Here is a 72,089-nt window from a genome sequence, read left to right as displayed (position 1 = left end):
GTACCACGGAAGTCAATCCCTGATGTCTTAACAGATGTCCTATCATCCGGTCCCTTCTTCTTATCAGTGTTTTCTATAATTTGCGTTCTTCGACGATTTCTTCTTTTATCAGTCCACCTAATTTTCAACATTCTTCTGTAAAATCACATCTCAAATGCTTCGATTCTCTTCTGTTCCGGTTTTTCCACACTTCATGTTTCACTACCACACAATGCTGTACTTCAAACGTACATTCTCAGAAATTTCTTCCGCGAATTAAGGCCTATGTTCGATACTAGCAACTTCTCTTGTCCAGGAATGCCTTTTTTGCCAGTGCTACTCTGCTTCTTATCTCCTCCACGTTTCGCCCATCATGGTTTATTTTGGTGCCTTCTTTCTCTTTTGGGTCATCAGTCTTCTGACTGGTTTGATGCAGTTCGCCATGAATTGGCGCCTAGGAAGTAGAATTTGTTAACTTCGTCTAAATCATATTCCCCAATTCTGATGTTAAGTTTACCGCAGTTTCCATTTCTGCTACTTCACATTACTTTCGTCTGCTTTCGATTTAATCTCAGTCCATACCCTGTACTCATTACACCGTTTATTCGACCCAGTAAGTCCTGTAATTCTTCGTCACTTTCACTAAGGACTGTAGTGTCATCAGCAAATCTTATCTACATCTACATCATTACTCTGCAATTCACATTTAAGTGCTTGGCAGAGGGTTCATCGAACCACAATCATACTATCTCTCTACCATTCCACTCCCGAACAGCGCGCGGGAAAAACGAACACCTAAACCTTTCTGTTCGAGCTCTGATTTCTCTTATTTTATTTTGATGATCATTCCTACCTATGTAGGTTGGACTCAACAAAATATTTTCGCATTCGGAAGAGAAAATTGGTGACTGAAATTTCGTAAATAGATCTCGCCGCAACGAAAAAGTCTTTGCTTTAATGACTTCCATCTTAACTCGCGTATCATATCTGCCACACTCTCTCCCCTATTGCGTGATAATACAAAATGAGCTGCCCTTTTTTGCACCCTTTCGATGTCCTCCGTCAATTCCACCTGGTAAGGATCCCACACCGCGCAGCAATATTCTAACAGAGAACGAACGAGTGTAGTGTAAGCTGTCTCTTTAGTGGACTTGTTACATCTTCTAAGTTTCCTGCCAATGAAACGCAAACTTTGCCTCGCCTTCCCACAATATTATCTATGTGGTCTTTCCAACTGAAGTTGTTCGTAATTTTAACACCCAGGTACTTAGTTGAGTTGACAACCTTGAGAATTGTACTATTTATCGAGTAATCGAATTCCATTCATATCTTAATCCCACTCCTGAACCTTTCTTTTGTTTCCGCGATTGCTTCTCCGATGTGTTTGCTCAAACAGTGGGGGTGCAAGACTACATCCCTGCCTTACATCTTTTCTTTCTTTTTCTTTTTTTTTAAAAAAACCCTAGCAGTTTATTCTTAGTCTTCCAGTCTTCCCGTTCCCTCTTGGAATTTGTTCATATTATACATTGGGCGTCATTCCCTATAGCTTATCTCTGTTTTTCCTTAAATTTCGAACATCTTGCATCATTTAATGTCACTGAACGCTTTCTCTGAATTGAAAAATCCAATACTTGTACTATTGTACTACGTTTTATTTACGTTGATACATGTTTATTTAACTATGCGAGTGGGATAAGGACGGTGTGGGAGTTATTGATCTAGATTATGAGCTAGAGTTAAGGACAAATACAAGTCAGTAAACAGTGAATACAAGGAAGATAAATGAGGAGTAGGGGCTGATGAGAACAGAGACGAAATGGAGAGAAATAGTAGAGAAAGAGAGAGAGTAGATGTTTGTTGTAAGCTAGGCCTATGTAGTTTGTCTCAAATTTGTATCCATGAAAGCGAAGGTATTTTCAACCTTTTTTCATACATTGTATGTCTTCAGTGGTGTTTCAAATGTTTATTTAGTCACTAACTATCTGTTGAATATGTGTTAGTGCTTCAAATTCGTGGTAGTTATTTTTAAATGCGTGGAGGTGTTTTTTGTTATCGTTTTTTACTATGCTGACATAGTTTCGTATTGTGGTCTGCTTGAGGTATTCCTTTTTAAAGCGGCCTAGAAACGTTAAGTTGCTTGTACTGTATTTCCATTCTCTGATGCGTCGCTTGTATCCCTTGTCAAAGATCTTGCGAATCGTTCCGATGTTGATTTTGTCACAGTCCCTACAACTGAGATTGTTATTGGGTTTGATTCCACACCGCTTTCGATGTCTTTAATCAATATAACGAAATACTTATGGCAAAATACATTAGTGTTGTAGTAGTTGCACAGACTGAATAGTTGCGTAGTTGACCTACAATACCTTAACTATCTGTACTGCAACTGCAGATTCCATAGCCTGAGAAACGAATAATCTATTTCCAGAGATTTATGCTGTGATAGCAATTCTGCTATTACGGAAGCCGTGTACTGTTAAAGATCTGCATAAACACGTGCCTAAAGGTTTTTTCATACTCTCGCTTTGTCTCCGTTAAATGCGTAAATAATTTTCCGTAACATTTCTATTACAAGATAATGGGGTACACAGTTTAGCGAGGTCAGAATTCAGAGCACAACGAAAACGCATTAATCAAATGGTGTCGAAACAAAGGATAGCAATTTGCCGACTACCGCTTAAAGCATATTGAATATTCGATGCTAACACGGTAATTGCACACAGGCTTTGTCGATAAAATCGCTTATTTCCTTGTCGCCTAGCAATATCCTTCTCTTTACGCGTCGCTGCTGTTACTGTGGAAGTAACAAAAGACAACAAATACAGTGGGACAGGCTGGCCGTGTTACCTCAGCAGTAATAATATCTCACGCTCGATAAAATTCGTCGCAAAAGAATAACTCAGAGGCGAGCGGAAATGGAAACAATGAACGCATGAATTGGTAAAATCAGCTGCAAAAACGTAAAGAACACCTGCATGTTTATCAGATTCATAGCAAGCAGATGATAAAATACTACCATGAAAATACCAACAAAAATGTAAGTTAATGTTTGTTTGAGGCTGCACTCTGCGGTTATGTGTAGCATAAATTTCATCTCTATCTATTTAAAAAAAGTTTTTTTAGGAGTTGTTTTACTAAGAGCACTGACTAGGACCACCTCTATGCGATGCAGTTAGCCTTCACTTACGGCACATGATACACAACCGTTACCATACGTCGATATTTTATGTTCTGACAGCAACCGTACTCGCAGTACAAATAACAGGAATTGACAGCGACAGTTATTTTTATTAGCTAGATGTATTCCGGTCGATCTATACAATTATCTGTGTATTGTTACTTCAGAGTATGACGTCCCATGGCCCGGATTACGCAAACTATGAATTATGAAATATTTTTCCACGATATTAAGCAATTATATCTATCGTATGCAAGAGAAGCTCTACTGAAAGTCAAGAAATAATACAATTATAAAAAATTATTGTCTGTAACATTAGTGTTATTACTATCTTTGTTCTTTTTGGTATCGGCGTGAAACAAAAAGCGCCAGACTCTCTTTCGCTTGGTCTTGTTGCACAATCTACATAATAAGGTATGTACATGTATTATTATTTGAGCAGTGAGCTCCAATATATGTGTAAAATATTGCTGGTGTCAATTTTAACTGTAACCTGCACCACATATCCCGTTTGCTTGACCCATCATTTTTAAAAGAATTTCAGACGCCGCGCCGGCAGCAAGCTGAACATCGCAGTACGGCGACATTTGGCCGCCACTAAGGGGCAATTTCAAATTATGGTAATTATTGTCCCGTTCTTTCCACAGGCGACACTGGAGATCGGCGATATTATTTCTGTCATTCATGATCTGTAGGAAACTGACGTTTTCAAGGAACTGAACGATATATTCAGACGATTTATGTTACGTGCAATAGGACACAGGCTTGTCCTGCACTAAGACGTAATTAAATCACACTTCGGTCGTTAATTATTGAAAATGGTGAAATACTTTTTTGTATGTGTATGTAGCTTATAACGATTAACTGTTTTTGAGCACAGATTCGTTTAAGTAATTTCAATAAGTATACAGGATCCCACGCTACATTTCTGCGCAGTAAAATTCTAAGAACGATACGTGCCTTCGCATATCTTTGCAGTGAAACCAAAATCAAATTAAAAATAAAATATAAATTAAATTAAATAAAATAATAAAACCCCACATTCACATTCCATCCAACAACACACACATGAATAGGTTATACGAGGTGCGGCTAGAAAAAAACCGGACTGATGCTGGAAAAAACATTTATTTACAATTATTTACAATTTCATGTTATCTCCTTCAATGTACTCTCCTCCTCGGTCTCTACACCGCTCCATACGAATTTTCCACTGTTCATAGCAATGCTGCAGATCATTTTCGGTAAGTCCATACATTACTTCCGTCGCTTTTTCTTTTACTGCTTCAACAGTCTCAAATCTAGTTCCTTTCAAAGCTGACTTGACCTTAGGGAAAAGAAAAAAGTCACAGGGGGACAAATCAGGTGAGTAGGGTGGATGATCTAAGATGGGAATGTTGTGTTTTGCCAAAAACGTCTTCACTGACAACGCACTGTGAGCTGGGGCATTGTCTTGGTGAAGGATCCATGACTTTTTTCTCCACAAATCGTTCCGTTTTCTCCGTACTCGCTCACGTAGGGTAGCCAGGACGCTAATGTAGTAATGCTGATTCACTGTTTGTCCCTCTGGTACCCAATCAATGTGCACAATCCCTTTGATGTCAAAAAAAACAATCATCATTACCTTGAATTTCGATTTTGACATTCGTGCTTTTTTTTTGTCGTGGAGAAGCAGGAGTTTTCCAATGCATCGATTGGCGTTTAGTTTCGGGATCGTAAGTAAAAAACCACGATTCATCGCAAGTAATAACATTTTGTAAGAAGGTGGGATCACTTTCAATGTTTTCCAGGATGTCAGAACAAATCATTCTTCGGCGTTCCTTCTGTTCAATTGTGAGACACTTTGGAACCATTTTTGAACACACTTTGTTCATGTTGAAACTTTCATGAAGAATCTGCCTAACACTTTCCTTGTCAACTCCTGTTAACTCAGACACTGCTCTGATTGTTAAACGGCGATCTTGTCGAACAAGTTTACCGATTTTTTCAATGTTTGCATCAGTTTTTGCTGACAATGCTCTGCCAGTGCGAGTGTCATCACTGGTGTCTTCGCGGCCATCTTTAAATCGTTTAAACCACTCAAACACTTGTGTTCGCGATAAACAATCATCGCCGTACAATTGTTGTAACATTACAAACGTTTCACTTGCAGATTTTCCTAGTTTGAAACAAAATTTGATGTTAACACGCTGTTCTTTCTGTACACTCAACATTTTCCGACGCACAGACAAAACGTCAACTACTTAAAACAGACGCCACGGGCAGACTGAGTGCAGGAGGCAGATGAAACTCGAGCAGTAGGCGGAGCGAGAGTCACGTGACAGGCCACGCGACTTTCAGCCTTATTGCATTCGTTTTATTGTTTCACCAGTACTAGTCCGGTTTTTTTCTAGCCACACCTCGTATATACGTACTACAATGTCTGAAAATACCAGATGGTAAGAAAGCCTGTAACCATATTGCAGCGTACGTGTGCTGAGAAATAATTAATAAGAAGACATCGAAACGTTCTGCCGTTTCCACTTTCATTAGCCGAACACGGCGTTGGACGCGCAAATCCAAGCTGCCCGCCCTAGACAGTGTGACCAAACGTGTATTTCATTTGATTTCCTAAAACCTAAAAAGAGAGAAGTACAAAAATTGGACATGTGACAGTAATAGCTATTGAACCCGAGCCAAAGGCTGAGCAGTGTCGTGCGCTCTCATATACAGTTATTTGTCAGGACAACCTACCTTGCAACATGCATGCCTGACAGTTTCTGACTACCCTGTAAAATGTGTGAAATATTCTCCGTTTTCTCGCGGCGTCAAATAGTGATGAAATCTCTAGTTTTCGACCAAATCCCCAATCGCTTTTCCAGAAACAACTGACTGTTGTGGCTGCTGTTGTTATTACAGTACCATAGACGAACGGCGATTCGTCGTCGTACGTCACCATTACGCCTGCCCACTTCAGTGCTTCGACTGGTCTAGTTTTCTGAGAAATATGATGCTCCTGCATCGCTCAGTAGCGCACACGCACCAAGTTCTCCACGCACAGCTTAACAACGCAATGTAAATTACCAGTGCTTCACTAATATCAACACCTGACGAATGGCTGCCCATACGACGAAATGCAGCTCTTCTCATACAAGGCAACCCACGGCTCCCTATATATCAACACGCGGTTATCCTAGAAAGAAACCATTTCCGATCAAGAAAATCATCCATTAAAGCGGCCGTAGAACTGCACACCGTTTGAGTTCACCCTAAACGACTCATGGGAACGAGAGCGGACAGATTCTCGCCCTCCACATTGCCAGACTTCGTCTGCATAAGAAAGAAACCCCCTGCTTTCTACCATTGCGCAGGAGATGGGATACGATTAACAGAACACGCGCCATTCGTGGCAGGAACATGGATTTCCTCGTAGATGGTGTAGACAGTCTGGATGGGGTAAGTCTTCATCGTCAAAATGCGATTGTGGAGCACTCAGGCAAGTAGTTCGCCACATTGTTGCAAACGTCAGTATAGGCCGTATTGTGGATTTTCTCACGATTTCCTGATTGCAACGAACGACAGAATTGATTATACTAAAAGCTAGAAGCTAGCGGTAAAAAAGAAACAAAGGAGAATGAATAGGAATTGGGAATACATCCTAATTTCCTTCTCTCCACCCCCCCCCCCCCCCCCCCCGTCTGGTCTCTGCCCATTTGCTCCTCCCTGTCTCTTTGTGCATATCCTATCCTCCTCCTTCTCCTGCTCCTTTCTCCTCCTCTTCCTCATCTGTCCATCATCTCCTCGCTCCCCTCTATCTTCTCCTCCACCTCTCTACCCCTCCTCCTGCCCCTCTCTTCCTCTCCTCTACTGCCTCCTTCCTCTTTCTATGTCCTTCTCCCCCCCCCCTCTACACCTATCTTCTTCACTGCCTTCCTGCTGCGCCTCTGTCCCCCCTTTCTCTAGTGCCTCCTCGACCTTTGTATGTCTGTCTTCTCCTCCCTACCTCTTCTGTCTCCTCCTGCTCCCTCTCTCTGTTCATCTCCTTCTCCCTGCTTCCTATGTCCACTGTATCCCACTACCTAGCCTCTCTCTGATCTTGGGCTTTGTTTGTTGTTATCACAAATTTAGATTACATTCTATCACAAACTGATAAGCCATTGATACAATTTTCCTGGTTCCTAACAACGTTTCACTATTATATGATATCCATATTTATACATTATACACATTGACAAATATATATCTTACATGTGTCCATACAATTATTACAGTATACTCTGACCTCCGTCCGAACTGGTCTCGGAAGACGCTGACGCTACTGAACGACCACCGTGTCATCCTTATTCTACAGGCGTCACTGGATGTAGATATGGAGGGGTATGTGTCAGCGCACCGCTCTCCCAGATGTTGTCAGTGTCCATGACCGGAACGGCTATTTGTCAGTGAAGTAGCTCATTAATATGCGTCACGAGGACTGACTACACCCCGCTTGCCAACAGCTCTCGGCAGACCTGGACAGTCGGCCATGTAGGTGCTAGCCTAGCTTGGCCGTGATCGAATGGGAACCGATTTTAACCACTGTGGCAGGGCCGTTGCCTACAATTATTACAGTAACGTGTAAAAATTAGAAATAAACCGGTCAGGCACATTTAGAGATTTTTGATAATAATGTTTCGACTTTAAATTTTACGTATCCATTTGTATACTATATATCTTAAAAATTATTAGCCTATGCCTGTTAGAGAATTGAGCAAAAATATGAAGTAAATCGGTCACGAGCTTTTCGAGATTTTTGCTAGTAACGTTTCTCTTCTATATATTGCATATTTATTTATATATTAGATGATGATAATGATGGTGTCCCATACTCTAAGGAGCGCAGGAGGACGATGGGGGAGACCTGCACTGCAGACTAAACAAGGTCCTAGCGGGGGTTGTTTGCCATTGCCTTCCTCCGACCGTGATGGGCATGAATGATGGTGATGAAGACGACACAACAACACCCAGTCATATATTAGAAAAATAGGCATGAAAAATGCACACACATTCGGAAGCAACGTTGTGTAAAAATTTCGAAATTTTCTGTGAAGAAATTTCAGAAATTAAATTTTTAACAAAAGATCATTTAGATATTTGTATAGATTTCCCCTATAATAACCGCATATATATTTATAAATTATATGTGACGCTCCAGTAGGTGTATAAAAACATACGCATATTCTAATGCGACGGATATTGTGCTTAAGAAAGCCACACGATAAATAAATAAATTTAATCATGTGGTCAGAAATTTTCTCCATCTCTGCTATAGCGGTCCCCTTGGTCTCGTAGCAACATAGCCAATTCTGTGCATTTCGGTGCTTCTTCTCAACTTCGAGAACTTGCTTCCACGAACAACTAAGATCATCCGCTAACTCAGATGAAGATGTCCATACACATCACAATTTCTAACAAAACATTTTAGTTTCCGCTGTCGGTGGAAATACCTCTGTAGCTTCATATAATTTGTAAGTTTTGTGGTGGGACGTATTGTTGATGGTGGTGGCTACAGGTGAAGTAATAGTTGTTTCCTCAAATAACACAGTGTCTGTGAAAGAAATACTTCTAGTAACGCAAGTTTTTTTCATGTCATTCTCGTGCTCTGATCTGTAAGTTCATGGATCGACTGACAGTTGCTTCTCCACTGACAAGGAACCTTGTTAACCCTAGAAGCTCTGCAACTGTGACTCTTCTTAAGTGGGTGTGGCATTCCCCTTAGCTTCCTAGGATTCTCGTCTGTTGCAACACAGAAAGGAAGAAACACAGTAGGTAGACCTTCACATGATTATTAAACTTTTTCGCCTTTCCATGTCTTGGAGGGCACTAATCATGTCTCGAATCCCATAACCATTCTTTCAGAATTCATACCTCAGAACATTCATCTCAGAATACCTGAAGATAAATATTCCACAAAAAAATCAGACTGTAAAATTAGCCCATAAAAGGAAGTATGTGCCCGAGCAACATGAATGCATTTTTATTTTTTTATAAATAAATTTTCCCATCAGACATAAGAGTCTCAACTTGATCTACAACAATAACAGAAGCTGAAGAGCACTAAAAAAAGCACTCCGTCTTCAGGCCACAAGTGGCCCATCGGACCCATCCGACCGCCGTGTCGACCTCAGCTGATGATGCAGATAGGAGGGGCGTGGGGTCAGCACACCGCCCTCCCGGTCGTTATGATGGTTTTCTTTTCATTGCAGCCGCTACTATTCGGTCGAGTAGCTCCTCAATTGGCGTCACGAGGCTGAGTGCACCCCGAAAACTGGCAACAGCGCATGGTGGCTCGGATGGTTACCCATCCAAGTGCCGGTCACGCCCGACAGCGCTTAGCTTCGGTAATCTGACGGTAACCGGTGTATCCACCGCAGCAAGGTCATTGCCCAGAAGCTGTAGAAATGAATTAAAATTTGTAGCACTGCCAGTACTTGAGCACAGGTCTCCTGCTTACAAGGCAGATGTGTTTGTTGTCACACCATCGCTGTTAATGGATACGTCTCTGTAGCTACATATAGTTTCTTTGTCAGTATTGTGGTATAAATCATTGTCGATGGCGATGGTTACAGTGAAGTAATAGTTGTTTTCTCAAATAACACAGTGTCTGTGAAACAAATATCTCCAGTAACACAATTTTTGTTGCATGTCTATTAGACAAGTATTTCCAAAAGCTTTATTTCTGGTGAACAGAACTACATGCAGCTGCCTTTTTAAGACATTCTTTTAGTTATGAGGTGTACTATTTTATTCTCTATGAACTGTGTATCGTTGAAAAGAACTCTGTTAACAGCTGTTAACATTGTCTTTTAATAGAATACAGCCGGTTTCGTGGTCTAAAGCTGCATCATCAGAAACAACATCGTTAAAAAGTCGTAGACATGCTCATCGCATTCCCCTCTCCCCCTTGCCTCGCACACTCCTAAGGAGGGTAGTCATGAAATTATAATTATCAACTAATCAATCAACCTCGAAGAACACAAGACAGCCAATATTGAAATCGAGCGAATCAAAAACAGTATTACAACAGAGAATCACAGAACTCATGGGGAAAAGAATTAACATGATCTTTGGACATATTTTTAGGATGGAGCAAGGCAGGTTAACACGTCAGATTATACAGTTTCTTTTGAACAAGAGAAAACGGTAGGCTAGATCCAAAACGTACAAAGGTAACTGGCAGAAGTGGCAGTACAGGAAACGGAGATAAACAACAGGGTGAGTTTCAATTACAACAATTCAGTCTGTCACAGCTTTCGGGGACAGTATTAAACCCACTGCAAAATAATCATGAACAGACGAGTGTAGAAAGTTGCAAAGCACGAGAAAAAAGAGTATTAAGCACATCCTCAGTCCCATAAGACAGCTTTCCTTCATTCAGCTATTCGTCGTGCTATAGTCACTCTTTAATCATCAGCTGAGCTACAGAAAGAAATTGATTTAATTTAAACAATGGCCTTCAATGACGGTTATGAACCCTCGTTAGCGGAAAAAGTTTTCTAAGCTAAAACCAATGAAAGGTACTGTCCGAAAGGGGAAAAGGATAAAGGAAAAATGCATTTCAGTACCTGACTTATGTAATGTATCGTATAGGATTCAGCGACGGTTAGTTAATAAATATGGGTGCAAAGTTTTTTTGTCTACAATAACAGTTTACAGAAAGATTTAATCTACAGTTTAAAAATTTCAAAATTACAGTATTACTTGCGGTATGTACCCTGTGTTTTATACCGGACAAATCGGCAGGGCTTCTAACATAAGATATTAATATGCTAGCGGAGCATGGTAGCGATGTTCGTAATTCTACTTTCGCCGAGCATTTGTTAATATCGAGATACAGTCCCAAAATAGCACACGAAATGACGATACTATAAGGAGAGAAGAATGGATAGAAACTTAATGTCTTGGAAAAACTTGAGATCCTTAGCCAGATGGCCAGCAACGATGGACTCATCTTAAACGAACAACTATAGTTAAGAAACGAAAGATTCTTTAATGACTTTAACCCACTGTTCGCAACTTGATCGGGCATTGGATTATGTTTCCGTTGGCTTCCATTTAAGAAGCACTGTTTCACCCTGTACTTAACGGATTCTGTACTTCCTTACTGATAGCACCCCAGGTGGCACTGTATATCACGTATTGTTTCGCAGATTTTTGTCTAAAGTATATCCCCCCGCTTTTTCTTGTATGTTATATTAGCCTGATAAAACCAACTGTGACATAATCGCATATACAAACAGTGCTCCAATACTGTGAAATGCTTTATTTATTTCAGTCTCTGATCACAATATGAATTCTTTAGACGATGACCGGTTTCAGGCTATAAAGACCATCCCCAGATCTTTTTTACACCATTTCCTAAAGTGATACGGCCATAATGGCATGCTGATTGTATTTATATGTTTTGACGATTCCATTATGGCCGTATCACTTTAGGACATGGTGTAAAAAAGATCTGAGGATGGTCATTACAGACTGAAACCGGTCATCGTCTAAGGAATTCATATTGTGATCAAAGACTGAAATAAAAAAGCACCTTGATAAAATCCTCGTCACGTATTTGCATTTAAACATTTTATTAATTTTATGACACATATTATTGTTACTTTATAAAAAACTATTTTATTCCTTTTATGTCTTTTATAAGTTCTGTCTTTTATAATACATGCAATTTACTTTAATTAAAACGTCTAATATGTATCATACTGATGTATTACTGTAACAGTTCCGTACTTCATGCGGCTGGGCGTTTATCACGCTACAAGCGCTCGGTAAGTGGCGCCCTCTACACCACGTTTACCTGACATTGCAACTTGCTGTCACGCATTCGGTCCAGCGTCTGCTCTTCTAAGAAGTTATAACTGTTGTAGCAGATTTCACTGCTTCCATGGAGGACTTTATTCCAAATTTTCTGCTATTTGACTTGAGCTTCTTAGCTCATATGTATGTTTATAATTTTGATTTCATATGATTTATGTCCCGCCCCATGAACCATAGACCTTGCCGTTGGTGGGGAGGCTTGCGTGCCTCAACGATACAGATAGCCGTACCGTAGGTGCAACCACAATGGAGGGCTATCTGTTGAGAGGCCAGACAAACGTGTGGTTCCTGAAGAGGGGCAGCAGCCCTTTCAGTAGTTGCAGGGGCAACAGTCTGGATGATTGACTGATCTGGCCTTGTAACACTAACCAAAACGGCCTTGCTGTTGTGGTACTGCGAACGGCTGAGAGCCGTAATTTTTCCCGAGGGCATGCAGCTTTACTGTATGGTTAAATGGTGATGGCGTCTTCTTGGGTAAAATAGTCCGGAGGTAAAATAGCCCCCCATTAGGATCTCCGGGCGGGGACTACTGAGGAGGACGTCGTTATCAGGAGAAAGAAAACTGGCGTTCTACGGAACGGAGCGTGGAATGTTACATCCCTTAATCAGACAGGTAGATTAGAAAATTTAAAAAGGGAAATGGATAGGTTAAAGTTAGATATAGTGGGAATTAGTGAAGTTCGGTGGTAGGAGGAACAAGACTGTTGGTCAGGTGAATACAGGGTTATAAATACAAAATCAAATAGGGGTAATGCAGGAGTAGGTTTAATAATGAATAAAAAAATAGGAGTGCGGGTTAGCTACTACAAACAGCATAGAGAACGCATTATTGTGGCCAAGATAGACACGAAGCCCACGCCTACTATACTAGTACAAGTTTATATGCCAACCACCTCTGCAGATGACGAAGAAATTGAAGAAATGTATGATGAGATAAAAGAAATTATTCAGATAGTGAAGGGAGACGAAAATTTAATAGTCATGGGTGACTGGAATTCGACAGTAGGAAAAGGGGGAGAAGGAAACATAGTAGGAGAATGTGGATTGGGGCTAAGAAATGAAAGAGGAAGCCTTCTGGTAGAATTTTGCACAGAGTATAACTTAATCATAGCTAACACTTGGTTCAAGAATCATAAAAGAAGGTTGTAAAAATGGAAGAATCCTGGAGATACTAAAAGGTATCAGATAGATTATATAATGGTAAGACAGAGATTTAGGAACCAGATTTTAAATTGTAGGACATTTCCAGGGGCAGATGTGGACTCTGACCACATTCTATTGGTTATGAACTGTAGATTAAAACTGAAGAAACTGCAAAAAGGTGGCAATTTAAGGAGATGGGACCTGGATAAACTGACTAAACCAGAGGTTGTACAGAGTTTCAGGGAGAGCATAAGGGAACAATTGACAGGAATGGGGGAAAGAAATACAGTAGAAGACGAATGGGTAGCTCTGAGGGATGAAGTAGTGAACGCAGCAGAGGATCAAGTAGGTAAAAACACGAGGAATAGTAGAAATCCTTGGGTAACAGAAGAAATATTGAATTTAATTGATGAAAGGAGAAAATATAAAAATGCAGTAAATGAAGCAGGAAAAAAGGAATACAAACGTCTCAAAAATGAGATCGACAGGAAGTGCAAAATGGCTAAGCAGGCAAGGCTAGAGGACAAATGTAAGGATGTAGAGACTTATCTCACTAGGGGTAAGATAGATACAGCCTACAGGAAAATTAAAGAGACCTACAGAAAAGAGAACCACTTGCATGAATATCAAGAGCTCAGATGCAAACCCAGTTCTAAGCAAAGAAGGGAAAGGAGAAAGGTGGAAGGAGTATACAGAGGGTCTATACAAGGGCGATGTACTTGAGAACAATATTATGGAAATGGTAGAGGATGTAGATGAAGATGAAATGGGAGATACGATACTGGGTGAAGAGTTTGACAGAGCACTGAAAGACCTGAGTCGAACCAAGGCCCCAGGAGTAGACAACATTCCATTAGAACTACTAACGGCCTTAGGAGAGCCAGTCCTGACAAAACTCTACCATCTGGTGAGCAAGATGTACGAGACAGGCGAAATACCCTCAGACTTCAAGAAGAATATAATAATTCCAATCCCAAAGAAGGCAGGTGTTGACAGATGTGAAAATTACCGAACTATCAGTTTAATAAGTCACAGCTGCAAAATACTAACGCGAATTATTTACAGACGAATGGAAAAACTGGTAGAAGCCTACCTCGGGGGAAGATCAGTTTGGATTCCGTAGAAATGTTGGAACACGTGAGGCAATACTGACCTTACGACTTATCTTAGAAGGAAGATTAAAGAAAGGCAAACCTACGTTTCTAGCATTTGTAGACTTAGAGAAAGCTTTTGATAATGTTGATTGGGATACTCTCTTTCAAATTCCGAAGGTGGCAGGGGTAAAATACAGGGAGCGAAAGGCTATTTACAATTTATACAGAAACCAGATGGCAGTTATAAGAGTTGAGGGGCATGAAAGGGAAGTAGTGGTTGGGAAGGGAGTGAGACAGGGTTGTAGCCTCTCCCTGATGTTATTCAATCTGTATATTGAGCATGCAGTAAAGGAACAAAAGAAAAATTCGGAGTAGGTATTAAATTCCATGGAGAAGAAATAAAAACTTTGAGGTTCTCCGATGACATTGTAATTCTGTCAGAGACAGCAAAGGACTTGGAAGAGCAGTTGAACTGAATGGACAGTGTCTTGAGAGGAGGATATAAGATGAACATCAACAAAAGCAAAACGAGGATAATGGAATGTAGTCGAATTAAGTCGGGTGATGCTGAGGGAATTAGACTGGGAAATGAGACACTTAAAGTAGTAAAGGAGTTTTGGTGTTTGGGGACCAAAATAACTGATGATGGTCGAAGTAGAGAGGATATAAAATGTAGACTGGCAATGGCAAGGAAAACGTTTCTGAAGAAGAGAAATTTGCTAACATCGAGTATAGACTTAAGGGTCAGGAAGTCGTTTCTGAAAGTATTTGTATGGAGTGTAGCCATGTATGGAAGTGAAACATGGACAATAAATAGTTTGGACAAGAAGAGAATAGAAGCTTTTGAAATGTGGTGCTACAGAAGAATGTTGAAGATTAGGTGGGCAGATCACGTAACTAATGAGAAGGTATTGAATAGGATTGGGGAGAAGAGACGTTTGTGGCACAGCTTGACTAGAAGAATGGATCGGTTGGTAGGACATGTCCTGAGGCATCAAGGGATCACAAATTTAGCATTGGAGGGCAGTGTGGAGGGTAAAAATCGTAGAGGGAGACCAAGAGATGAATACACTAAGGAGATTCAGAAGGATGTAGGTTGTAGTAGGTACTGGGAGATGAAGGAGCTTGCACAGGATAGAGTAGCATGGAGAGCTGCATCAAACCAGTCTCAGGACTGAAGATCACAACTACAACAACAACAACAACATGATTTATGTAAGAACCAGTTTTATTCCATGTTCTCCATTTCAGTGTTGTAAAGCAGTAAATATTTCAACCATGTTCTTTTTTTTTTTTTTTTTTTAAGGCATCTAGAGGGTTGGATCCCCTCCTTCGAAAGTGTCAGATTGCAAAGCCTGGGCTACTCTCAGGGTGGAATCTCCGTCTTCGAAGATTGTGTGTGTCTGTCTGTCGGTCTGTCTGTCTGCCCGCCCGCCCACCACTCGCTGCTGTAGCTGTTCGTCCGTCCGCCTGCCTGCTCACTGTCCATCGCCGTTGCCGCCGCCGCCTGCTGCCTGTCCGTCTGTCCGTCGCCGTTCGTCTGCTATGAGTACTCCCACCTCCACTGTCGTCTACACCTCCCCCTCCCCCTCACCCACAGTCACTTCCTGGAGTGCCGCCCCTGGCCTCCCTCCTTACGCTTCCCCTCCCCTTCCCCCACTTACCCATCCCCCTATCTCCTCCCCTGCTGTATACCCTCACCTCTACACCCTTCCTCCAGCCTCCACACCCTCAACAGCTCCCACTACTACCCCCGCCCCCACATACGCCTCTGTTGCCGCCTCTGCTGCCGCCCCTCAGGTGGTCGCCTTCCCCTCTCTCACTCACCCCATCGCTTTGTCATCTGCATCTCCCACACGCATCGCGTCGCGCCGAGCCATCGTCGTCACCACCGAACTGGCTGCTTCTCCCGGCGCCTCCACTATGCCACAGGGATCTGCCACCCGCCGCCTCCCTCCCCATCCCTCTCCCCTCCTCCCAGCCTCCAGTCTCCAAAAAACCCCAAAAGCGCATCATTACCGACTCTGGTCCCGCCACTTCCCACAAAAAGTCAACACCACCTCCCCTTCCTCCTGTCGTCTCCAGGGACACTACCCCTCCTCCTGCCACCCATACCCTGGCCCCCACCCTCCACACCTTTGTCCTGTCAACTCCTGAACCTAAGTTCCTCGACGCTTGTACCCTCACTGTACCTGGTGCTCCCATCTCCCAACTCATTCCCCACATGGACACAATCCTTATCGAGTCCCTGTCCCCACCCTTTCACACAGACCTCCTGTGAAAACTCCCACGAGTTATGTTTGGACCCCCCACGCCTCTTGACACCCTTCCTTTCCGCTTCCACTCCTCATCAGCCCCAGCCTCCCCGTCGCCCCCCGACCTACACCACTGTGATCACCGAGCTCAGCCCGGTGATCACAGAGGATGAAGTGTTGGCAGAACTCCCACCCGGAAATCCGCTCTGCCCGACATATCCACAATGCCGTCGCCACCCTGTTGAATCCTCCAAATCCCCTCCCCAATCCTACCGTTGCCAGCAGTGCCTGATGTACAATGACCACCTGACTCCCAACTGCAAAAACCCCCCCACCTGGCCCGATTGCAAGGCCTCCCACTTTCTTAAGAACTGCCCCAACCTCGCTGCTCCTCCTTCCTGCAATATCTGCAATGGCCCCCATCCCACCCACTCCCACAAGTGTAAAGCTAAACCCCCTCCAGCCACCCCTGGGCTTACAGTCCCAGTTCATTCTGTCAATCCCCCAGTCCAGCCCAACAATTCCCTCTGTTCACCCCCCACGGTCGAGGACATCATACGGTTCCTTACTGTTGTACTCCAAAACATTCACCCTTTTCAGCGCCCCCACACCTTCCAACAAATCGCCGCTCGCTCCGTTTTCCATGTGAACACCTTCGCCACTTACTACCACAACCGAGCCCACTTCACCTTTACCCGCCTCGACACCCTAGTTTCTCTTCCCTTCCCTCTTCCCCCCCCCCCCCCTCCTTCTCGCCATGGCGCGGCACGAGTATCGCATCCTCTTCCAGAACATTCGCTCCTTCTGCTCCAACAGATACCCTCTCCCACCACCAGGTCGACACCTTCCTCTTCAACGAAACCTTTCTCCATCCCCACCATTCTATCCGCACCTCTCCCCATATCCTCCACCACACTGACGCCCCTGGTCCTCGAGCGCAGGGTGGAGTCGCGATTGGCCACCTTAAGCATATCCCCATTCGGCCACAACCTCTCCTCAATGACCCCACTGAACACCTTAGCATCTTTTTCCCCTCCCTCACCTGTGCCGCCATCTATGTCGCTCCACTGCTCCTCTTCCTTATGTCTTCATCTCACACATTGACCGCACCTTCTCCACCTATGTGATTGCCGCCGAACTCAACATCCATAGTCGCACTCCTGCTGCCCTTCAGCGGTGGCATCAGTTCCTCTCCACGATCCAAGGTGACCTTGTTCCCCTTCCCCAGCACACCCGACCCAGAAGTGACACCACCCCAAATGTTGTCATTGCCTCTGCCAACCTCCTTGGGCGTATCACTGTCGCCATCCTTGACCCCACAGGTAGCGATCACCTCCCTGTCCTTCTCACCATAACGTCTGCTCGCCGCCCCGCTCTGGCTCCGCACCCTGCACCCCTTCCCAAGGTCATCCATGACTATCACCGTGTCAACTGAGATTCCTACCGGGACTCCATCTCCACCCAGGTCAAAAGCCACCCTCTTACCTATCGCCATCCTGAGGACATCATCCACGTCTCGTCCTTCCTTCAGAAGGTAATTACTGACACCATGGAGGCCCATGTTCCTACTAAAACCATCTACCCACACCATCCCACTCGCTGCGGGATGTCCTCCTCCGTGAATCCCGCCGCCTCTATCGCTCCGTCCTGCGCACTCGTGACAGGGATACACTCCAACGCCACCGGCAAATACAGCGACACGTACAGAACCTTATTACAGCAACGAAACGCCGAGACTGGCGCCAGACCTGCACACGACTCAACGCCACCCTCCCTATCAACTCCTCCAAGTACTGGTCCTCCTTCCATCGCCTTACTGGTACCCTTTCCGCTCCCCACTACCCCCTTCTCCGTAACGATCGCCCCCTTCCTGACAACGTCAGTAAGGCCAACGACTTCTCTTCCCACCTTTCTGAGGTCGTCTTCATCCCCGATGATCCCCACTTTGATTATTCTCTTTTCCCCACTGTCATGGAACGTGCCGATACCTCAGTCGCTCCACTTGCTACTAGTCTCCAGTACTTGGGGCAGTTGCCCCCTCTGACATAAACACTCGTATCACAGCACAAGACATCAAACTTATCCTCCGGTCCAAACGCAACACGGCCCCTGGTCACGACTGTGTCACCTACTGTCACCTTCGAGGAAGCCCCTATTCCTTCCTGACTGTCCTCGCCCATCTCTATAATGTCGTCCTCTCTACTGGCTTCTACCCTGACCTGTGGAAGACCTGTGGAAGACCTCCCGCGTCCTCTTATTCCTCAAACCCAACAAACCTCCTTCTGCCGCCTCTTCCTAACGTCCCATCTGCCTCACCTCCGTTTTCAGTAAGGTCTTTGAATACATCCCACCGTATACATCAGCACCTTTCTCAACACCACCCCCTTACCCAGTGTGGCTTCCGACCCTCCTTCTCTGCTCAAGACCAACTCCTCAACCTCATTCACCTTCTGTCCCTCCAGCTCAATTCCTGTCGCTCTGCCATTTTTGTTTCCCTTGACCTTCAAAATGCCTATGACCATGTATGGCATCCCGGTCTCCTCTTTAAACTCCAAACCTACGCCCTGCCTATCAATTTTGTCCATCTGGTCGCTTTCTTCCTCTCGCACCGTCCTTCCTATGTCACCCTCCACAACACCAACTCCCGTATCTTTTATCCCATGGCTGGCGTCCCCCAGGGTTCTGTCCTCTCCCCTCTCTTTATCTCTTGTATACAGCTGATATGCCCAAGCCACCCCCACCAGTCCACCTTCTCCAGTATGCTGATGACACCGCCTTCCTGGCTCTCTATCCTACCCTTTAACGGTCCCAATATACCCTCTAAACCCACCTTAACCAGTTCACCACTTGGTGTAACCAGTGGTTCCTCCGTCTCAACCCCTCCAAAACCCAGGCAATCATCATAGGCCACACCACTCGCTCCTTTCGCCTCCATGATTTCTAACTCACCCTTTATGGTCGTCCCATCCAGCTCACCCCCACCCTGAAATACCTTGGCCTCACCCTCGATCGACACCTCACCTGGACCCCTCATCTCCAGACTGTCCAGCAGAAAGCCCATTCTCGCCTCCGCCTTCTGAGACTCCTGTCTGGCCGAACATGGGGGTTGCATCCTTCTACCATCCTCCACACCTACAAATCCCTCATCCGTCCTATCCTCTGTTATACCAGCATTGCCTGGATCTCTGCCCCCACCCACTTTCACAAGGCCCTCCAAATCCTTGAACCCCATGCACTCTGCCTAGCCTTCTGTATCCGCCTTCCTTCCCCCACATGGCTCCTGTATGAACTGATCCCCTTCCCCCACCTCCTCCTGTTCCTCCAACATCTCCACATCCTTTACATTGTCTGCAGGCTTGATCCTCCCCACCCTCTGGTTTCCTCCTTCCTCTCCACCCCCCTCCCGTTTCCGCGCCTCTATCACTGTATCCCTCCCTCTCTCTACCTCCACACCCTCCATCTCCTTCATCAGGGCAATTTCCAACGCCTCCCCCTCCCGGATGACGAACTTCGCTGTGACATCTACCCTTCCTTCCAACTATAACCTGGCCTTGTCCCCTCCCCTCCCCAGGGCCCCCATTTTCCTCTCACCTCCTTCTCCCAGAGCGGATTTTCCTCCTTCCTCCCCCCTGAGACCCTGCACCCCATACTTGCCTCTTTCCTTCGCACATCCCTCTCTACCTGGCCCTCTCCAGCGCCCTTCCCGCCCATCTCCCCCCTCTCTTCCCCTCCCTCCCTTCTTCTGGTCTCCCTCATCTTCTAGCGCCTGGCAGATCCTCCGTTTTGATCATCGTCAGTGTGCCACGTCAGTGTTGTGTTTAGTGCTGTTTCACCTGTGCATCAAGAAGTGTGATTTTAATTGTGTACTGCCTTGAGGTTCGCCGTCAGTGTTTGTTATGTGCTATGCCATCTGTCGATACCTTTTATGCTCCAGTCATACTGTGCCTTGTGTTCTTTTAATTGTCGCAGTGTGTGGCTTTTTGTGTGTGCTACTTTTAATCAGTTTTTATCTCCATTTTACAGTCACCCCGTTTTTTGTCTATTGCCTTCCATGATGTTCCCCCTTTTTTATATCTATGTTCACCATATTCTCTCCTTTGTTATTTTTAAATGTCTTCTATTGTTTGTTCTATGTCTTTCGGCTGAAGAGCAGCGCCTATGCTGCTGCCAGCCCGCCCCGATGGGGAATTGAAATACAATAAAGAAAAAAATTTTTTTTTAGTATTTTTATGTTTTTATATGCAACTTCCCTTCTGCAGAATATTCAGTTAGGAGTATTGAAGTCTGGTCAAGGTTTTTTCAGTGTGCTTATGCAGATGTATACTTTAGCATTGAAAATTTATTTACGATTGCTACTGTCAACCATGTTTAAAGTTTGTAATGTTGACTACGGATGGAGACCAGAAAAACGGATCTGACGCGAATTAACGTGGTCCTCAGACAGCCAAAACGAAGAGAAAGATAGGTTATAAATTTTTTTGTTTATTTGCATGAGCACGCCTCTATTCCTGATATACACTCAAATCCGTTCGCCACAGTATCGTGGCACGCCGCAAGCACAGGTGAAACAAAGTGCGGCAGCCCATTGATAAAGTGTGATATCGTATATATAAATTCGTGTTCAGTATTTCAAGGGAACAGTGCTGCGACAGTTCATACTGAGTTTTGATTGGATCATCTCGCAACACACTGGCTATATCATGTTGTAAGGAGCCAGGCTGGTACGATTCCGGCACTAAACAGTTAACCCGTTTTCTTAGCATTGAGTCGCAGTTTCAGGGTGTCTATCTAACGGCTTCCAGGGCCAACAAAGATTATATTTCCAGTATTTCATACAATTACTGCTGTTGATACACTCATTAAGAGATATGACCTTATGTCAGAGGCTTAACATAATAAGACAATCATTCCAGTTAGAATCAATGACAGGCTGCGGCAGAGATGCGATACACTGCGAGAGGTTGTAGAGGGTGTCTCGAGGGGCAAATCGATGGTAGGAATCTGTGTCCATAAACGTCATCCAACGATGTTACAGAGCATCGAAGCACCTGCCCTGCGCAGCAAACGTGACTTTGTACACTGATGGACCGTAGGTGCAATGTCTTGCAGTGTTATTTGTTATTCATTGACCGTGACTGATTGCCGCGATCATTAGTGGAGATGGATCATAGACAGGATGTGTCTCCTGTGAATGCGATATAACGGTTTTGAACACCGATTTTATCTGGAGTTTATTTTTCTCTTGTATACCGAAAAACATTGAATATTTTAGACTATTCCAGAAAAGTAAACTGTGGATGGAAACCTGTGTCCGAAACTGTCATTCACCATGGTAAAAGAGCATCACATTCATAAGAGACAAGGCATTTCTGCAAGGTAGCTAGTTCCATTCTCTCCACTGACTATCGTGGCAGTCATTCGTGATCACTGAATAACAAACAACATTGCGAGACCTTCCGCCTACGGTCCGTCAGGGTATACGGTCATATTTGCTGCTGCAGGGGTTGCCTAATGGCTGGCGTCGGCGTCTGTAACTTCGATGCTCTGTAGCCTCATTGGACAGCGTTGCTGCACCTGGGTTGCAGTACTCGATTTGGTCCTTAAGACACCCTCTTTAATCTCTCGTAGTTTGTCACATAGAGGCAGCAAATAGCCAGACTGTATTCATTCAGTATATTAGAATGGGAGCACTTAGTGACTTTCAACGGACTTTACACTTAATTTCGAACATTACAAAACTTTTTCCCCGCTGACACCCCTTACAAAATAATGAAAGGGTAACAGTTTATTGCTTACTACATTTTCACTGTTCTTGCAGTACAACTGCCAGCAAAACTGAATTTGAATTAAAGATTGAAGACTATCCTCAGTATATTCATACGGTATTAGGGAGTGAAAGCACTTAACAGATTCTATCAAACTTTAAACATTATTTTAAAACTTATCTAAACATTTCCTTACTTAAATCAACTCATTTGTGAAGTAATGAGAAGTCTAAAGCAGTTTCATGTACTAGAGTTCGATTCTTTAGAGAATAATAACAGTAATTATATATTTACAGTGCTCTTTCGTAGGTAGTACGAAACTTCAATATAAGACTGTGGCCTATAATAGCAACCTGAAGATTCAGCACCGACTACTTCTTCCTCTGTGGTACTCTCGTATGTACCAATGCTGAAATGTTTCCATGCAGTGTCAAATTTAGACATAAATGAAATGTGTGCTTTTATATAACATAAGGCAGAAACGTTCTGATAATGTCAATGGAATATTTAGACTACTGTCTACAAGTGAAACACTCCTTTTAGAATAACGGAATATTTCATAAGGGGAAGTCGTGGACATATAGTGGTATAATTACAAAATAATTAATAGAGAAAAGATGTTAATGTAATCTAGAAAAAAAATACTTCATAGATTGCATAAAAGTCTTGTATTATATAAAGAGATATATACTATGGAGCACACTACAGAAACGAGATTTCTTAAATACATCATTAAGGTTTTAAAACGTATGTGCACACACACAAAATTATAAAAACAGGTCCAAGTGTTTCAGATAGGACACCTGTGTCAGCCAAGGATGCACTTACTCACCAACTTTATTTAATAAATACATTGCTGACATCTTAAGAAGAACAATAGAAGTACATCCTCGGTTACAGATACGACACTATGCAACGATAAACACCTACCATTTGTTGTATTACATAATGCACCTCTTGGACGTTGAATACAATATGTAAACCTCTACTGATAAAACCAAGTTAGTGGCATTTTAAGCGATTCTAGCCAATCAGATGAGAAATTCTCGTCTAATTTGCGGTAGTGCAATATTGCATAACAGGCAGATAAGTAAATAGTTTTGATGTAGCACTACCACTAATCTTTCCCATTCATGGGTTTAATACAAAGCTTATATGTCATTGTGATATATGCTGTCATATCATTTATAGAAGTATTCTCCAAATTGTAAGAAAAAAAATCCTAGGAATATAGCGTTCTTCACAGATATCGCATGCTTTAAGGCAGAATATTGTGACGTGGTAGTCAGGGGAAGGCACGATTCGGTTACGATTGTGGACGGAGCCATAGTCAGTTACTATTGGTTGTCTTTCACAGTTATACACATTTATTTTAAACCAGAAAGTCCAGACTCAACAATAAATAAAAAACCACACGTTATTAATAAAGGAATGAACAATTGTGTTTTCAGTGTTTTCAGTGCGTTACAATTTAGGAAATCACCATAAAATATAGATGTAACAGATAATGTTTTAAAAACAAGCCACTGTTATCACGGATAAGAGACGCCAAGAATGGCAATAAATTAATAATATTTAAGAACACGCTGCAATCTACAACTTACAAATATTAAAATACTACAGGTAAGTAGCCACAAACACAGCAGAAGGCATCAGACGCCAGACATGGCAATAAATAAGGTTGTAAGGCTTACTGCTAAAACTGCCAATACATAATTAGAATTTTAAGGCAAATAATTGCGGATGAAGGCCTTACACGCCAGGAACGGCAATTATAGGACTTGCATTCACTTCACAAGATGGTAATTCAGACTAGAAGCAGTCCAACGAATGACTAATGGTAACTTGCTGACGCTACCTGAGGTCCCACAAACCAAATGCAACGATGGAACAATACGCCAAAGCTGGAACCGGCGGTCTGCACTACGTCCCCAGAATACTGTGTTTAAAGCATCCGGAACGAGAAAGGAATCCCTAACACCAGAGTAGAAAAATCACCAACCGGCCTAAAATCAAGAAAGCTGCCAAAACTACACGCCATACCGGACAGCAACAGCAAGGCGAGGAAACGTACTCTGCCGTAGTAATAAAAAGTCGAGGTAAGCTAATACTATCCGCCTTCCCCTAGCACTCCACTCTCTGCTCTTCGCCTTGGCAACACTACGAGCAGCAACACGAACCCAGGTCACTGGAGAATCGCGAGATCTCACAATGGTAGAGGTTTCTCTACTGGGATTGATGTGAACTCATCTTAAAGCTTACTGGATCCGTTGACATAAAAGTTTTCTGGATATGGTAACGCGTCATAATGCGTAAAACTACTGCTGCTGGAGAAAAGCCAACGTTTCGGCCACGGGTGCAGCGGCCTTCTTCTAGGTCTAATAGTGCGTTCTAGCTATGCAGTGTCCTTTATATTTTGTTGAACTGTTCATTGCGCATGCCATTACGTCTTGAACTACTAGCAAAACATAGAAAAACGTAAAGTGAGTGGGATACTGAAGTGCTAAGGAATGATTAGACGCTTTTCAAGTTCGCTAAGGATGTGAATAGTGCGGTAATACACCCCGGAGTAGACATCTCAGCTGAGGAGGGGTCGACACATCTAAAAGTAAAAATTCCGTGCTTGTTGTTCTATTTAAGAGGTTTAATCTCGCGTTTTGTAAGTGTAAATTGCAAATTAAGACAGGCTGTAGCGCGGCTGAAATATCTTCTCAACGGCCAGCTACACAACTCAATAAGGCGTCAGTCTCCATTGATGACAGGTCAGGAGGACAGTATTTGTATGTTTAGATATCCATATGTTCTCTTATAATCTTCCACTTTAGTCTTGCTGAGACGGGTACGATGTGTGCTTGCTGTGTGCGGACTAAGGAGGAGCTGGCTGTGGTCCGCGAACAACCGAGCGTGCTTTTGGCTACGGTCAGTTGTCTTCAGGCTGCCGCCTCGAGGTGCGGCGGTGGCGCAGAATCTGGCGGCCACGGGCTGCGCTGCCGAGGGGCCGTCCTGTGGAACCGACGAGGGCGATCCGTCCTCAACGCATGGTGAGTGCCTGATGAAAGTACCCCATCCTTCGGAACCAGTCGATTGTACACTGAAGAGCCGAAGAACATGGTACACTTGCCCACAATCGTGCGGGCGGAAGTGCAGCGACACTACGTGGTATCGACTCCATTAATGTCTAAAGTAGTGCTGGGGTGAATAGACACCGTGAATCATGCAGGGCTGTCCATAAATCCGTAAGAGTACGAGAGGGTGGAAATCTCTTCTGAACAGCATGCTCCAACGCGTCCCAGACATCCTCAGTAATGTTCGTGTCTGGGGAATTTGGTGGCCAGCGAATTTTTTAAACTCAGAAGAGTGTTCCTGGGGCCATTTTGTAGCAATTCTGGACGTGTGTGGTGTCTGCTGGAACTGTCCAAGTCCGTCGGAATGCACAACGGACATGAATGGATGCAGGTCATCAGACAGGATGCTTACGTGTCACCTCTCAGGGTCCTATCTAGACGTATAACAGATCTGATATCTCTCGAACTGCACACTCCGCACACCATTACAGAGCCTTCACCAGCTTCAACAGTCCACTGCTGACATGCAGGGTCAATGGATTCATGAGGTTGTCTCCATAGCTGTACACGTCCTTCCACTCGATACAATTTGAAACGAGACGCGTCCGACCAGGCAACATGTTTTCACAATTTTGGTAAACATTTTTGGAATACAGTGATCAATAGATTATTATATTTTGACTAAATTGCAGTCTTGATCACACCATGTATGTTTCAATGATATAGATAACCGGTTTCGGTTACATAACCATCATCAGACCCATGGTTCCTTTAGGATGGTAGGCGGAGCTCTCCTCAGCTGCTACGAAGTTAACTGATCCAACTTAACTGATCATTGAAACGTAAATGGTGTGATCAAGACCGAACTTTAGTCAAAATATAACACGTTTTCAGTCATCAACAGTCCAGTGTCAGAGTTGACGGGCCCAGGCGAGGCGTAAAGCTTTTTGTCATGCAGTCATCAAGGATACACGAATGGGTCTTCGGCTCTGGAAGCCGAAATCGATATGTTTCGTTGAATTGTTACCACGCTGATAGTTGTTGATGGCCCAGCAGTGAAATCTGCAGCAATTTGCGAAAGGGTTGCACTTCTGTCATGTTAAATGATTCTTTTCAGTCGTCATTGACCCCGTTCTTGCACGATATCTTTTCGGCCGCAGATGTCGCAGTTTTGACGTTTTACCGGATTCCTGATACTCAAGGTATACTCGTGAAATAGTCGTATGGAAAAATCCCCCCTTCATCGTTACCTCGGAGATGCTGTATCCCATATTCGTGCGCCGACTGTAAAACCACGTTCAAATTCACTTACAGCTTCATAACCCGTCATTTGTAGCAGCAGAGCCGATCTTACAACTGCGCTAGACACTTCATGTCTTACACAGCCCTTGCCGACCGCAGCGCTATATTCTGCCTGTTTACATATCTCTGTAATAGAATGCTCAATGCCTATATTAGTTTCTCTGGCGCTTCAGTGTATAGAGCTGGAACTCGAATTTCCTCTAACAAACTAGCTCACAGTTCAAGAAAAGTACGCATCACACTTGAATGGAATTGTAATGTAGCTAAAACAGAGCTGCCAGAAGCTCTCTCCGTTGGGGCATAAACGAAAATTTATATATACGATTTAACAGACAATTTAAGCAGCCCAGTAAGATTGTAGACTTAGAGTAAGCTTTTGACAATGTTGATTGGAAAACTCTCTTTCAAATTCTGTAGGTGGCAGGGGTAAAATGCAGAAAGATGAAAGGCTACTTGCGATTTGAACAGAAAACAGATGGCAGTTATAAGAGTCGAGGGGTATGAAAGGGAAGCAGTGGTTGGGAAGGAAGTGAGACAGGGTTGTAGCCTCTCCCCGATGTTATTCAATCTGTGTATTGAGCAAGCAGTAAAGGAAACAAAAGAAAATTTTTGGAGTAGGTATTAAAATCCATGGAGAAGAAATAAAAACTTTGAGGTTCGCCGATGACATTGTAATTTTGTCAGAGACAGCAAAGGACTTGGAAGAGCAGTTGAACGGAATGGACAATGTCTTGAAAGGAGGGTATAAGATGAACATCAACAAAAGCAAAACTAGGATAATAGAAAGTAGTCGAATTAAGTCGGGTGATGCTGAGGGAATTAGTTTAGGAAATGAGACACTTAAAGTAGTAAAGGAGTTTTACTATTTGGGGAGCAAAATAACTGATGATGGTCGAAGTAGAGAGGATATAAAATGTAGACTGGCAATGGCAAAGAAAGCATTTCTGAAGAAGGGAAATTTGTTAACATCGAGTATAGATTTAAATGTCAGGAAGTCGTTTCTGAAAGTATTTGTATGGGGTGTAGCCATGTATGGAAGCGAAACGTGGACGATAAATAGTTTAGACAAGAAGAGAATAGAAGCTTTCGAAATGTGGTGCTACAGAAGAAAGCTGAAGATTAGTTGGGTAGATCACATAACTAATGAGGAGGTATTGAATAGAATTGGGGAGAAGAGGAGATTGTGGCACAACTTGACTAGAAGAAGGGATCGGTTGGTAGGACATGTTCTGAGACATTAAGGGCTCACCAATTTAGTATTGAAGGGCAGCGTGGAGGGTAAAAATCGTAGAGGGAGACCAAGAGACGAATACACTAAGCAGATTCAGAAGGATGTAGGCAGCAGTAGGTACTGGGAGATGAAGAAGCTTGCACAGGATAGAGTAGCATGGAGAGCTGCATCAAACCAGCCTCAGGACTGAAGACCACAACAACAACAACAGTAAGATTGTTTGCAAATGATTTTGTCGTTTACCGCCTAGAAAAGTCGTCAGAAGATCGAAAACAACTGCAAAATGATTTAGGCAAGATACGTGCTTGGTACAAAATGTGACATTTGACTGTGAACAACAAAACGTCCTAGGTCCTCCAACCCAGTGCTAAAAAATTCTGCTAAATTTAAGCTACTCATTAAATCACATTACTTTAAGGATTGTCAATACTACTAAATACGTAGAGATTACAATTACGAGCAATAATTATTGGAATCATCATGCAGAAAAATTTGTCGTGAAGACGAACCAAAGAGTGCGATTTATGAGCAGAACACTTAGAAGACGCAGGAGGGATACTAAAGAGACCGTCCTCTTCTCGGGTAGTGCTGCTTGGTGTCGGATGCTTGCCAGACAGGATTGACGGAGCACCTCGAGCAAGTTCATATAGGAGCAGTTCGTTTTGTGTTACTGCAAAATAGCGTACAGAATGACACGGACATGATAAGCGAGTTTGGGTGGGGTAATTAAAACAGTAGCATTTTTAGTTGCGGCGAAAAAAATTACAATCACCCACTTTCTTCTCCAGAATGCCAAAATATTTTGACTCTCACCCACACGCAGAGAAATGACCATCGTGATAAAATGACAGAAATCAGAGCGCGCTCGGAAGTATTTAGATGTTCATTTTTCCCCACGTGCTATTCGAAAGTGTAACAGTAGAGATATAGTATGAAAGTTGTTCTGTGATTCCCCTGCCAAACACTTCAGTGTGAGTAGCCACGTAGAGGTAGATTCAGACCTGTACGCAGTACTGCATGTCGCTCTACGGCTTACTAGAACCCCCACTTACAGAAAATGTGCAGGACACGCATCTAAAATGGAACTACATTGTCGACTTACCTCAGGGCAGTGACCGTAGATCGCTGCTCAGACGGCGACGGCCGGAGCCACTTAGGGGTTGACGCAACGCAAACGGAGGGTGGTTACCCTCGCTGCCCCGCTGGAAACACTTAGGAGGGCAAACAGGGGGTTCCAAGACGTACCCTCTGTGGCTCTCCGCAGAGTTACAGCAAACAGACTGCTAACGCCGCCACTTAACATAATATACAGTTATCCTTATCCCATGCTGTACGAGGAAAGTACCTCTCCACAGTGAGCACCATCCGGGACTAGTGACACTGGAGGGGTTTCTGTGGGGAGACCTCACAAACATCCGCGTCCTGAAGTGTCAATAGTCACCAGGGATAATTTGCTGCCGGCCGCGGTGGTCTAGCGGTTCAGGCGCTCAGTCCGGAACTGCACGACTGCTACGGTCGCAGGTTCGAATCCTGCCTCGGGCATCGATGTGTGTGATGTCCTTAGGTTAGTTAGGTTTAAGTAGTTCTAAGTTCTAGGGGACTGATGACCCCAGCAGTTAAGTCCCATAGTGCTCAGAGCCATTTTTTTGATAATTTGCTGGTCTTGTAACAGCAGCAAACATGGCTTTGCTGTTCTGGTACTGTGAACGCCTCAAAGTAAGGAGAAACCAGAGCCATTGTAAAAGGTGACTCCGTGAAACTTTCAGGTATCATGGAGAAGGGTAAATATATTATTTCGAGACAATGGACTCTGGTTCGGAAACGAGCGAGTCGAAAGTTATAAGCAAAAATCGAGCTCGCCTCTCTGACTCTGCAACCTCTTTGGTTTCTGTACCTCAGGAGCAGGTACTATGGAACAAAAAGAAAAGAATACGCACCTTAGGAGCTATGAGCACTTATTCAGTAGAACAGATGTGTTTCATAGTAGTAAACATCAACACGGGCTCATAACTTTATAGGGATGCCCCTCAGAGCAGTAGTTTACTGAACATTTTTTTCTTGTTTTGGTCCTAATTAGTGAGGAGCGCGATCGCAATCAGGCGCAGAGGTATTGATTGTGACTTTGGTCTAGGGGACGTTTGTAGTGTGCCTTTTGAAATATTAAGGACAATACATTTGAAATCACGAGACACCGACGGCAGCGCTCTCTAGCTGGTGCTGGGAAGCTCTACGAGCTCCGCTACAGATTCAGCCCATGTCATCAGGTGCAGCCAGTCAGGACACTTCGCTTCAGCTTCGCACCTCATTCCAAGTTACGTATTCTTATTGCTTGAGTAAAGGGGATTTAAATTCATACAACAGCACCGACGTGTTATACCTTTTCCTGATCCAACCCACGCGCCGCCTTCCAGGCGGGATACAATATGTAATGGATGACATCGTAGTGTGTGTGTGTGAAATCTTATGGGACTTAACTGCTAAGGTCATCAGTCCCTAAGCTTACACACAACTTAACCTAAATTATCCTATGGACAAACACACACACCCATGCTCGAAGGAGGACTCGAACCTCCGCCAGGACCAGCCGCACAGTCCATGACTGCAGCGCCTTGGACCACTCGCCTACTCGCGCGCGGCTGGCATCGTAGTGTATAACGTATAGACGCAATCATTATGGTCTTTGTTGTTACATATAAACTGAAAAAAAAATTCTTCTTCTGCTGTTAGTCTGCTTTATGTAAGGTACGATCGCTATTATATTGGAGAGATTACGCATAGCGATAGCATTTGTTCTGTTTGTTCTCTTGCTTAGCGATTAATTAGAGTATATCCTGTGCATGGTGAAAATAGATATATAAAAGTGAGTGCATTGTGTCATTCGAAAACCCATACAAGCACCTCTTCATAAAGCGTCATTTAAAAAAAAAAGTTATTTAGCATTTTTCAGTTGCTGCGAAGCGAGCAGCGGTGATCCTTGACTGGTAACAATTGGCCGCCATTACGCAGCATATTTAAACTTGCTAATTTGTGCAGATTATTTCAGTAGCCAGCGAAGTAAAAATCATTCCAAGTCATTAAGTTGTTTAAAATGTGAAAGTTCAATAATGTTATTTTGGCAAAAACTAAATATTTTCGGAGATGCAATTATTTCTAGTGCAGTGGACTTGGCCGGAATTCCATTGGTGTTGGCGCCGAGGCTGATTAGTGTGAGTGTACACGGAGAGGCAGGAGTTTGATAGCGGCCAGCATTGCTTTAGTCTACCACTTGGCGGCACGAGGTGCGCTTGCCATTTTAATACCGAGTCTGTGCTCTGAACTTGTATGTCTACAGCGGATAAACGGTGAGAACCTTTAGCGTTCTGTGTAGCCAAGCAACGAATCATGTGTCGGTCACATTCACCTCACATGCTACGCGTTTAAATCCCCGTGGGTAGAATGAAGTTTGTTAGTCTGTTGGAAGTGTTCGTCTCACTTGCACGCTGTTTAGCACTGATCTGCAATCTCAGCTCCTAGTATAATAAAGGAGTCACACCAAGATGTTTTCCTCACAGCTCTGTCAACGAAAACTGTAATTAGTTCAGGTCTGAGGTGCAGAGATTATTTAAGGCGGAAGGTTCAAATGGCTCTGAGCACTATGGGACTTAACATCTGAGGTCATCAGTCCCCTAGAACTTAGAACTACTTAAACCTAACTAACCTAAAGACATCACACACATCCATGCCCGAGGCAGGATTCGAACCTGCGACCGTAGCAGTCGCGCGGCTCCGGACTGAATGCCTAGAACCGCTAGACCTCCGCGGCCGGCGGCGGAAATGCCTCCCACGTTGTGCGAGCTAATCATGGCTCTCTGTCCGGTTTGTTTGTCCGTTTATTACTGTGGTCTCTAGTATTATTTGTACAGAGCTTAAAGTCGCAGACGGATTGCAACGACGACAATCTAAAATAAAATATCGGCTCCAACTCCGTGTGTTCGAGACAGTACCGTTACAAAGAACGATGCTGTGCAAACTCTGTATTTCTGGTAGCAGATGTATGGTTGTTTTATGCACTTGCTTCAATGATGCCGTGATTTTGAATAAGCCCTGTCTTTGTTATATATGTTTCTCTTACGGCCAGGTGCTCATTCAAATGAGCAAACAATAGGCAAAGTTAGGAAACTTTTTAGAGACAATGAAAAGATATACAAAGGATCTGTCTGGGAATTATGTTGAACATGCTATGAACTTTATTTTAGATTTTCAGTACAAAAACAAAAATGCGCCTGGTATTATGATTTGATCTGGCCTGCAAGGTACGCAGACTGCGTGCAGTGTAGTCCCTCAGGAGCTATCTGAAATCAAAAATAGATAACATCAGTCGATACCACATTAAATTTATGGGAGCAAAGAAATAACCTTAAATTTAACGATATGATGCTAACTCGAACTTTGAGTCCGATTTTGGGGTGTTTTTTTTCGCAAAAAATAGTTATTATTAACAAGTTTCATATATTATAAATTCTCAAGAGAAGTGTTTACTTTCCGTTGTCAAAGGTAGATGTTAATAGGCTGAACCATTCTTATTTTAGGCTCCATGCACGTCTAAAAAATCGTTTCTCACGACTACCCTGTTTAAAGAGTGGGAAAACGTTCATATTTATTATCAGTTCAGTTTGCATGAGATACATGATACGAGGGCAGTTCAATAAGTAATGCAACACATATTTTTTTCTGAAACAGGGGTTGTTTTATTCAGCATTGAAATACACCAGGTTATTCCCCAATCTTTTAGCTACACAACACAATTTTTCAACGTATTCTCCATTCAATGCTACGGCCTTACGCCACTTTGCACGGTACCATTCCACTGGTCGATGTCGGAGCCAACGTCGTACTGCATCAATAACTTCTTCATCATCCGCGTAGTGCCTCCCACGGATTGCGTCCTTCATTGGGCCAAACATATGGAAATCCGACGGTGCGAGATCGGGACTGTAGGGTGCATGAGGAAGAACAGTCCACTGAAGTTTTGTGAGCTCCTCTCGGGTGCGAAGACTTGTGTGAGGTCCTGCGTTGTCACGAAGAAGGAGAAGTTCGTTCCGATTTTTGTGCCTACGAACACGCTGAAGTCGTTTCTTCAATTTCTGAAGAGTAGCACAATACACTTCAGCGTTGATCGTTTGACCATGGGGAAGGACATCGAACAGAATAACCCCTTCAGCGTCCCAGAAGACTGTAACCATGACTTTACCGGCTGAGGGTATGGCTTTAAACTTTTTCTTGGTAGGGGAGTGGGTGTGGCGCCACTCCATTGATTGCCGTTTTGTTTCAGGTTCGAAGTGATGAACCCATGTTTCATCGCCTGTAACAATCTTTGACAAGAAATTGTCACCCTCAGCCACAAGACGAGCAAGCAATTCCGCACAGATGGTTCTCCTTTGCTCTTTATGGTGTTCGGTTAGACAACGAGAGACTCAGCGGGAACAAACCTTTGAATATCCCAACTGGTGAACAATTGTGACAGCACTACCAACAGAGATGTCAAGATGAGCGCTGAGTTGTTTGATGGTGATCCGTCGATCATCTCGAACGAGTGTGTTCGCACGCTCCGCCATTGCAGGAGTCACAGGTGTGCACGGCCGGGCCGCACGCGGGAGATCTGACAGTCTTGCTTGACCTTGCGGCGATGATGACACACGCTTTGCCCAACGACTCACCGTGCTTTTGTCCACTGCCAGATCACCGTAGACATTCTGCAAGCGCCTATGAATATCTGAGATGCCCTGGTTTTCCGCCAAAAGAAACTCGATCACTGCCCGTTGTTTGCAACGCACATCCGTTACAGACGCCATTTTAACAGCTCCGTACAGCGCTGCCACTTGTCGGAAGTCAATGAAACTATACGAAACGAAGCGGGAATGTTTGAAAATATTCCACAAGAAATTTCCGGTTTTTTCAACCAAAATTGGCCGAGAAAAAAAAAGTGTTGCATTACTTATTGAACTGCCCTCGTATAATTTTTGATGTTGGTGAACACGAATCTGAAACTGGAGTTTCAAAATGAATAATCCAATACGGCGGACCAAAAAATTATGTTTTGACCAATGTCGACCAAAATTCGACGAAAAAGAGTGTTTTCGTTACTTCCGGTTGGTCTGCAATTCCAGAAGCGTTAATCGACCCTTCCTCTAACTCGAATTGTTCCTGGCGAGCAGTTCCCTCGTTCTTCTTGGCGAGAAAAGCCGATCTGGCTGAGCTGGATATGTTGCGTTCGCCAGCCTGCACTCTTTGTTCGTCAGTGTTTCCGGCGAATATGTCTGCAAATATACCGCAGTATAAATCGATTTGTGAACTTGCGTCACGGAACGACAAGTTTCTGCCTGAGCCGACCGTCTCTGGCTGAGAGCGCCACAAGCTGGCCATGATACTGCTTCGAACAATGGGCTGTAGAAACTTCTGTAACGCACGGGTTAAAATAACTTTTCGTTCCAACATTCCAGACACATACCATTCAAAAAATACAATTACAAAAAAATCGAGCTCTCGACCATTTTGAGCGAGAACCTCGCCTGAAGCTACTGTGATTTAGTCATTTTACAAAATTTTCTGCCTTAAAATATCTAGCAGACAGCTAAAATTTATCGTCAGCACTCACAGATGTTCTCTGAGTATAAATGTCGCTGCCTGCTACTATAACGTGGATAAAGAGATTCTGTATCTCAGTTCCTTAAACCTTGTGACGGCTATAGCCCGTGTTTATGTTAAGTGCTTCTCTGGGCGGAAATCAGTTAGATGCGTAACTGTTTGGGCAAGCGCCCGGTAAAATTTTTAATATTCTTGTTCAGCTGTAAGATCAACTTTCGTTGATGTAAGGGCAGGTCCCATTACAGGTTTCTTAATAACTTCCAACTTAAATGTTGCTTGCTGCTGCGATTTTTTGATGATCTTTCTTACAATGCTACTGAGCGAGGTGGCGCAGTGGTTAGCACACTGGACTCGCATTCGGTAGGACGACGGTTCAATCCCGTGTCCGGCCATCCTGATTTAGGTTTTCCGTGATTTCGCTAAATCGCCCCAGGCAAATGACGGCATGGTTCCTTTGAAAGGGCACGGCCGACTTCCTTCCCCGTCCTTCCCTAATCCGATGAGACCGATGACCTCGCTGTCTGGTCTTCTCCCTCAAAACAACTCAACCCCTCTTAGAATACTAATTGATTGACCACGGAGTGGTATACCAATATTGCTGTAGTGACGCATCTAATCAGTGGTAAAAGTGATGACACGATATACCGTGAACCAAGAAAATTTATCAAAAGTAGTGTATTGAAACTTATAGATTTGTCGATGATACATATAGACTCCATGAACTACAATGTAAAGGAAAGGTGCCATGTTATCTCTCTCTGATCATCTGTCTTTTTGATCTTGTTGCTTAGCTCTTGTTCTGTCTTGCGCTGATACCTCTGTATGCCGTTCGATGTATTGAGGATTGCTGACTATTCATGTAAGTTGAATTACCGTTAAATACTAATCATCTGTGTTGAATTTTAAATATTTGTCCTTACTGTAAAACGGAGATCTTTTCCTCTCCTTACCGCATACGTAAATGTGGCTAATGCCTTGTGCGGGTGGGAGCTCTTCCGGGATTTGTATTCCAAAAAGTAGCTTGTAATTAGTTTTGTTTCATTCCTCATGCACTACATTCTGAAGAACCTGCACCTTAAAGTTATTTACGAATTCCGATTATCAGTTAACACACCACAGTTGTCTTTGATTGCTGAACACTTATGTTCAAAAATGTTCAACTGTGTGTGTATTCCTAAAGGACCAAACTGCTGAGGTCATCGGTCCCTAGACTTACGCACCATTTAAACTAACTTGTGCTAACAACAACACACACCCATGCCTGAGGGAGGACTCTAACCTTCGGCGGGAGGGGCCGCGCAATCCGTGACATGCGCCTCAAACCGCGCGGCCACAGGGTGCGGTGAGTATTTATCGTTACGTAAAAGCACACTAGCAGAAGCAACTTCAATAACCTGTACTACTAAGCTTATGACCATCACGAAAAAATTAAAAAATGCAGATTTCTTTAATTTTTGTTGACTTTTACTGTAGACATAGTTTTTAAGGAGATACTGATGTGTAAATACGGACCTGAACTTCGAAATATTGAAAGTGTCATACACCAGAAAAAGTGGCATCTACCTCTCAGTCTTAAATGATTAGCCTATATTTAACTGAAAAATTTTAAACATCTGTGCGATCTAACAGAATAATTCATTAAAAACAATAAATATATTTTTCAAAATATTAAAGTGTAAAGTAACTGATGAAAACTGACGAAAATATAACATTTTCAAAGAGTGGGACATAAAATTTCTCCGCTGGCATTTCGAATGTTTGACGACAAGTAGGATAGAAAATTAGAAAACAAAAATCTACACATAATCCATTAAGCATAACATGAGAGTAGATGAAATGACGAGCAGCAAAACAGGAATATAGACGAATTACTGTAAACGACACACTGAACGTATTTCGTACTCAAGACAGCTACAAAGAGTCAAGCCACCCAAGTATTACAAGACTTTGTCTACTAAAATCGAAGGAGATAAATAGATTCAAAAAAAATGTGTGATTCGGTGAAAGAAATTTTTCTGTGCGTAGTTCTCTGGTAGAAAAAGCAATAGAAGGAAAACTGTTAAGAGAACATAGACTGGGGAAAAGAAATGAAAGGGATAGCCACCTTGTAGAATTTTCCATAAAGCATAATTTACCTTCTGTTAACAAATGGTTAAGGATTACGAAAGAAGTTTTTACGAAATGGAGATACATGGAGATAACAGATGGTTTCACATTGACTGTGAGACAGAGGCTTCGAAAACAAATTTTATACAGCGAAAAATTTCCAGTAAAAAAAAAATGGTTCAAATGGCTCTGAGCACTAGGGGTCTTAACATCTGAGGTCATCAGTCCCCTAGACTTAGAACTACTTAAACCTAACTAACCTAAAGACATCACACACATCCATGCCCGAGGCAGGATTCGAACCTGCGACCGTAGCAGCAGCGGGGTTCCGGATTGAAGCGCCTAGAACCGCTCGGCCACAACGGCTTTCTTTCCAGTAACAGACGTGGACTTTGGCGATAATTTATCGATTATCAACTGAGGAACAAATTGCAAAAAGAAAATTAAGGAAACAGGATGTGGATAAGTTGAGAGCACCAGAGGTTGTTGAGAGGTTAAAAAATATCACTAGGCAACTTTGAACCGAAAGGTGGAAACAGGGTGAAAGTTGACTAGACGATCTTTGAGAGATGCAGTAGTAAAGGTAGTAGAGGGAAAACTAGACGAAAATATAATCCTACCAGAAATCTATGGTTAACGCACGAATGTAATAGAGAATAGAAAATGTTGTAAAAGTGCGGAAAATGAAGCATCCAAAATCGGGTACACACGTCTAAAACAGTGATTTTTAATAAATGCGGGAAAACAACAAGAAAGGGCTAGGAATAAATGCAAATCTGTAGACGCATTCACGACTGAGAAAGACAGGGCCTCGTATAGGAAAATTAATGTTCCGGAGTTACACATAAAACATCATCTGTAATTGTGCTAAACGCATTCTCTGAAAATTACTTCAAGTTGTTAGTGCATGAGCCCACTCGAATAATAAACGGTTGTGAAAACACACCTAGCCTCTTAATAACACATAATCAAGAGTTAATAACGAGAATCAGAATGGATACATGGATTAGTGAACACAGGGTTGTCGTAGCGGGACTGAATCCTCCAAAAATCCTCCAAAAATAAACGAAAAATATACCTATTCAGAGAAGCAGATAAAAATTCACTTGACGCCTTCTCAAGAGACAATCTCCGCTCCTTCCAAATTGATGTAAGTGTAGACCAGATGTGGCATGAATTCAGAGAAGTAATATAAGCAGCTATTGAGAGATTCATACCAAATAAATTAACAAACGACGGAGCTGATCCTCCTTCGTACACAAAACGGGTCAGAACACTGTTACATAAACAACGAAAAAAACATCTCAAATTTAAACAGACGCAAAATCTCCAAGATCGGCGATATTTTACACAAGCTCGAAACTTAGCGCAGACTTCAATGCGATATGCTTTAAATAGTTTCCACAACGAAACTTTGTCTCAAAACCTGGCAGAAAATCCAAAGAGATTCTGGTCGTATGTGAAGTACGTTAGCGGCAAGACACAATCAATGTCTTCTCTCCACGATAGTAATGGAGATAGTACCGAAGACAGTGCTCCCAAAGCAGAGTTACTAAACACAGCCTTCGGAAATGCCTTCACAAAAGGAGACGGAGTAAATATTGTAGAATTCGAATGATGAACAGCTGCCAACATGACTAACGTAGAAGTAGATATCCTCGGAGTAGCGAAGCAAGTCAAATCACTAAATAAAAGCAAGTCTTCTGGTTCAGACTGTATACCAATTAGGTTCGTTCCAGAGTATGCTGAAGCAATAGCTCTATACATAACATTCATATACAACCGTACGCACTACGAAAGATCGGTACCCAAAGACTGGAAAGTTGCACAGGTCACTAATTACAGGCCCATATCACTACCGTCGATATGCAGCAGGATTTTGGAACTTATATTGTGTTCGAACATTATGAATTATCCCGAACAAAACGGTCTATTGACACACAGTCAACAGGAATTTAGAAAATATCGTCCTTGTGAAAGACAAGTAGCTCTTTACTCGCATGAAGTGTTGAGTGCTACTGACAAGGGATTTCAGATTTATTCCACATTTCTGGATTTCCGGAAGGCTTTTGACCACTGTACCACGCAAGCGACTTGTAGTGAAACTGCGTGCTTATGGAATATCACATCAGTTATGTGACTGGATTTATCATTTCTTCACAGAGAGGTCACAGTTCGTAGTAACTGACGGAAACCCGTTAAGTAAAACAGAAGTGATTTCTGGCGTTCCCCAAGGTAGTGCTATAGGCGCTTTGCTGTTCGTTATCTACACTCCTGGAAATTGAAATAAGAACACCGTGAATTCATTGTCCCAGGAAGGGGAAACTTTATTGACATATTCCTGGGGTCAGATACATCACATGATCACACTGACAGAACCACAGGCACATAGACACAGGCAACAGAGCATGCACAATGTCGGCACTAGTACAGTGTATATCCACCTTTCGCAGCAATGCAGGCTGCTATTCTCCCATGGAGACGATCGTAGAGATGCTGGATGTAGTCCTGTGGAACGGCTTGCCATGCCATTTCCACCTGGCGCCTCAGTTGGACCAGCGTTCGTGCTGGACGTGCAGACCGCGTGAGACGACGCTTCATCCAGTCCCAAACATGCTCAATGGGGGACAGATCCGGAGATCTTGCTGGCCAGGGTAGTTGACTTACACCTTCTAGAGCACGTTGGGTGGCACGGGATACATGCGGACGTGCATTGTCCTGTTGGAACAGCAAGTTCCCTTGCCGGTCTAGGAATGGTAGAACGATGGGTTCGATGACGGTTTGGATGTACCGTGCACTACTCAGTGTCCCCTCGACGATCACCAGTGGTGTACGGCCAGTGTAGGAGATCGCTCCCCACACCATGATGCCGGGTGTTGGCCCTGTGTGCCTCGGTCGTATGCAGTCCCGATTGTGGCGCTCACCTGCACGGCGCCAAACACGCATACGACCATCATTTGCACCAAGGCAGAAGCGACTCTCATCGCTGAAGACGACACGTCTCCATTCGTCCCTCCATTCACGCCTGTCGCGACACCACTGGAGGCGGGCTGCACGATGTTGGGGCGTGAGCGGAAGACGGCCTAACGGTGTGCTGGACCGTAGCCCAGCTTCATGGAGACGGTTGCGAATGGTCCTCGCCGATACCCCAGGAGCAACAGTGTCCCTAATTTGCTGGGAAGTGGCGGTGCGGTCCCCTACGGCACTGCGTAGGATCCTACGGTCTTGGCGTGCATCCGTGCGTCGCTGCGGTCCGGTCCCAGGTCGACGGGCACGTGCACCTTCCGCCGACCACTGGCGACAACATCGATGTACTGTGGAGACCTCACGCCCCACGTGTTGAGCAATTCGGCGGTACGTCCACCCGGCCTCCCGCATGCCCACTATACGCCCTCGCTCAAAGTCCGTCAACTGCACATACGGTTCACGTCCACGCTGTCGCGGCATGCTACCAGTGTTAAAGACTGCGATGGAGCTCCGTATGCCACGGCAAACTGGCAGACACTGACGGCGGCGGTGCACAAATGCTGCGCAGCTAGCGCCATTCGACGGCCAACACCGCGGTTCCTGGTGTGTCCGCTGTGCCGTGCGTGTGATCATTGCTTGTACAGCCCTCTCGCAGTGTCTGGAGCAAGTATGGTGGGTCTGACACACCGGTGTCAATGTGTTCTTTTTTCCATTTCCAGGAGTGTATATAAACGATCTGAGAGACAATCTGAGCAGCCGTCTTAGGTTGTTTGCAGATGACGCTGTCGTTTATCGGCTAATAAAGTCATCGTAAAATCAATATAAATTGCAAAACGCTGTAGAAGAGATATCTGAATGGTGCTAAAATTGGAAATCGATCCTAAATAACAAAAAGTGTGAGGTCATCCACATGAGTCCTAAAAGAAATCCGTTAAACTTCGGTTGCACGATAAATCAGTCAAATCTAAAGGCCATAAATTCAACTAATTACCTATGAATTACAATAATGAATAACTTAAATTTGAAGTACCACATAGAAAATGTTGTGCGGAAGGCTAAGCAAAGACTGCGTTTTATTGGCAGGATATTTAGGAAATGTAACAGATCTACTAGGGAGACTGCCTACACTACCCTTGTCCGTCCTCTTTTAGAATACTGCTGCGTGATGTGGGATCCTTACCAGATAGGATTGACGGAGTACATCAAGTTCAAAGAAGGGCACCACGTTTTATATCATCACGAAATAGGAGAGAGAGAGTGTCAGTGAAGTGATACAGGATTTGGGGTGGACATCATTAAAACAAAGGCGTTTTCCGTTGCAGAGCAATCTTCGCATGAAATTTCTATCACCAACTTTCTCCTTCGAGTGCGAAAATATTTTGCTGACGCAAAATATCCATGTAGATGTAGATAAATATTAAATTTTATATTGTTTACTTCCTTGTGAGAGAAAACCATTAGTCTTCTGTGTTACAACCTACCAAAGTGTATCCAGCGTAGGTAGGGGATGGGTCCATCCTAATAAACTTCTTAATGAGAGTAGAAAGAGGGAAATAGAGACAACCTCGGGCGTCGAAAACTAATAGCATTGCTGTCGAAAAAAGACGAGGGTTAACCAAGTGAGGCCGATAGTAAGCAATATGAGAGACGTCGAACACAAGCAAGTGGAGTTATGTGACAACTTAGCTAAGGGTCCATGTGGTTGCCGCACATAGAGTTCCAAGGCGGGAGACGCTAGAGGTGGTGGTGTCGTTTGGCGGGAGGGGCGGGGGGAGGGGGGAGGAGGGAAGGGGTTACACTTTATCTGGAATCTCATCAACTGATCAGTCCGGCACGGTTGACCCATCAAAACTCATAATGATAAAATTTACTTCCCCTATTCCACTAAAAATTTTATGACATCGCATAAAAATCGCAGGTACCTGATCCCTGCCTGACAGGTATGGTAGAGGTCTTATACACCATACCTGGCTTGGGACAGCGATATCCACATATACAGATGAAGGTAGCATCGCGTACATAAGAGCAGTGCATTGGTGGAGCTGTAATATGTACTAATGTGACTGATGTGAAATGGTGTCCTACGTGATTATAGCCGTACGATCGGGATTAATGACTTTGAATGCGGAATGTCAATTGGACATTTCATTTTGGTAATCATTAGGGAATTCAATATTACGAGATCCACAGTCTCAAGAGTGTACCGAGAATACCAAATGTCAGGCACTACCCCTCACGGCGAGCAACGCTAGGGCCGACGGCCTTCACTTAACGATGGAGAGCAGTGGCGTTTGCGTAGAGTTGTCAGTGCTAGCAGACGAGTAAAACTGAGTAAATAACTGCAGAAATTCATGTAGAACATAAGACTAACATATTCGTCAGGCCGGTGCGGCGAAATTTGGCGTTAATGGGCTATGGCAGAAGGCAATCAACGCGAATGCCTTTGCTGATAGCACAACATCAGCTGCAGCGCTCTTCCTGGGATCGTGACTACACTCCTGGAAATGGAAAAAAGAACACATTGACACCGGTGTGTCAGACCCACCATACTTGCTCCGGACACTGCGAGAGGGCTGTACAAGCAATGATCACACGCACGGCACAGCGGACACACCAGGAACCGCGGTGTTGGCCGTCGAATGGCGCTAGCTGCGCAGCATTTGTGCACCGCCGCCGTCAGTGTCAGCCAGTTTGCCGTGGCATACGGAGCTCCATCGCAGTCTTTAACACCGGTAGCATGCCGCGACAGCGTGGACGTGAACCGTAAGTGCAGTTGACGGACTTTGAGCGAGGGCGTATAGTGGGCATGCGGGAGGCCGGGTGGACGTACCGCCAAATTGCTCAACACGTGGGGCGTGAGGTCTCCACAGTACATCGATGTTGTCGCCAGTGGTCGGCGGAAGGTGCACGTGCCCGTCGACCTGGGACCGGACCGCAGCGACGCACGGATGCACGCCAAGACCGTAGGATCCTACACAGTGCCGTAGGGGACCGCACCGCCACTTCCCAGCAAATTAGGGACACTGTTGCTCCTGGGGTATCGGCGAGGACCATTCGCAACCATCTCCATGAAGCTGGGCTACGGACCCGCACACCGTTAGGCCGTCTTCCGCTCACTCCCCAACATCGTGCAACCCGCCTCCAGTGGTGTCGCGACAGGCGTGAATGGAGGGACGAATGGAGACGTGTCGTCTTCAGCGATGAGAGTCGCTTCTGCCTTGGTGCCAATGATGGTCGTATGCGTGTTTGGCGCCGTGCAGGTGAGCGCCACAATCGGGACTGCATACGACCGAGGCACACAGGGCCAACACCCGGCATCATGGTGTGGGGAGCGATCTCGTACACTGGCCGTACACCACTGGTGATCGTCGAGGGGACACTGAATAGTGCACGGTACATCCAAACCGTCATCGAACCCATCGTTCTACCATTCCTAGACCGGCAAGGGAACTTGCTGTTCCAACAGGACAATGCACGTCCGCATGTATCCCGTGCCACCCAACGTGCTCTAGAAGGTGTAAGTCAACTACCCTGGCCAGCAAGATCTCCGGATCTGTCCCCCATTGAGCATGTTTGGGACTGGATGAAGCGTCGTCTCACGCGGTCTGCACGTCCAGCACGAACGCTGGTCCAACTGAGGCGCCAGGTGGAAATGGCATGGCAAGCCGTTCCACAGGACTACATCCAGCATCTCTACGATCGTCTCCATGGGAGAATAGCAGCCTGCATTGCTACGAAAGGTGGATATACACTGTACTAGTGCCGACATTGTGCATGCTCTGTTGCCTGTGTCTATGTGCCTGTGGTTCTGTCAGTGTGATCATGTGATGTATCTGACCCCAGGAATGTGTCAATAAAGTTTCCCCTTCCTGGGACAATGAATTCACGGTGTTCTTATTTCAATTTCCAGGAGTGTATATCGTTAGAACGCTAGGCGACAGGAAAACCGTGGCCTAGTCATATGAGTCTCGATTTGAGCTGGTTAAAGTGTTTCAAATGGCTCTAAGCAAATTGGGACTTAACATCTTATAACACTACCGTCCGCTACTGCTATACCATAACCTTAAAGTTGGAGGCAGGTGGTGAAATAAAACTATCTTGTTAAAACAATTATGGTATAAAGCAACAGAGCAGTGTTACTCTCTGAAATGGATTTTGTTATGTTGACAGTGATGTACCTAAAGGAGATGGCTTATCGGAAGTGAAAGTCAGAATTACGTAAATATTTAAACAGTAACAAACAGTAATTTACATATCTACATCGACCAAATGATAATAAAAACGGTCGCCAGCCTAATCAGGCATAAGAATGAGTAACATTCTTGTTCAAGAAACTGAAAATAACTAACTTCAATGGGCAGACACAGCCTATACTTTGTCAGACGAGAGTGCAATGAACTCTGGCACCTGCATATAGTATGTTCACGTGAAGGTTGGAGCTGACAGAGCAGAACAAACTATTTGCATAAATATAACTGATAACAAAACACACTGTTACCTTGAGGACTTAGTCAGAGTGAATGGTCTCAATAACGTTACTATTAATATTCACTGCTGAATCGTAAATTAGACATAGGTTTAATATTACTTTTCAAACAAATTCCTATCTGACATGAAATATGGATATGGTTCACAGCAAAATTAGTTACTGTGCATAGAATAAGTCTCTCACTACTAAACACCTTTCTACTTAGAAGGAAAATTAAATGTAGTTCACTAACAAATTACTTCTCACTGTCTTTTGAATAAAGAAGTTACTATTTTCACAGATAGTGGTCTTCCCATTAATCGTTATCTAGCATGAGCACAACAGACAAACTGTGGATCCTGTTACACCATTAATATGCACTTCCAATACACAACAGAGACAAGCACTTAGCAAACATGAGTATATAACTTTCCACAAAAGCAGTTAACGACTTTTACTGCAGTGAGACACTATATTGACAAATTGCTAAAAAAATGACTCACCTTTTAAAATTTACAACAGGCATCACTATGATCATTAACTAAGCAAAACTTTATAAACCTCAGTTTTAAGAACATTTAATTTTTAAAAGTAACATCAAATTGTCTTTAGTACTATAGTCTTCTACTTTCAACTCAATGATTAAATAACTTTGAAAGTCCACAAAACTTTAAATAGGACTGTTTCAATCGCTGGAAGGCTTTCACAAAGCTACATTTACTACCTCCCACAATTTTACTAAATCCATTGTAAATCTGAATACTCCCTTCTTACCAAAGATCAAACAACATTATTTAATTAACTGTTAGGCTTTGAGGCTTTTATTTTTTCCACACTCGGTAATCATAGTTCAAATGGAGAGGAACCTGAGAGGGGTTGTGATAAGGAAAAAAATCAAGGTAGGTACATAAATTCAGTTAGAAATTACCTTCTATTTGAGCGCACTAAAATGTCCAATGAGCTGATCGTTCACTGTACGTTACTATAGTTCTTCTGTTCCATTACAGTGATTGCGCAATGTGGTGGCGAGGGCATGTTGGTAGGTGCATTTGCAGGTAGAGTTGCTGGACTCTGCAATTTATTGGTGGCGATGATAGATACAAATTCCGGAATAGTTCCAGCTCTCTATCCATCCATCCGAGGCATTGAAAAGCCTCAGGAAAAGTCTCTCTCTGAACCAGCACAACTTTTGCATGAGCAGTTGATAGTTTGGTAGATCGTCCCCGACTGACTCTTCGTTCCACCTTTCTATCCATGCCCACCACATTTGGCGCGCGCTACATGTTTCCGTTCCCTAGGGGAACCACAACACCTTTTACATACGAAACAACTAAGAACACTAAGTGAAGGTGAGCAGCTTACATAACAGGAAACAATCACTTTAAATAAAATAGACCAGCTACACATATTTGTATTTCTACAAAAAATTATTCACACAGAAATTACAATTATATACAGTAAGTTTTGTTCCCTCCAAATGGGGCAAAGAATTCAAATGATAGATACACTACATTAGATAGAATCAAACCATTACATCAGAGTTTTTACAAAGAAAGGACTATACAATTTTGTGTCATCGATTCAATCAAACAACATTTACAGAAGCTCAACAATGGAATGTTGAGCAAAACAGAAAGAAAAATGAATCAACAAAGGTATGTAGTGTCTAAGCTATGGTGTTACAATCTGAGGTCATCAGCCCCCTAGACTTAGAACTACTTAAACCTAACTAACCTAAGGACATCAGACACATCCATACCCGAGGCAGGAATCGAACCTGTGACCGTAGCAGCCACGTGGTTCCGGACTGAAGTGCCTAGAACCGCTCTACTAGAGCGGCCGGCCCTTGAGCTGGTAAGAGCTGATGGTAGGATTACAGTGCGGCGTAGACCCCAGGAAACCATGGACCCAAGTCGTCAACAAGGCACTGTGCGTGCTGGTACTGCCTCCATAACAGCGTGGTCTGTGTTTACACGTAATTTAATGGCTCTTCTGGACTAACTGAACCGATCATTGACTAGAACTGATTGTTTTCGGCTATTTGGAGGCCATTTACAGCCATTCATTGACTTATTCCCAAACATGTGAGCATTGTCACGGTTCGCACGGCTCCCTCCGTCGGAGATTCGAATCCTCCCTTGGGCATGGGTGTGTGTGTTGTCCTCAGAGTAAGTTAGTTTAAGCTAGGCTAAGTAGTGTGTAGGCCTAGGGAACGATGACCTCAGCAGCTTTGTCCCACAGGAACTTACCACAAATTTCCAATTTCCCAAACATGTCACCAGATGGTAAATGTTCGTGATTGGTTTGAAGAAGATACTGGAAATCGAAGTGAATGATACGGCCAATCGGATCACCTGACATGAATCCCATCGAACATTTTGAGAGCTGGGCTCTCAGGATGGGGCAGGATAAGGTTACGATTGTGCACGGGGCCGTAATCAGTTACTCTCGGCTGCACAACAAATACGGAAACTTTGTTTAAAGAAATTAAAATTTAAAAACAATTTCTTAAAAAACACAACTGACTGTATGACGGCTGAAGAACTTATCACAGGAAAAAAATTCCACAATTTTGGGGCTGAAGTCCACCATGAATAAAAATGGTTCAAATGGCTCTGAGCACTATGGGACTCAACTTCTGAGGTCATTAGTCCCCTAGAACTTAGAACTAGTTAAACCTAACTAACCTAATGACATCACACACATCCATGCCCGAGGCAGGATTCGAACCTGCGACCGTAGCCACCATGAATACCTCAAACAACAAACGGCTGAAAGGCCTGAATTAGAAGTCAGACAAACAATTCCAAGTAGCACATATTGAGATAAGTACTTCGTTTTTACAACAACTGTAACACTGCTGAAAGCCTTATCATAAAACAAGTGAAATTATTACTCGGCTGAAGGCCACAAACAATTTCATATAACAAACGGTTGAAGGCCTGAATTAGAAGTCAGGAAAACAATTCCAAATAATGCCTATCCTTCAAAACAAGTTTGCTTCAAAAACTTACTGCAACACCGCTGAAGGCCTTATTACGAAAGAAGTGAAATCAGTGAAATTATTGCTCAGGTGAAGGCCACACCATCAATAATTAGAAAATTACAAATACATTAAGACTAACATCACAATCTATGGAATCAGGACAAGTGGTTCTCAGCAAGTGTTCCAAGGGTCAGCTTGGGAAGGTAACTTAAACGTAAGGTATGGTGAGACAGGCAGCCAAGAGTTGTACTCACGTAACAGGATGGTAACTCAAACTAGGGGCAGCTTAAGCGCCGACCGACCGACTAACCAATGCGCCTAACGTCCGATCACCGGTACACGATGGCATATTTTTAGGCAAGGCGTATACACAGTACAATACAAGAGGCTGTCGAACTGCATGCCGTGTCAGACAGCATCAACACGACGAGGAAAGGTACACTGCCGGAAAAGTGCGCTAACCTCCAGGGCAGGTAACTGGGGCGTTAGTGGCCACAAGGCAGAAAATGCCACTGGTTGCACTTCACTAATAATACTAAATTCGATCTTGAATAACACATAGAGAAAGACGACTGCAATATTTCACCACCTCGAAACATTTCAATCGTTGCCACCAGGCTCAGCGGCCCTGGGGAACAACCTGCCGACCAGAGGCGAGATCTCAGAATAGTCGAGGTTGCATTTGCAGTTAACTCTTCACTCAAGCGTCCTGGGTTCGGTGTGCAACGAAGTCGTCGCTCTCGCAGCTACCCCTCCTCGATCTGGCAGGGGCAGCACACTGATCCGTTCGCAAGCCCCTGCTCCACACAACGCGACCGGAAAATACTAGCGAGCGCTCCAAAGTTAGTACCACAGTACTCGTATCGATAAGCGCTGCTACTGCCACTCACGGGCAGGCAAGCCAGCAACTTAGTGACGGCAGTAAATCGAATAAGAAACGAAATGCCATAACTGCAATGAAAAGATGCCAAGCAATAAACGGCATGAACACGAGCCGCACACGGCTCACATTTATCGTATATAATAAAGAGGTCAACCAGTGCACAAAATCTTGCGGCGGCAGCACTTTTGAAATTATGGATGGCTATAGAGCCAGCGGCTCAGTATTCCTAAAGAAGACTTCCAACGACTTGTGGAGCCCATGCCACGTCGAAGTGCTGCACTATGCAGGGAAAAGGAAGTCCATCACTATATTAGGAGGTATTCGATGGCTTTTGTCACCTCAGTGTACTGCCGCAGCATTTTTCCAGGCCGTCAACTACTGTATATGTCTTTCGGACTACTTAGTTCCTCCACGTGACAGAGCTATGCTTTCATCTCATACACTTCACTCATCTATCCACAACTGCACACATAGGCGTGCTATGGTATCCTTGTCTTACAATTCTTTTATATATAGTAAACAGTTTGTAAACCATCATTAGTAAAAATTTCTCCAAACAGTCTTGATCGCAATAAAACACTTATTAAACATGATTATTGGTTTCCGTAAAGTAGCAACCATCTTCAGACCACGTGCACTGAAATGTGACGAAAATATAGACTTATAGGGAAATCAAATGGTAACATATAGCTTAGGCAATGCTCAACGGCATGTACAAATTTTAAAAAATACATAAAACTGTGCTGTCTGTAATAATGTTATTTTATTTTGCTACCGATTTTGGTTATCAACCATCATCAACGGCAGGAAAATTATCACAGATGTATCACATGTCATACATGCTATAACATACACTATTTTCAATAAAAGTATCTGACACCTGGCTGAAAATGACTTAAAAATCCGTGGCACCCTCCATTGGTAATGCTAGAATTCAGTTTGGTGTTGGCCCACCCCGAGCCTCTATGACAGCTTCTACTCTCACAGGGATACGTTCAAGCAGGTGCTGGAAGGTTTCTTGGCGAATGGCAGCCCATTCTTCACGGGATGCTGCACTGTGGAGAGGTGTCAACGTCTGTCTGTGAGGCCTGGCACGAAGTCGACTTTACAAAACATCCCAAAGGTGTGATATAGGATTCAGGTCGGGACTCTGTGCAGGCCAGTACATTACAGGGATGTTATTGTCGTGTAACCACTCCGCCACAGGCACAGGTGCTTGATCGTGTTGAAAGGTGCAGTCGCCATCCCTGAATTGCTCTTCAACAGTGGTAAGCAAGCAGGTGCTTAAAACATCAATGTTGGCGTGATAGTGCCATGCAAAACAACAAGGAGTGCAAGTCCCCTTCATGAGAAACGCGTCCACACCATAACACCACTGCCTCCGAATTTTACTGTTGGCACTACGCACAGATGGAGTCCACCGGGCATTCGCCATACCCACACCCTGCCATCGGATCGCCAGATTGTGCACCGTGTTTCGTCACTCCACATAACGTTTGTCCACTGTTCAATCGTCCAATGTTTATGCTCCTTACACCAAGTGAGGCGTTGTTTGACATTTGCCGGCGTGATGTGTGGCTTATGAACAGCCGCTCGACCATGAAATCCAAGTTTTCTGATCTCCCGCCTAACTGCCATAGTACTTGCAGTGGATTCCGATGCAGTTTGGAATTCCTGTGTGATGGTCCGTATAGATGTCTGCCTATTACACATAACGAACCTCTACAACTGTCGGTGGTCTCTGTCAGTCAACAGACGAGGTCGGCCTGTACGCTTTTGTGCTGTGCGTGTCCCTTCACATCGGAAAGTGGTTGAAGGTCGGTCAGAGCACAAGTACGTGTGTAAGTGTTGTGCATCAATGGCTCATCACAGGAAGTGAACGTCGGAGGCTCTCCCACTCTGTAAATAGGCATGGCTACCGAAATGTCGCCCATCTAGAGTTTTAAAACTACCGTAGGCTACCGTACACTGCCGTAAGTGAGCGTAGACTACGGTAGCTTTCCTAGTAGCCTTGGTCACTCAAGATCGTAACCGCATTACCTGTACGTAAGATGTGTTGCAGATGTACTGAGCGTTAGCTTATTTCGATTTCTTTGTTTGCATATGCGGTCAGGCTATTACTAGAGCCTCCTAAAACCCGGAAGCACTGAACCGTCTGGACACTGAGTGACGATATATAAAGCGCCGCGTAATCTACGGAACATTTTCCTTGTATGTGATTATCTTTGTGTTTGTTACTTAAAAATAAACAGTATCTATAGCAAAATTGAAATTTTTAATGTTTAATTCAGGCTTTATTCAAGATTTGTTGATTTGTAATGTGAAAGAAAGGGTTGTTGCAGTAAAAATTAAAAAACAATACAGATTTATCGTTCAGCGCTATAAAACACATTTTACACGGAAAAGATAAATATAAAAATACTGCAAAATAAAAATGTGGTAAACATTGTTTCAAAAAATGGTTCAAATGGCTCTGAGCACTATGGGACTTAACAGCTGAGGTCATCAGTCCCCTAGAACTTAGAACTACTTAAACCTAACTAACCTAAGGACATCACACACATCCATGCCCCAGGCAGGATTCGAACCTGCGACCGTATCGGTCGCGCGGTTCCAGACTGAAGCGCCTAGAACCGCCTGGCCACTCCGGCCGGCAAACATTGTTTCAGTACTTACATAAAACATACTTCTCATACTCATAAACAACTTTCGCACTTATAAATAACAACGAGAAACTTATCTTTGATCATGGTGAAGAACATTCTGTTGAATAGAAAGTGATAACAATTAATATATAGATTTTTTTTACATTTATGCAGATAAACTGTATTTGCGTCAAAAATAATTGCTTTAGTTACATAAAGAAGCAGAAGTCATGCGATCAGCTAATGAATATGTCTCATAAAATGCAATTTTTTATAACGATACCGAATACATAATGCAATAACACTGGACCATGTGCAGTTCTAATTATGTGGAAATAACAAAAAACAAAGAGAAGTCGTCGGCTCTCAATTTCTCAGTGACACATTCATTTATGTTTCTTTCTCTATCCGTACTACTGACACTACCGGTAATCCTGCCATTTATTACGCTTTTATGAAGTGTACCGAAACTATGGAACCGTTGTCTTGGTAGAACTCTAGGCTCATCTTACGACGAGCACATTGCTGGTGCACGTACAAGTTTGACGGAGCGCAGCGTTCAGCGTACGTTGGTGAACAGCAGTTCACCCAAGTTGATTCGTCGATATCGAAAAATACTGTAGTCGGCACGGGAACATCGAGACTGGTCTGCCGTTCATTGGAAGAGTGACATCAAACCCATCAAAGACACAAGTGTGTGCTTTCCATCTGATAAAAAGGGGAACAACCCGCAAGTTAAAGATACAATGGTCAGAGCTTAAACTGGAACACTATGACCCTCCAAAATACCTAGGAATAACATTCGACAGATCCCTAACTTTCAAAAAATACTGCATGAATTTCAAACCAAAATTCTCGCCAGGAACAATCTGCTGAGAAAAATAGCCAGATCACATGTGGACAATCAAGCTGAAACCATTCGAACTTATGCAATGACAGTATGCTACTCGGCTGCAGAACATGCCTCTTCTATTTGGTATAAGTCAGTATATATCAAACAGGTCGACATTTCCCTAAACGACACATGCAGGACTATAACAGACTGCCTGATGTCAACTACAGTCAAATGGCCCTACCACCTTGCAGGAATTTCACCACCTCCTTGTCGAAGATAAATAGCAGCAAACAGGGAAAGAACGAAACTGAAGCAGGAGAAAACGTACCCCATGCTTGTGCAACAGTCCTACCTACATCGACTAAGGTCAAGGAAAAGTTTCCTCTGTACATAGTATAGCACTAACCTGCCATGACACAAGCTAATGTTACCCTCTGAAAGGATTTTGAGTTTTGACTGCACGTGTGTCTAATGGACTATAATTTTGAATATGGTGCAATTAACAGAAAAACTAAACAGACTTTAAACTTGGGGGGGGGGGGGGGGAATAGAAAATTTCATATACAGATGAAAAAATGAACGGTCGCCAGCCCGATTAGGCACATGAATCTGGAAATATATGTTTAAGAAAATGGAATGCTAGTTAGTGAAGTTAATTTCATTATTATTTCCAAGGGCGTAGCACACAGGATACAAGCGGACACAGGGCAATCTGAGCTGTGGGTAGCAGCAGTTACCAATAATGCACAAACTAGTAATCATAGAAAGCAAGAAATGTACCAAACTTATACTAATAACAGTTACACTCAAGATCATTACTTGAACCAGTACTGAAATGTTAATGCAAGAAGTGCAGGACTAAAGATGGAGCTGAAGGGCGTCTGTCTCAACTGGTACGTAAAAAATACAACTAAAGATAAATTATACCACAATTACACTGTTCATATCCCTGTGCTTATATGTGTTTTCCTTAGCAGCAATAATATTCCAATTACCTTTCTAATATGAGAAGAATATGGTGGGGACCCATAAACTTGTATAGTATCACTCGTCAAACTCTATGATTATTTCAGTAGCAAAATTTAATTTAAACAAAGTCACTTCTTAATTTCACTTGGGATATTTTATATTTTACTTTTCAAGGCAAATTATTCAACACTGAGCTCAATTAACTTCAAAAAAAATCATTCATGATAGTAATGCAAGGCTGAATAATGTGTCAAACTAACAACCACTGATGAAGAAGCCAGGATGCAACTATAGAGAGTTGAGACATCCCACCCCCCTGGTTGGAAAAGATTTTCAGAATGTTTAGCCCTTGTCATGACTATAATTGGCCAGTCTGGAAATCCTCGAATCGGCTGAGGTCAGAAGAGGGCAGATCACGGGTTAATCTGGCATAGTGGGGATAAATTGAAGAAAATAAAACCTAATACGACTGTGGTGAAGAACAGACAGATGCTTCAGTGTCGACTATGTCCAGCCACCTGCATAGGAGATGACCACTAGGCAACGCAAAATGCGCTGGGACAGGACAAACTTTGGTCAAAGATCAAATAAATTATGTTGATCTGTCAAAAATTATACAAACTTTGTTTTATGTATGTTTCTGACACGAGAATGATAGTAAAAAAACTTGACAGTGTGGCTAACGTTTCTTGTCACATGAGGCAGAAGGTAGCGTCTGGATATACTGTTATCAGGGCGAACGTCAGCTCAGAACACGTACTGCGGCAGGTACAGTCACGGATTAGGGCAGTAGTGCGCATGAACAAAGGGAGAGAAGAATGTTGCATCCGGCTTATGATGACTGCAGAGGAAGTCGAGCGGTCAGGACTTGTAAGTGGGCATCCAGGCCTGTCGTTAAATGACAAAATAGGAACTTCGATCAGAGAAAGAGAGTATACGACGGTTGGAACTTAAATAGTGGCAACTATTTATTCACAGCCGATACAAAAGAGTTAAATGTTTGCACCTGTTACTGTCCTTCAGTGTAGTTACCAGCATTGTGTAGAACCCGTTGCTAGCGATGTGGAAGGCGTAGTATACTATTAGCAGAGCCTGTTCTGTTGATGGTGCGAATGAAGCAGTCTACTGCCTGTCGAATCTCTGGAACAGTTCTGAAGCGAGTGCCACGAAGTGGTTCCTTCATCTTCGGAATCAAATGAAAGTCACAAGTACTTATGTCAGGGGAGTGTGGTGGATGGTACAGTACTTCCCAGTCCCATCGATCGAACAGAGCAGTCACAGCTTGCGCTGTATGCGCCCGCGCATTGTCGTGCAAAATGATGGGTGGGTTGCGCAGAAAGTGTCACCGCTTCTTTCGCAAAGCTGAAGACCTTGATGACACTGTCGTGGTGTACGACCTCTGGCACATTCAATCTTGATCCAACTCCGTTGTTCCTATTTCGAAAACATAGTTACACCGTAACGTTAGACCATTCGCTCATAAGTAACTGTGTTTCCCTCGATTGCAAGCACGCCGTTGACATGGGACGGATGAGTTCATTTTCTCGGAGGCAGGATAGGTATGTCAACAACGTGTGCTACCAGCGAAAATAGTAGATTCCATTGCATATTGTCTCCATAGCAGTGTTACCACTATTTAAGTTCCAACCTGCGTATTTTAGCGTACGGAATACAATGTGCGTTCCAAGGGAGGAAGTTACCAAGTGTAACCAAACTCGGAGGACGAACAACTGAATAAGTAGACAGTGGCAGGGGAGACGGTTCGTGTTAAGTTATGCCGGTGGCCGGCAATGGTGTGCAGAGCCAGAGCCTCTGCTTCCCAAGAAAAATGTCTGTTCCACTCGAGGTCTGGATCAGAAGAGAGAGAAACAACTGTATATTAATAATTTTTACTTATGGACCGTCTGACAGCAACTGAATAAAACACAATTTTAGTGCCATACGCGTTTCGCCTTTATTTTCTGCAATGCATCATCAATGGCAGGTTGTGTGGACAATTTCCTACATATTACGTTCCTGTTGCATTTTTGGTGTTGGTGTTCTTCTTATGAACGCCAATTTGCGGTTTTCTCCCCGTTGCACAACACTATGCACTGAACGTCCACAAGCGTTGTGGAATGGGGAAAAAAACCGCAAATTGGCGTTCATAAGAAGAACACCAACATCAAAAATGCAACAGGAACGTAATATGTAGGAAATTGTCCACACAACCTGCCATTGATGATGCATTGCAGAAAATAAAGGCGAAACGCGTATGGCACTAAAATTGTGTTTTATTCAGTTGCTGTCAGACGGTCCATAAATAAAAATTATTAATATACCGTAATATTACACGCAACTGAGGAAGACAGGACTATAAAAGTAGAAGAAACAACTGTGTTTTGTCCTGCAGAAACCTCCAGTGTCCCTATACGTGATCTACCTCACACACACGCTATTGGCTAAAACTGATGGCTTGAAGTCGCTAGCAATTTCAGCAGAGTGTTGCAGGTGTCTCTCGTCAACAGCTTTAACGGGACAGAACTGTCTCGTTGCTGAAAGGCAGGCAACTTGTAACATGTAGGCACTGCCGAAGTTGGTCTGGGAAAAACTTGTGAAAATTTGGCTGCGGCCTTCGAAATTAACTTTTTTAAACCAGTTCCTTAACTGGCTTCCACCCTATACAATATTATGCCACTATCATCAGGTGGACCACGGAAATATTGCATGCAGATGACACTTTGACCTGGCTGAAGACCCGAAAAGAATTTGATCGGTTAACACGCTAGGAAGGTCATATTTACATTTGGGATGTTTTTTGGTGCTAATTTCCCTTCCAGGCAAAATAAGCTCGTAGTTAAGAGGAACTACGTCGCGTGTGCCACATACCTTCGTAAACCATTGACTTGCCTAAACCACACCGTTCATTATCATTGCTGTTATGCTTTTCAACGGTGTACCAAAACGCTATTACGCAGGTAGGACAGTGGTCTGTGGAGAAAGCTTGTGACGGAGCTATTGGCCTGACTGCAAGTAGAACGATGCATTTCTTTTCCGTAGCTTTGGGAGGGGGAGGGTGGTGAATACAACTTTCCAGGAGCGTTTTAGCCATGTGAAAGCAAGCCAGTACCCATTTATTGGAGGCTTAGTGGGCATGAGGACATCCTGGAGAAACTAGAACGATCAAAAATTCCTGCCCCTACCAAGCATTTAACCTAGACCCTTCAGGACCGGCATCTAGCACTCTACATGCTACACCACGATGGCCGAGAGGATATGGCCCTATTCTCATCATCACTTTGTGAAAAAGTCGAGAGTACGTCCACTGTACAAGGCCGAGCGTGTGTTCGCCCTGCCAATGGAACTGCTCGCACGGAGACGCGCCTGCGAGTTCCGGAGACGCAACCCGCACATCTGTTTCTCCCCGCGGCCCACATCACGGCTGGTTAAAGATTCATCGGCGCTCGGACCACGGGCGATGGCTACGCCGGTCACCCCGGGCCGGCTGCCTCAGATTCACGGCCTGATGAATTATTTATACAGGCAGGGCTGCAGCCCGGGCTTGCCCTGAATGAGGCTGAAGCAGCCACCATTTGACAAGGCGGCAACGCCTGCTCACACTACAGGGAATTCTTGTCTAGGGGCAAAAACGGAGACGTTTCGCGTGACTAATGAGAGAAATGGAACTGAACTGTTATTTGATCTCCTTTTTCTTTTCCCAGTAATATTATACGAATAGAAACTTTACCACATTAGTAATTTATGTCACAAAATGTTCATCAGAGACAAGGTTATCTTCACGGGTGTTCCATGGAAGCCTGGTAGGTAAGCTTTTATTTTCTACATACATAAATGATCCAACGGCCAGGATGAGCAGCAAATTACGGTTGTTTGCTGATGACACTGCGCTGTATTGGTACATGTCGTCGTTGAGTGATTCTAGGAGTATACAGGACGACTTGACAAAATTTCTAGTTGGTTTTGTGAACGGCACACAGTTTCACTCGTCGCCATTAATTCTGCCTAATGACCCGATGCAGCTGACATCAATAACCCCTTCCCTTTCGTTTCCTATTTAAACGTGGGATTTAGGGAAAGCACGAAAGATGTGGACGGGGCCTAATCAGTTACCCTTGGTTGCACAGAAAACACATACACTTTGTTTTTAAAAAACAAACTCTCAGCAATCATTTTTAAAAGATTTTTCTACACTGGCGGCTGAAAGCCTTATTAGAAGAATTGCAAGTTATTGTCGGCTGAAGACCACAAGCAATGTTACACACAATCAACGGCTGAAGGCGCGATTAAGAAGACTCAAAATTATTCGTCGGCTGAAGGCCAGAAGCAGTTTCAAAAATACACAACGGCTGAAGGCCTGAACTTCCACTAAGGTGGACAGTTACGCGTTAAAAACACCAAAACCCCTTTTAACAATCTTAATAACTGTAACAAGTTATAGTGACGGCTGAAGGCGTTATAAAGACAGAATTGAAACTATTTGTCGACTGAAAGTCACAAGAAATGTAACAAACAATTAACGGCTGAAGGCCAGCGGCAATTTCAGAATACACTACGGCTGAAGGTCTGAATTACAACTGAGGAAGGCAGTTACACATTAACAAATACTAAGATATTTTCTTCTTAACAATCAAAACGGTAAAAAGTTATAGTAACGGCTGAAGGCCTTATTAAGAAAAAAATGCAAATTATTGTTCGACTGAAGGCCACAAATAAAGTTACACACAATCAACGGCTGAAGGCCTGATTAAGAAGATTGAAAATTATTCGTGGGCTGAAGGTCCACTTCAGAATACACAAGGACTGAAGGGCTGAATTACAAATAAGGGGGACAATTACAGTTAAAAAGTAGTAACCCCCTTTCTAATAATCTTAATAGCTTGTAACAAGCTATAGTGATGACTGAAGACCTCACTGAAACAGGATTGAAAATAATTTGTCGGCTGAAGGCCACAGGCAATGTTACAAACAATTAACGGCTGAAGGCCTGATTAAGAAAGTATTCAAAATTATTGGGGACTGAAGGCTACAAGCAATTTTCAGAATGCTCAACGACTTAAGGCCTGAATTACAAGTAAGGAAGGCAGTTGCATGTTAAAATACTAAAACCTTTTTAAAACAATCTTGATGAACTGTAACAGGCTATAGTGACGGCTGCAGGCTTCATTAAGAGAAAATTGAAAATAATTTGTCGGCTGAAGGCCACAAGCAGTGTTACAACAATTAACGGCTTAAGGGCGGAATTACAAGTGGGGAAAGCAATAACATGTTAAAGCATTAGGGTAAATTTTAAACAATTATGACAACTTGTGCAAATGAGACGGAGTGATCCACAGGCAGTGCTCCCTGTATCGACCTGAGGAAGGTGACTACAGATGTGTAATCGGTGAGACAGGCAGCCAAGAGTTGTACCCACGTAACAGGATGGCAACTCACACTAGGGGTAGCTTAAGCGCAGACCGACCGACTAACCTATCCGGCTAACATCCTATCACCGGTACAACGATGGATTATTTTTAGGCAATGGCGAAGATACGGACAGCACTACGTCTTCATAAAAACACCCAAGGCCGAAGTAAACACTAGAACCTAGGTAGACCTTCCAAAAACATATGCACAGTACAATTCAAGAGGCTGTCAAACTACACGCCGTGACGGACAGCACCAACACGACGATGAAGGTACACTGCCGGAAAAGTACGCTAACCTCCAGGGCAAGTAACTGTGGCCTTAGCGGCCACAAAGGCAGAATATACCACTGGTTACACTTCACTAATAAGAATAATACTAAATCCAAACTAACATCAAGGAGTAGAAGGCGGCTGATAGCTTCCGCCAACTTGACAGACTCCACTTGTTGTGGTTGGTCTCACCAACCCTGGGAGCAGCAACACTCAAACATCAGCGAGATCTCAAACTGTCGAGATTTCAGTACTGGATAAGGTTCACTCAACTTCAGACGACCTGTCAGTGTCGTATCTAGAAGTATCTGGGGTTCCATACCATTCCAACTGCACTATTACAGATCCTCCACCAGCTTGAACAGCCCCCTGTTTACATGTAGGCTCCGTGGATTCATGAGGTTGTCTCCATACCCGTACACGGTCTATCACTCGATACAATTTGAAGCGAGACTCGTCCGACCAGGCAACATGTTTCCAGTCATCAAGAGTCCAGTGTCGGTGTTGACGGGCTCAGGTGAGGTGTAAAGCTTTCTATCATGCAATCATTATGGGTACACGAATAGGCCTTCGGCTCCGAAAGCCCGTATCGATGATGTTTCGTTCAATGGTTCGCACGCTGATGCTTGTTGATAGCCCAGCATAGGAATCTGCAGCAGTTTGCGGAAGGGTTGCACTTATGTTGAACGCTTCTCTTCAGTCGTCATTGATCCCGTTCTTGCAGGATCTTTCTCCGGTCGCACTGATGTTTCAGATTTGATGTTTTACCGAATTCCTGATATTCATGGTACAGTTGTGAAATGGTCGTACGGGAAAATCCCCACTTCATCGCTATCTCGAAGATGCTGTGTCTCATCGCTCATGGTCCGACTATAACACCACGTTCGAACTAACTTAAGTCCTGATGTGGAAGAAGTAACCGATCTAACAACTGCGCCAGACACTTGTTGTCTTACATAGGCGTTGGCGACCTCAGCATCATATTCTGCCTGTTTACATATCTCTGTATTTGAATGCGCATGCCTATACCATTCTCTGGCGCTTCAGTATATACTGAAGTACCTTTCTTCTCTTCTAGCTTCTGCAAATACATCCTCATCTACACATACACTCCGTAAATGTGAGTATGGTGCGTGGCGGAGGGTACATTGTCCCACTACTAGCAATTTCCTTTTCGTTGCCTCGTATAAACAAAGTGAGGGAAAAATAACTGTTTATATGCCTCCATACAAGCCCTAAAATTTGAAGTATTAAAGAATAGGTTGCACTAGAGTTCTGTACGTGGTCTCCTCTACAGATGAAGCACACACTCCTACAATTCGCCCAATAAACAGGAATCGACCATTCGCCTTCTGCTCTAGTGTCCTTGCGTGCCCGTTCCATTTCATATCGCTCTGTAAGGAAGGTGACTGTGTCAGGTAGCACATTATCAAAGCAGTATTTGGAACATTATGAGAGTGTTTTCCCTCATATGCATTAACGTTCAATTTTACACTTTTAGAACTTGCTGCCATACAATACACCAATTACAAATTTTATCTAAGTCATGTTGTATCCTCAACGACGACACCTTCCCGTTCATCACAGTACATCAGCAGAGAACAGCAGATTTCTGCCCACCCTATCTGTCGGATCATTTGCACTTTCCTAGGGGAGTCCGCGAGACACCCCTTGTATTCGATGAACAGTCGCTGTTGAGGAAAACGTGCTATCCTTCATTACTTAAGAATTATTAGCCACTCATATATATTGGGACCTGTACCGTTTCTTCGTACCTTAGTTAACAGAGTACAGTTGGGCACAGTGTCAAATGATTCAAATGGCTCTAAGCACTATGGGCCTTAACATCTGAGGACATCAGCCTCGTACTTAGAACTACGTAAACCTAACTAACCTAAGGACATCACACACATCCATGCCCGAGGCAGGATTCGAACCTGCGACCGTAGCGGTCACGCGGTTCCAGACTGAAGCGCCTAGAACCGCACGGCCATAGCCGCCGGCAGGCACAGTGTCAAACACTTTCTGGAAGTCTAGGAATATGTAATCAGTTTTTTGTCTTCATCCATGCCTCGAAGAATATTGTGCGAGAAAACGACGAAGCTCTTTCGAACTAGCCATTTCTTCTGCTCTGAGCTAATCTGTGGGCAGAAACTTTCCCGTCTCAAAAAAAATTATTACGTTCCAACCGAGAATATGTTCAAGAACTCTGCACCAAACCATGTTATATTTATGCTGGTCCGTTCTTTTACGCTTCTTATGTAAAGCAGTCTACAGAGTTTTCTTCCAGTCCCTTTGCGACTTTTACACCGGACAAGAGATTCGCGATAAATGCAAGCTAAGAAAGTAACCAGTGCCGCAGATTACTCTCCGTAGAACATAACTCGTGTTCCATTCAGACATAGCGACTAGTTTTCAACTCTTTCAGTCACTTCTTTACCCCGAGCGTATCTATCACTATGTCCTCCATACGACAGTCTGTGCAACGGCGAAACGACGGTATGATTGTACGATCCTACTACTTGAGTGACTTCTTAAACCTTTAAACCTGAAACTTGAAAGAAGGAGAAAATAGGCTGAAGATGTGAGCTGAAGTCTGTGTTACGGAGGGCAACGGACAAGGGTAGTCACGCAGCTGCGTAATCCACACTGCTGCATTGGTTTAATAGCTGAAGTACCTGCCTAGTAAACAGGAGACGCGGGTTTAAGACCCGGCTGTGGTATAAATTTTTTATGCATTTCCTCAGCTACCATCATTATCGTTAAAACTTCCCACTTCGACTTTCCTTTTATTGTCTTTCATTGCCACACCAGACTAGTCTCCTATTAGCTCGATACAAGCCTTCAACCCATTTAGCGAGTTTACGTACGACCAGAATTTTCTAGGATTCTCGGTAAGATATTTTGCTAAGTTAGGACGGTGGTAGCTTTTGCTAAGGTATGTCGGTGGTAGGTGTAAGCTTCGCTCTGTATGCTTCGTGGATCTATCTCCTGCCCTCATTTCCGAGATTTTTTTTAAAATCTAGAGTCAGAAACTCTGACTCCCCAGGATTTTCCGATTGCTATTAAACCACGGCTGGTCTTTTCCGTCCTTTATCCACTTACTCACTACATAATTTTCCAGAGCGCGATTTACAATCGGTTTAAACTTTACCCATAATTGCTCTATGGCCATTATGTTGGAACAAAATTATATCCATTCATGATCTAAGTCAGATGCTAACAACTGCTTGTATGATCTTTCTGCCAATATACTCTCTCGGTCTTCTTGATGGACCTACTAATTTTAGTGACCATTGTCTCTATTATGGTAATCTATGTCTCTATACTGATACCGTCGATAAGTTCAAGCCTGTAAGCCGGTTTCTAGCTGCAGGGTCTAAAATATTTCCATTACATGTGGGCTGTCGAAATAGCTGCCCAACTCAGTTTTTTAAAACGTGTTCAAGTTTTTTAAAACGTGTTCAAAAGTGTATCACAAGACCGTCCGTCTGTACCGCCTTGAATTAAATCACAGAAAGAGACGCCTGTAACTAATAAAACATAATCTAGGTAATTCCGCAATATTCAGCGTAGACCCTCTTCCTGTGATTCTAAATTCGTCAGGGCTGAATCGCACTGCGCTTTCAGAGGCGTCTCGCACCACTCATTGAACCATTTCTTCTATGGTCTTACATATTAACATAAAGTTCTTTTGCTGCCTCAACAAAACTTGTTCATGTATATGTTATTGTTGATGTTTGGGCCTCCTCGTACCACTTCTTGCGTTAGGAATTGAAACCTGTGCTGCTGACGTGAAGCACCCAGGAAAGATGGTCAGGCGTCAATGTAGCTTCGTATACACTCACACCTTCGACGGCTATGTAAATGGTTAGAGCTAAAAGTCTCTGAGACTAGCAGAACAGCCAACAGACTGCATTACTTTCGTACACATCAAAAAAAGTTTTGCGTCACCTTCCGTGAGTTATGGAACCTGCACAGAAAACTGGAATAGAGATCAACATAAACATCATTTCTGAACTTTTTATTGGTCATAAAAACCACACAACGCGTTTTGTGCCATCATACAGTAAGACCTTCAGGGGCGGTGGTCCAGATTCCTGCACACACAGGTACCTCAAATAACCAAAAGCACGTCCTCTTGAATTGATGCATGCCTGTATTCGTCGTGGCATACTATCCAAAAGTTCATCAAGGCGCTGTTGGTCCAAATTGTCCCACTCCCCAACGGTGATCCGGCGTAGATCACTGAGAGTGGTTGCTGGGTCACGTTGTCCATAAACAGGTTCGATAGGGTTCATGTCTGGGGAACATACTGGCCACTCTAGTCCAGCGATGTCGTTATCCGGAAGGAAGTCATTCACAGGATGTGCATGATGGGGGCGCGAAATGTCGTCCATGGAGACTAATGCCTCGCCAGAAGGCTGCCTATATGGTTGCACTATCGGTCGGAGGATGGAATTCACGTATCGTACAGCCGTTACGACGCCTTCCATGACCACCAGGGATGTACGTCGTCTCCACATAATGCCACCCCAAAGCATCAGGGAATCTCCACCTTGCTGCACTCGCTGGACATTTTGTCTAAGGCGTTCATCCTGATCTGGTGGCCTCCAAACACGTCTACGACGACTTTCTGGTCGAAAGCACATGTGACACTCATCGGCGAAGGGAACGTGATGCCAATCCTGAGCGGTCCATTCGGCATGTTGTTGGGCCCATCTGTACTTCGCTGCTTGTTGTCGTGGTTGCAAAGATGGACCTCGCCATGGACGTCGGGAGTGAAGCTGCGCATCATGCAACCTATTGCGCACAGTCTGTCGTAACACGACGTCCTGTGCCTGCACGAAAAGCATTATTCAACATGGTGGCTTTGCCGTCAGGGTTCCTCCGAGCCATAATGCGTAGGCAGCTATTATCATCTACTGCAGTAGTAGCCCTTGGGCGGCCGGACCGAGGCATGTCATCGACAGTTCCTATCTCTCTGTATCTCCTCCATGTCCGAACAACATCACTTTGGTTCACTATGAGACGGCTGTACACTTCCCTGGTTGAGAGCCTTTGCTGGCACAAAGTAACAACGTGGACGCGATCGAACCACGGTATTAACCTTCTAGGCATGGTTGAACTACTGACAACACGAGCCGTGTACCTCCTTCCTGGTGGAACGACTGGAACTGATAGGCTGCCTGACCCCCTCCGTCTAATAGGCGCTGCTCATGCATGGTTGTTTACATCTTTGGGCGGTTTTAGTGATCTCTCTGAACAGTGAAAGGGACTGTGTCTGTGATACAATATCCACAGTCAAAGTCGATCTTCAGGAGTTCTGGGATCCCGGGTGATACAAAACTTTTTTTGATGTATGTAGTTACTAGGGCGACCCAGAAGTCCGTTAACATTTGAAACTTTGTACTTCACGCAACAATGTAGGTAGAGAGGTAAAAATTGACAGTCATTTTAGAAATGACATGGGGTGTTAAAGAAACCCAAAAAAGTGCTCAAGGTGACCAACAGATGAAGTTTAACCTATACTACTACATAAAGACAACTTGTAGTTTAACGTTGTCACCAAAGATGCCGAAAAGTTCTTGATCGATTTGCTACAGGTTTTTATACGTTGCTCTAATAAACGTTCGGCAGATATGGGTTACATTTTTTAATTATGTGTAGTATGTTTTTTAATTTATATGATGTGGAAACATAAATATTACTACCTAAAAGAGAAAAGTTATTGGCAAAAATATCACAAAGATCGTGACGGATTATTTTTGACTTTTTACATACTATTCTAAAAATAGTTCAGACGTACCTAGCCTACATATTTTTAATGTATGTAGTGTATAGATTTATATGTGTACTGCTATATAAAGAAAGTTGTTAATTTTTGTTACCAAAAATATCGAGAAATTCTTGGTCTGTTTACTTCAGTTTTTACACAACACCTTAATAAATGTTCTGGTGGACACGGGTTACATATATTGAATATATAAGGTATATAGTATATAATGGAGAAAGGTTGCTACATAAATCTCGTAAAATTCATGAACGATTTACTTCAAATTTGTACACGATATTGTAATAAACATTAATACAGACATAAGCTACACATTTTTAATATAATGCATATGTGATATACAAAGTGGAAACGTTGTTTGCAAAAAAATTCTGAAAGTGGTTGATTAATTTATTTCGAATTTTTACTCGATGCTCTAACAAATATTCAGAACTTTTCTGTTAAAGCTAACTGCTAGAAAGAAAATGGTTTGCTGTGTAAATGTGCAGTTTCGTTAACTTTTTCACGATCAGTTTTAACTATGATAGCAGGGCATTTATAATTTAGAAAAATGCTTTCTCTGAAATGCCTTATTCTTCCTCATTACACATAATTCTGAACAAAAATTGTATGAGTAACAATTTACATTTTCTGCACTACCATAGTTTGTTTTAATAGAAAATAGTAAAATTGTTTCTGTGACTTATCGACTTCTGATTAGAATACTACTACGGAATATGAATCATTCGTAACTTTGTAATCCTACCCGTTAACAGATTAAAACTGTACAAAATACTGTCATTGAACCTAATATCATCACAGATCCAGCACCTGGATAAATCTCTCTCATATCCCGCATACCATTGACACTAACTATTTTCCCAATCATTTTAAGCGAATACAGCTCTCAGTGAGGAATTTGGGGGGGGGGGAGGAGTGGCGGAGAGAAAATGGACATAGAGAGAGGAAAGGAGGAGGTGGAGAGAGAGAAATGAAGGAGGAAGTGGAGTGAGAGAGGACGGGGAAGAGATGGGCAGAATGAGAGAGCAGGAGATTAAGAGTAATATTTAATTCCAAGACATATTTAGCAATTTCGAAACATTTTCTTGTATGCTAGTATGACACAAAAGCAATAATTGGCATAATAATTGATTTTTAGCAAAGACGATGTTCTTTATAACGAATGCTCAATATCTCGAAAAAGAACGTGTTGTGAAAAAGACTGTACAGCATTGTCAGTATATATGTTGAGAAATTGCTGTCGGATGTTTCCTTTTACCATCCCGGATGAGGTCCACCGATCGAGGTAGACTTTCAAATTCAGCTTACCTCACAACCAATAATCATTGGGATTGAGGTCCAGTGACTTAGAAGACCAAGCATTGCGCAAGTTGTGGCTTAGTAAGCGATCTCACCAAGAGATCTTTCGCACGTGTAGCAGTATGGGGTGGAGCGCAATCCTGCATAAAAGTCGCACCTCCCACTAGGTGTTAATGCCAGGTTAGGTACAATGCGATTCTGTAGCACATCAACGTACCTCGCACCCGTCACGCTGATAGTTTAAAAAGCATCATCCCACATTTCTTCGAAGAAAGAGTCCGATCACGACTGATGTGGTAAATCCACACCACACCGTGACTTTCTCGTCATGCAGTGGCGTTTCCGCGACAGTTCCAGGATTTTCGGTAGCCCAACTTTTAGAGTTGTGAGTGTGAAATAGGGTTCGTCAGACACCCAATCGTCATCTTCCCCCATTCTTTGAATTGCCAACACTGCAAGTGCTCTGCACGCGACAAAATCGGTGGCTGACAGTTTAAAACGTCCCCTTAGAAAAATTAGTGAAGTACTGTGCTGGTAAACGTCTTACATTATTTGGTTTTCAAACAGCTGAGCACAACTGAAAGTACTCAGACATTTCTCTCTTTACTTATTCTGGTCATCACTAAACTGACACACAATACTTTTAGCGCAACGCTATCTGACTTTCAATAATCCCTACAAAAGAATGGCCCTGACTAACAATAACCTATACCTTTCATGAATCACTTACCTCACAAAAATTTTCGTTACTCGAACTACTGCAATACAGCGAGCGCATATACTGCCAGCTAAATAAAAGATCCTAACTACTGAAGGCACTAACAACTGATAGGCATAGTTAGCAAATCAAAGATTTCGATAGAGAACAATGTATTTACCTTAATAGTGTTCAAAAGTCATTATATATATATATATATATATATATATATATATATATATATATATATATATATATATATCAGTTCAGGACATCCAGTCTCACAAATTTACTGTCTCTCATGGACACACGTCCAGATCATCCGCTCTCAAAACTCCGCCATCTCTCTCCCCACATTCACCACTGCTGGCGGCTCACCTCCAACTGCGCAACGCTACGCGCTGTTAACAGCCAACTTCCCAACACTGCAATAGCAAATTTCAACAATGCAAACCAGCCACAGACTGCACACAGCACAGTCAGTGATTTTCATACAGAGCGCTACGTGACGTTACCAACATAAAAACCTAAACAGCCTACTTACAAGTTCATGATGACGCTGGATTTTGTACGGATAGTTCTCCAAACAGTAGTGCGATGAACGCTTGTACGACGTGCGATTCCACCATGAGGAAATAATCCCGTTTAAATCTCCAGTCTCTTGTGCATCTACTTCTACATACATTCTCCGCAAGCCATGGTACGGGGCGTCGCGGAGGGTACCCTTTACCGCAATTAATCGTTTCCTTTCCCGTTCAACTCGCAGGAAGAGTGAGGGAAAAACGACTGTCTGCATTCCTCCGTATGAGTCCTAATTTCTCGTATCTTCGTGGTCCTTGCGCGAAATACATGTCGGCGGCAGTAGGATCGTTCTGCAGTCAGCTTCAAATGCCGGTTCTCTAAACTTTTGGTAATCAATGTCTTCTTCCCTCCAGGAATTCACACTTCTGCTCCCGAAGCATACCCGTAACACTTGCATGCCGATCTAACGTATCGGTAGCAAATCTAGCAACTCGCCTGTCTTCTTTCAATTCGACCTCTTGCGCATCCGAAATACTCGAGCAGTAGTCAATAACAGGAAGCACCAGCGCACTATATGCGGTCTCCTTTACAGATGAACCACACTTTCCTAATATTCTTCCAATAAACCGATCATTCGCCTTCCCTACCACAGTCCCCACATGATCACTTCGGTTCATATCGCTTCCGAACGCTACACCCAGATGTTTAAATGACGTGACTTTGTCAAGCAGGACACTACTAATGCTGTATCCGAACATTACGGATTGTTTCTCCTACACATCCGCATTTACTTACATTTCATTAAGATACATCACTCCAACTATGAATTACGTCTAGGTCATCTTATATCAGCCTACAGTCAGTTGTCTCCGACGCTTTCCTGTACTCCACAGCATCATCAGCGAACAACTGAAGATTGCTGCCCCGCCCCCCCTCCCCCCCCCCCTGCCTCTGTCTGCCAGATCATTTATGTATACAGAAAATAGCAATAGCCATATCACATTTCCCTGGAGCACTCCTGATGTTATCGCTGTCTCAGATGCACACTAGCCGTTGAGGGCAACATATTGAGTACTATGACTTAAGAAGTCTTCAAGGCAGTCACATATATCAGACCCTATTCCGTATGCACGTATCTTCGTTAACAGTCTACAATGGGGTACCGTCTCGAATGCTTTTCGATAATCTAGAAATATGGAATCTGCCTGTTGGTCTTTGTCGATGTTAATAATATATCATGTGAGAAAAGAGGAAGCTTGGGACATTTGAAACCTTTATCCGTCAGAATACCCCTCATATGGCAATAGAATCGTAAAGCGGCAGTAACGGATTCTCCTTTGTGGTAGTGAAAACTCATTATCAGTATCTTCTCTGGTAAAGTCAATTTCCTGCTATTATTTATTATTTATTTATTTCATTAACAGTACAGATTAACACACCGTAACGTAAGGTGTGTGGGATGTTACTAAACCTTACAGCAGATACCTCTTATTGTTACGATAATATTAGTATGCAGTCGATAATGTGACTTTAAATAATATAAAGAACATAATACATACGAATTTCTCTAAGGCTAAACAGAATTTAATTCTCTACGACTGTTGAAGTTGTTCTATATTGCCGGCCGTTGTGGCCAAGCGGTTGAAGGCGCTACAGTCTGGAACCGCGTGACCGCTACGGTCGCAGGTTCGAATCCTGCCTCGGGCATGGATGTGTGTGATGTCCTTAGGTTCGTTAGGTTTAAGTAGTTCTAAGTTCTAGGGGACTGATGACCTTAGAAGTTAAGTCCCATAGTGCTCAGAGCCATTTGAACCATTTTTGTTCTATATTATTTGTTTCTGCTTAGGTGAGAACAATACAGTTGATAATTTGTATAATACATAAGTCAAAAAATGTAATGGAATAAGTGTAGCCAAAATACAGTAATAAAATCTGAAGCTATTGTCTTCTGAAATGGTGTGTGTTTATGTAGGTCTGTTGTGTTAGTGTGTACTGATATACACTGAAGCGCCAGAGAAACTGTTATAGGCATTCGTATTCAAATACAGAGATACTTAAACGGTCGGCAACAGTTGTATAAGACAACAGGCGTCTGGCGCAGTTGTTAGAAGGATTACTTCTGCTACAATGGCAGGTTATCAAAATTTATGTGCTTTTGAACGTGTTGTTATAGTTGGCGCACCCGCGATAGGACACAGCATCTCCGAGGTAGCGATGAAGTGGGAATTTTTCCGTACGATCATTTCACCAACGTACTGTGAATATCAGGAATTCGAAAATATATCAAATCTCCGACAACGCTGAGACTGGAGAAAGATCCTGCAAGAACAGGTCCCAGGACGACTGAAAAAAATCGTTCACAGTGACAGAAGTGCAACCGTTCCGCGAATTGCTGCAGATTTCAATGCTGCGTCATCAACATGTCAGTGTGCGAACCATTCAACGAAACGCCATCGGTATGGACTTTCGGAGCCGAAGGTCCACTTGTGTACCCTTGATGACTTCACAACTCAAAGCTTCATGCGTCGCTTGGGCCCGCCAACACCGACGTTGGACTGTTGATGACTGGAAACATGTTGCCTGATCAGACGAGTCTAGTTTCAAACTGTATCGAACGGATGGACGTGTACAGCTATGGAGACGACCTCATCAATCCATGGATTCTGTATGTCAACAGGTGTCTATTCAAGCTGGTGGAGGTTCTATAGTGGTTTGGGGCGCGTGGGGTGGGAGTGATATGGGACGCCTGATACGTGTAGATACGACTCTGATAGGTGACACGTACGTAAGCATCCTGTGTGATCACCTGCATCCATTCATGTCCGCTGCGCATTCCGACGGACTTGGGCAATTCCAGCGGGACAATGCGACACTCCACAAGTATGGAATTGCTACAGAGTGGCTTGAGGAACACTCTTCTGAGTTTAAGATCTCCCTCTAGCCACCTAATTCCCTAGACATGAATATTATTGAGCATATCTAGATTTCCTAGCTATGTGTTGTTCAGAAGAGATTTCCATTCCCTCGCGTTCTTATGGATTTATGGACAGCAATGCAGGAGTCACGGTGTCAGTTCCCTCCAGCACTACTTCAAACATTATTCGAGTTCATGCCAACTCGTGTTGTGCACTTTTGCTTGCTTGCGAGGACCCTACACGATATTAGGCAGGTGTAAGAGTTTGTTTGGCTCGTCAGTGTATTAGTTGGAGGGCAGCATATCAGGACACTACATGAGATTCAGTAGTTATTTGTTTGTCTAGTTGTGCTGTAGTCAGTTTGATACCTTAGAAACATACACATCCAGTGTTATACAGATTATACATCGATTGAGCATTTGGTACATCAAATATGTGAATTTTAGCTTTACACAAAGAATAAACAGATGGTTATAAATTTACTGATATAAATAGAATGTAGTTCCTTTCTGCTTGAGAGCATTATTCCTTAAAGAACTTAATAATTACAGTTTTAGTTTTCTACATGATTTATACATAAAATACATTTGATATATAAAATTCATTGATTGTAGCTTTACGTGAAGAAGAAGATATACTTATGGATACATGCAGTAAGACGAGTAATACTTTACTGCTTGTGTGCAGAATACTATAAACAATATACATGTGTCGTTGGAGAGGAACAGCCTCGGAATAAAAGTTCTTGTAGCATTATCCTCCAAGCGACGTTACCTTATTACTAGTATGTTAGTATGTAGTATCATGGCATGTGTCAGTACTTTGTTTGTTTTATGACTGTAATGCACCTTGTGCTGTTTTTGGCTGTGTTATGTCATGCAGTGCCTGTGTTATTCTCTTCTGAGCTATATTCACATTTTCTCTCTATTCCTCCACCCGTTTCCGAATCTATAATCGTGCTTGTGTCCTCCCATGTGATTTGTTGCGTTGTTTGTGCTCTTGTACGTCTCCTTCCATGCGGGTTTTGGCGCTTATATTCTTCGTGCTGTGTGTTCGATACATCATCGGTGACATCCCACAATTGCTGGCGCATTTGAGTCCCTCTCTAACTACATTTTACACACAATCCTCATGCAGCGTCTCTGACGTGTTGCTGGCCAGCGCGATGTGTTCGCCGGTTTTAGGAGTTATTTTCTGTGTCAGTAAAACCTCATGTCATCTCAGGCATAAGTTTTACCTCTCTTTGTATATTATTCCGTGAATTAGTCACCATTTATATGACGGCGTGAACGGCGTCAGGTCCTGAGTGGTCACTGTGAAAGTCACAGAAAAGCCGCGTACTCGTCTGAGACAGCATTATCAGCAAATGATAGAATTTGAGAGGGGGGTCTCATCGTGTGTCTCCATTTGGTCAACTGGTCGATTGGTGGGTTACCCAGACCAGGGCTTTCGGATGTGATAGAGTTTGAGAGGGGGTCTCATCGTGTGTCTCCATTTGCTCAACTGGTCGATTGGTGGGTTACCCAGACCAGGGCTTTCGGATGTGATAGAGTTTGAGAGGGGGTCTCATCGTGTGTCTCCATTTGCTCAACTGGTCGACTGGTAGGTTAACCAGACCAGGGCTTTCGGATGTGAGAGGGACTCAACGTTGGCTGCATGGGAACGTGAGGGCACTTGTCTAAATTTCTGGTGGACCATGTCTGACTAGGGATGATCGGCATATTGTGCACCAAGTACATCGCAGTCTCTTCACGTCGGCGCGCGCCATCTGACAACACGTTATGGAATCCGTGTAACATTCTGTGTCATACTTCATTGTTGGACAGAGACTAGCAACGGCCTTACTAAGGAATTATCGTCCCACGCATAGGCGTACGCCGACACTGCAACACCAATGGCTGCCTTCGGAGTGATGTCGTGACTAGGAAGCATAGGCTTCTGATAAAAGGCGTCGCACTGCGTTCACTGATGAATCGCAATTCTACGCTGCCCTGGATGACCAACGTAGGCGAGTACAGCGGCGAGATGGAGATAGATCCCATTCTTCCAATGTTTTTCAAAGGCTCAGCGGTGTAATGCAATATACGCAGGGCTGGGCCCCTGCCACTTCTATTACGGCACGAGAGTAGCGCACTGCGGGTTGCCGCTCTTTACTTCTGCAGGCGATCCTCCTTCGGAGACAAACAGTTGTGCGTCCTGACAGTACTTCCTGTTTTTGCGTCCGATGCTGACTGTAAACATTCTGTTTACAGAGACAACGTAAACAGACATCACGATAGACCGCTATGATCGATCATAACGGCGGCGCTGCTATCGTGGACTATCTTACATCCGCGGATCACATGATCCCAGAGAGACTAGGGACATTCCTCCACCGCGTTATACACTCATCAAAAAAAGTTTTGCATCACCTCGGTTCCGAGAGTTCCGGAACTTGTACAGAAAATTCGAACAGAGATCAACATAAAAATCATATCCCCCGTTTTTATTGCTCATGGAAACCACATATTGCACGTTGTATCACCATACAGCGAGACCTTCAGAGGTGGTCCAGACTGCTATACACGACGGTACCTCTGATACCCAGCAGCACGTATTCTTGCATTGACGCATGCCTGTATTCTCCGTGGCATACTATACACAAGTTCATCAAGGCACTGTTGGTCCTGATTGTCCCACTCTTGCCGGCGGCGGCGGCCGTGTGGTTCTAGGCGCTCAGTCCGGAACCGCGTGACTGCCGCGGTCGCAGTTTCGAATCCTGCCTCGGGCATGGCTGTGTGTGATGTCCTTAGGTTAGTTAGGTTTAAGTAGTTCTAAGTTCTAGGGGACTGATGACCACAGATGTTAAGTC

Source organism: Schistocerca serialis, chromosome 10, assembly GCF_023864345.2.
Source record: "Schistocerca serialis cubense isolate TAMUIC-IGC-003099 chromosome 10, iqSchSeri2.2, whole genome shotgun sequence".
In the NCBI taxonomy this organism is placed as follows: domain Eukaryota; kingdom Metazoa; phylum Arthropoda; class Insecta; order Orthoptera; family Acrididae; genus Schistocerca; species Schistocerca serialis.
This window is presented reverse-complemented; position numbering follows the sequence as displayed.